Consider the following 72,089-nt stretch of genomic DNA (forward strand, 5'->3'; position numbering starts at 1 on the left):
GTTTTACACGGCAAGAAGAAGGGACAGGATCTTTTTTGCTGAGAGACGAGATTTTTCGGACAAGCTTTTCTAAATCCTTGACCTCTAAATCCGCTGACAACCGATCTGCGTCCTTGTCGCCAGCATATTTCCAGAGAGGGTATTTGCGAGCCTGAAGCGGCTGCACTCTAGTCCTAAGAAAATATGCCGTGATTTGGATACCTGATAACTCTTTGCCGCGAGTATTTTGCAACTCATGGATGCGAGTCATCAAGGCCTCTGTCGACATCTTTTCTTCTTCGGTAGCCTCTGCGTCCCAGGAGCGGCGGTGAAGAATTTTTTCGGCGCCATCGAAAGGAGGGATGTTGTCTTCAGCACATCCATGGTTCTCCTCCTGAATGTACAACCACTTCTTGCGCCACCCTTGAACGGAGTCAGGAAGTTTGACGTCGAAGTAATCGACGGTGGGGCGAATAGAAATAACAACGCCACCTATATTATAGGCGATGTTGGGAGAGCCATTACGGCGACAAAAGAAAATGCACTTCCATAGCGCCCAGTTAGGCTGGACGCCAAGGAAGGCCTCGCAGAGGGTGATGAAAATGGAGATATGAAGGATGGAATTGGGCGTGAGGTGGTGAAGTTGCAGACCGTAAATAAAGAGCAGTCCGCGGAGAAAAGGATGAATGGGGGCGGAAACACCACGGATGAGGTGGTCGACAAAACTTACCCGATACCCCATTGGAGGGGTTGGGTAGCTTTCCTCGCTAGGGAAGCTCAGCGCGTTGGGCTTCTTGCTGATCCCCAGCTTCTTCAGCAGATTGATGTCCTGGGTGGAAATCTTGGACCTTTCCCACTCCGCGGTTCCCAGATCCACGGCGGCCATTGATGATTCCGGCGTGCTGTGCCTGGTCAAACGACGCGGTGGCATCAACAATGGCGATGGAATGCAGCTTCGAGAAGATGAGCTTAGGGGTTTGAGGAGCGCAGGAGGAGGTTTTGCAGAGGAGAGCAGAGGTGCGGCGTGAGCGGAAGTGCTCGAGTAAGAAGAAGGAGATCTTATATAGGGGTGCGGCGAAATGGCGGACTGTTGGATGGAAAAAATGCGTGGCAGATGATAACCACGTGGAAGTAGGGGTAAAAAAGTATTTTAACATTGGAGAAGTTACGGTACGTGCGCCAGAAAAAGCGGAGGACGTGTGTCCCCCACTTGCACGACGTGTCAAGATAGTGGATCAATTGGGCCCGCAAGGCAGCGGGAGGAGACTTCTCGCGATTTTTAACTCGCAATCGTGGCTATCGTCAGCAATAACGTCACCTTGACAGAAGAAAAAATTCGCCTTGACAGCTTCATAAAAGGCGACATGGAAAAGTAATGCTGAGCCTTTGATCAAATACAAGTTTTTGATCAAATGCTCGGGGGCTACCTTGAAAAAATGAAAAGATCAAGAAAGACAAAATAGAAATGGCGTGAGCCTATGATCAAATACAAATATTTGTTCATAGCCTCGGGGGCTACTCCCATCGGGAGCGCTGTTCGCGCACCCGAGAAATTATAAAACTTCGGGAGATAAAAGAAAATATAGCGGCATAAGGCGTGGAGCCTACAACCAAGTACAAGTCCTTGGCTGTAGCCTCGGGGGCTACTCCCATCGGGAACGCTGCTCGCGTGCCCGATGAAATCATAAAAAAAAGGAGAGAGAAAGAAAGAAAGAGAAAAAGAAAGATAGCAGAGCAAAAGAGTATATTTCGAGTTAAAAATAACTCTGCATATACTCCCATCGGGAGAGCAATATAAGTCATCTTTGACTCAATAAAATGTGCCATTCCAACAGCCGAATAAGCACTCGACAATATATTCTCAGAACGCCAAAGTTGCGATCAATTTCTGAATGCCGCAAATTTGCGAAGGTAAGACCCCAGATCCATTCTGTGTGGCGTGGCGCCGTCTCTGACGTCGGTTTGCTACTTTTATCCGTATCAACAGATACGAAGAAAAATCCTAACGGACGCGTTAGGTACCCGATAAATTTTACTGGGACTCGACAGAATGGTAAGACCTTAAGCGGCACCTGTCGAAGTCTACACCAGTATCCCGAGATCATGTCCAGGGACGTGATCTTGAAGTAGGTTTTTACGGATTGCCACTAGAGCAGTTAACTAGTACCTGATCCGTCAGATGAACTAGCCCCAACTACCATTATCCCTGTACAATATAGAAGTTTATGCGAAGAAATATAGAAAAGTTAAAGTTGTCAAATAAAAATAAACAGTGGAGATTTTCCCTGACTCTACGATTCAAGCAAAATCTCGGGGGCTACTGACATAGGCATCCCAAATGGGCCTGCCGAAGATAGTACCCGGGGTTTGCTGAAGGCCCACTACCCGAAGAATAAGAAGATTCGGAAGCCCAAGATATTATTAAGGAAAGCTAGAGTTGTAATAGGAAGTGTTATTTGTAATCTTGCGGGATGAGTTAGAAACCTTTCCGGACTCTGTAACTTGTACAACACGAATCTCTCGGCTCCGCCTCCTATATAAGGGGGAGTCGAGGGACGAAGAAAGCATCGAATCATTGTCTTTCAAACCCTAGTTTTCATAATCGTCGAGTAATTTTCAGCTGAAACCTTCGAGATCTACTTGCCCTCTACTTCCAACTAAACCCTAGTCTACAATCCGTAGGCATTGACAAGTTAATACCTTGTCACACGGTCTTGATAAATTTCAAAAATATTACATCGTCAGGCAGGAGACTCCCCTAAGGCCTTTCGGGGCGAACCTGACAATCCAAAATGTGCATCACATATAATAAACAAGCTCAAAAATAGTGAAATAAGGTAAAGTATTAATTTATTAACCGAATTTTTTTAGACAAGCAAATAAACAAGCTCAAAAATCTTGGCATTGATGTGGTGTCCATCGTGTGCACATTTTTTTAAGTTGAAGCTCAACAAGTGCACCAACTAACACGAGCTTGATTTTTTATTGGACCTTTTTATAACGGTCATGTCTATTTAGGCATGGCCTATTCTAACACTCTTCGTCGTGCCTCTTCGTCGTGCCAGGGCCAACAACAACCTTTTTTTACTTACCCACTAAACCATGCATTGCACTATGTTTTAGCTAACGAATTGAAGAAACGAAACAAAACGGATAAAATTTGGCCAAAAACGTGTTGCGCCTTGTGTTCAGGGGTAAGTCCAGCAACAAATCATCCATGTCATTAGGGTTGCAAAGCTTTTCAAAACTTGCAATGTGTAACAACTAATGATTAGAAAACAGACAAAACCGAGAGCAATTACACGAACATAAAAAACTGCAGCTGCTTCTTGAGTTGGATAATTTGCCTTAAGTGCCTGTTGACCTTCTTTAATTCTTCCTTCACTTCAGCATCCTCCACCACAGAAACAATGTCAGACCCCAATTTCTCCACCACCAACAGTAAATTAAGCTCCTCGAATGTGCCCCTTCAAATGAACCGCACCCTCCACTTGAATCCTCTCAATGTACTCATCCAACGGCTCAAAAATGGATGCATTTCTGCAGATATTGAAATCGAAAAGATGAACCCTAAATACCAAATCCGAAGAAAAAATAAACTGGGAGAAATGAGAGAAAAGGGCTGATGAAGAACTCAAATCTAACCTTTCCCGTCTCTGACTTGCTCTCGCATTTCTCAAATTCGTGTCCATTGTTGACATTCTTCTCCAACATTGTGACCAAGCACTTTAGGGGCATGATGCATGGGCAGTCAGGCCATATGGTCATCGGCACCGCGCCATACCTCGGCCATGGGTGGGGGGGGGGGGGTCGCAATGCTTCGTCGTCGAAGAAGAAGATGAATAAGGGGAGACAATGAGGGTGGTGGGCGGGCACGTGCACGCAGAGGTTTCGGGCTCCTGTATTGTGCTAAGCTGAGCTGGACTAGTTGTGGGACCCGTCGGCGAGGTAGATATTAGGTGGATCTCACGCTAAGTGGACAAGGTGTGGGTCCAGCGCCGAGATAGATAAGTTGTGGATCCCACTTAGGTCACGTGATCCAAACGGATAACGATCTTTCTTGCGCTTAAGACCCCTTGCAGAAGATGAACACCAACTGCACATCCACCAGGCGCATGGATCGACATGATGATGATAGAAGATGTATTAGGAAACCTTTGCAATACGTGCATTGTTGACTTTTACCAACTAGTACACACTTGTGCTAGAGAGTATGGTGCGGCGTAAAGCCGTGGTGGCCAGGAAAAGAACCCATTTATAGAAGTCGCAGGATGAAAGCTAGTACTAAACGAGCAACTGGCTGGTCAGGAATATTTTGGAGTTCGTTTTAATTAATTAGTTTTGAAGCCTACTTGTGCCGGGATCGGAGATGGCAGAAAGGTTTAAGGGTTAATTACGTATCCACCAGCTTGACGCAAGGACAGCTACCATGAGCAAGTGAGCAAGTGGCTGCACAGGACTGAATGTTTAGAAGTGTTTAAATTAGGGTGCATGCAGAGATGGCCCTAGATCGAGTAGAGAGGCAAAGACTGCAGGCTAACAAAACCGAAGCCCGACTTGCCGTATTCTGCCTCCGGTAGCCTGCTGGGTCTGGAGCCTGTAGATGTGATAGGAGGAAGTGAGCATCACCTGGCTTTGTTCATTTAGGTTTGTGGTAAGTAAGTTTGTTTTCACTTGTTTGCATTACTTTTTTGCTACCTTTGCGTCAGATTCCAGTTATGCTAGGATGTATTCTTTTGTTTTCTCTCCCTTTGATTTGTGCTCATGTTGGGGTAGTTTTCTGACGAAGATCGACGATGTCCATCAACAGTAACATCATGCATGCTTTGGTCTGTTTGGTATGAGTATTGCCACATGCCGTTTGGATCGATCTCCTTCATCCTCGCCTCTTAAGATGTTAATCCACACTCTTCCCGGAAATGAAATACAGAGTATTAACCTTTTTTTTTTTTCAATTTCTCCCACTAATTCTGCAAGTTTAACCCGCAGTCCACCATTGGCTCCGCTGGTGCTCCAGATAATTACGGGTGTAAATGGATCAGATTTTACTCATATCATATCATTTGCCATATTTTTCTTAAACTCGGACTGAAGCGGATATTAGCTGGGTACGGATTTGGATGTGAATATATCGCACCACGGATTCAAATCAGAGACGAGGCGGACTTAGACCGAAAAGAAAAATAGTCGAATAGACACCTTCATGGGTACATAATTATAGTTCTAGCAAAACTTGATAAGTATTTAACCTTGCAGCCATGCAAGAGTCAATTAGTTAATTAGTTAAGTAAATAGAGACATAAGCTAACTCCTAAACATTCACAAGACAATATAAATATAAACTAAATAGATTTACCATTAATTTATTGCTCATAAGGGTCTGACACATGTTTACCAAATGAGCTCGGTATCTCAACAAACTCCGTGAAAGATTGGCCTTGGCTTTCGATTAAAAAAATCGAATTACCCGATTTAAAACATTCGGATAATTTATATCCTCATGCTATTTGCTACTTCTTCGTTCATAATTCTTATCACAGATTTGACTATATCTATTCATAAAATATGTCTAGATACATATTAGCAACAAAAACTATAGAACGGAGAGAGTATACCGTATTTTATATTCGTATGTACTACTTAGATTCTTTGAAGTTATACATTTAAAATCAGATATGATAGTGCGAAAATTATCCTATCCGCCGCGCTCGCCTCCTTCAACGCACTCGGTCGGCTCGCACGCACGCGACGCGCACGCCGGCGCGCCGCCTCTCCTCTGCCGGTCCGCTCGCCAAAACCGGAGTTCCACGCTAGGTCGCTAGGAGCCCCCGCACGCGCGCTCCGGAACTCTCTTTCCGCACCTTCCACGACATGCTCGCGCGAGCGTTCCCGCTGGACCACTTCACTGTGCCCCGATCCTCAGCTCCTGCGCGCTCGCCGGATCTGGCACTCTCCGTGACGCTAGGCAACCCAGGGAAACCCCTTCGTGGCATCTTGGCTGGTGCAATGCTTCACAGACATGTCGAGCCTCCCGATGCCCGGAGGCTGCTCGATGGAATGCGCGACAGGGATGCCGTTTTGTGGACATACATGTTATCTGCATATGCCACCACTTCGCAGCCTTCTCCCGTCGGCATGATGCAACCTTATTGGTATTCAGGATGATGCAACCTGTCCGCGGCCGAGGGCATGGTGCCGCCAGAGTGCCAGGCTCTTGTCGAAATTATTTCATGCTCTTCCATCTATCTCGCGGTGGGGGTTATGGCTAACGTTCTATTCTACAGACTAAGGTTATGAAATTTTGCCAATGTCGCAGTGCTTCCATGTTATGAAATTTTGCCAGTTGCTACAAGTTTGGTTCAGATATTGTCAGTTCTTCCTTTTAGCTAGCTTGCCTATGCAAAGAAGTAATACACCAGGAGGCTTCCAAGACACTGCCTCTGACTCTGGGCCTTAACCCGATTAGACAATCTTTATTCAACACGAAAGTGAGGGTCAGGAGATCTGTACTTTCTGTACTTCTTACGTTCTTATGCAAACATTCCTTTATAAATTTGTTTATGGTGTATATGTGTTCTTTTATGTACCAATATCGTGATTTGATCATCTAATTTTCTTATGCAAATAATTTGTTGTCGTACAAACAAGATATATAATTTTTGTTGTCATAGAAACTAGAAACATATATGGTCACAGATGAAATATGTCGTTAAATTTGGTACATAGTTCAGTACATTTCTATTTGAATATCAGTCATATAATATTCTAGCATCTTCCTCTGAGGAGGCTTGTAACAGACTGTCTACCTTTTCAATGAAATAAAGCGCAAAGGTTCTTTGCGTTTTCCCGAAAAAGAAGTATCTGAAATAGCGACATATATATTCCTTGCTATGCATAGGATTGACATTTCATACGAGGAAGCAAATTTACAATTTTCTGTGGACTAGCTTATGTGTTAACTATAATGGGGGCAGACATACGTGATGTTATATTTTCAAGTGTTGATTGTTACAGGAATACAAGTCACCATACCCGCAAGTTATTTTTCTTATCATCATATAATGCTGTTAAAAAATTGTTTAAAAGGTGCTAACATCATGACATTTTGTGAAATTTGACAGGTAGATTTGTCACCTGCCACAATTGGTCGAAAATGGACCCAAAGAAATCAATAGATGATAAATTCTCTAAGTTGCATCCAAGTTTGCTAGTAGACACTAGAATTGGCATAGTGGGAGCAGGGCCAAGTGGATTATCAGCAGCATATGCACTAGCTAAACTCGGGTACTGCAATGTAACTCTGTTTGAGAAATGCCAGACTGTTTCAGGGATGTGCCAGTCCATTGACATCGATGGTGAGGCACTTATTGGCTGCACTTCTATCCAGTTACCATTTCCTGCACTGCTGTAGTCATCACTGACAATTGTATGCAGGAAAAACATATGACTTGGGAGGGCAAGTTATAGCAGCAAACAGTGCGCCTACTATAACTCACCTGGCAAAGGAGGTAGGAGCTGAATTCGAAGAGATGGATTCACACAAGCTTGGCCTGATCGACAGCCAAACTGGAAAAGCTCGAGATCTTGAAGTAGCTGAGGACTATGTATCCATGGTATCTCTGACTCTAAAACTGCAGGTGAGCTTTTGTTGTGCAAGTGTGATTAGAAATTACTAGGCAGAAAATATCCATTATATTCAGTACAAAATCTAGTTTGTTAGAGTTATATTATGTTCACTGTATAGCATGTATATCTTTCTGTTGTAGGAGGAGATTCCTGCATATTTATCACAGATGCACATGTATATATACTTGGCTTTGGTCCCCAGAGAATATACAAGTTGTTATTCTCCTAACATAGTTTACCATCGATATTATTGTTTACATGTGCGTGTTTTGGTAAACTGTTATAGGATGAAGCAAACAAGTCCGGCCGTGTGGGCATTCATGCTCTTAGTGGATTGGCGTCTGACTCAACTCTTCAGTTTTTGAAACAACATGGAATAAATTCAGTGCCAAAATCTGTAGCCTATGGCTACACAGCTTCTGGCTATGGTTTTGTTCAAGACATGCCCTATGCTTTCATTCAAGAGTTCACTAGAACCTCTATGGCTGGAAAAATACGACGTTTCAAGCATGGTTACATGAGCATGTGGGAGAAACTAAGTCACTCATTACCATTTGAAGTTCTTTGTGACACCGAGGTTCTGCGAGTCAAGCGCCACAACTGTGGTGCAAGTGTAACCATCAAGACAAACAATGGTGATGAGCAAGTTATGGAGTTTGAGAAAATTATATTCTCAGGTGCTCTTGGTTTCAAGAATGGCAATACATATCGATCTTCTAGTCTCACTGGTGAGCATAATATAATTTCACCTTTGTTTGAAGTTACAGTTTCAGCTGTCTGATTAGTTCGATGCTCTTTAATTCAGATGGAGAAAAAGAAGTGGTGGAACTGAATGATCTTGAAAGAGAACTATTCAGTAAGGTGCAGACAGTCGACTACTATACTACTGTTGTTAAGGTTAATGGATTTGAACACATGCCAAAGGGATTTTACTACTTTGAAGAATTCATGGAGGATCCAGCCACAATAGGCCAGCCAGTGGCAATGCAAAAGTTCTTTGATGACACAGATGTTTTCTTGTTCTGGTCTTATGGGAATTCAGCAGACATCAAAGGTTCATTTGTAGCTAAATGTGTGACTGACATCGTGAGTTGTATGGGAGGCACTGCTCAGAATGTGCTTTTGCAGCGGCGGTTCAAGTATTTCCCCCATGTCAGCAGTGAAGGTATACAATAATAGCAGTGACACTAATGATCAAGTGTTTTATTTATTATTCCATATTCCAACTCTGGTGATTTCTTGCATTGCAGACATGAAAGATGGATTCTACGAGAGGTTTGAATCTCAGTTACAAGGCTTTCAGAACACTTACTATGTTGGAGGTTTGCTAGCATTTGAGCTTACAGAAAGAAATGCTTCATACTCCATTGAGACTGTTTGTAAACACTTTGCCATTGATGTTGAGCAAACAGTGACTCCTTATGTCAAGGTGAGTTACAAAATACTGTCACGATATGTATAGTTTATACTTTCATCGTCTATAGGAAATGAGTTGTGCTCATGTTTTTCAATTCTTGTTTATATAGAGATTGTTTCCTCTGTCCCGCAATGGGAACCCTTCACCTCCTAGAGATCTTGGTGAACTTGAAGGTGTTCAATTTCCTGACCTTCCATCCCTGGATGGATATTTGGAATACTGGGGAATTCACAGAGTTACCAAGAAGAAAGCCATTTATACTTGGATCAATGAAGAAGGGAAAATCATGAATCAGAGAACCTACCAGGAGCTTCATGAGAACGCATCTCACATTGCACACAAACTATTGACAAGCACAAAGCCTGTTATCAAGCCTGGTGACAGAATTATCCTTATTCACCTCCCTGGTTTGGAGTTTATTGATGCATTCTTTGGGTGCATCAGAGCAGGAGTTATACCGGTCCCAGTTATCCCCCCTGATCCAATGCAAAGGGGTGGACAAGCACTTCTCAAAGTTGATAACGTCTCTAAAGTATGCAGTGCTGTGGCAATTCTATCAACCTCTCCGTACCATTCTGCCGTACGTGTAGGTTATGTTAAGAACATTCTCACTCTAGCAAAGGGCCAGAAATGCTCAGCACAGTGGCCTGACCTCCCATGGATTCACACTGACTCATGGATAAAGAACTTCCGGCGAAATCCAGACATTTTCAACTCAGACAATGTTTTATCTATGAGGACCAAGCCCCAGCCCAGTGACTTATGCTTTCTACAGTTCACTTCCGGTTCCACTGGTGATGCCAAGGGGGTGATGATAACTCATGGAGCACTAATCCACAACGTGAAGATGATGAAAAAGGTGTATCGAAGTACTTCAAAAACTGTTCTTATCAGTTGGCTTCCGCAGTACCATGACATGGGACTAATAGGGGGTATTTTCACTGCCCTTGTAAGTGGGGGAACTTCCATTCTGTTTTCACCAATGGCATTCATCAGGAACCCCCTCCTGTGGCTGCAAACAATCAGTGACAACAATGGAACCCATAGTGCAGGTCCAAACTTTGCATTTGAACTGGTGATAAGGAGGCTTGAGGCTGAGAAGGGTAAAGTATATGATCTCTCTTCAATGATCTTCCTCATGATTGCGGCAGAGCCAGTAAGGCAAAAAACTGTCAAAAGGTTCATAGAGTTGACTCAACCTTTTGGCTTTCTAGAAGGTGCTCTTGCACCTGGATATGGGATGGCTGAGAACTCGGTCTATATTTGTTGTGCCTTTGGTGAATGCAAACCAGTCTTGATAGATTGGCAAGGAAGAGTTTGTTGTGGGTATGTTGAGCAGGACAATATAGATATTGACATCAGAATTGTTGATGCAGACTCTCTGACTGAGCATCAAGATGATGGTGCTGAGGGTGAGATATGGATCAGTAGTCCTAGTTCTGGAGTTGGTTATTGGGGCAATGAGGAAATGAGCCAGAAAACTTTCTGCAATCAGCTTAGGAACCACCCCAATAAGATGTTCACAAGAACCGGTGATTTAGGGTGGATCATTGACGACAAACTTTTTATTACAGGAAGGATCAAAGATCTTATCATTGTTGCTGGCAGAAATATTTATTCTGCAGATGTAGAGAAGACAGTGGAAAATTCTTCCGAGGTCTTGCGACCAGGATGCTGTGCTGTGGTTGGTGTCCCGGAGGATGTTCTTACTCAGAAAGGCATCTCAATTCCTGATTCTTCTGATCAGGTTGGACTTGTAGTGATTACAGAGGTTAGAGAGGGTAAGACAGTCTCCGAAGAAATTATCGACAATATCAAAGCACGTGTGGCGGAGGAGCATGGTGTAACTGTTGCATCGGTCAATATTATCAAGCCGAGAACCATACCCAAGACAACATCTGGGAAGATACGGAGATTTGAATGCATTAAGCAATTTGTTGACAACAATCTTTGTTTGGCTAATGGTACTCATCCATCTAAGATGAGTGTTTTCTGGTCTCTCCCAACAGGAACATGCACGGAGAGAAGGGGGTCATTCTTGAAGCAGACTGTTGATTCCACCATTCGTCCTCGGTATGGAAGCAATGTGAAAAGCCCCAAGGAGATAACTGAGTTTCTGACACAGATAGTGTCAGATCAATCAGGTATACCAAAGGACAAAATTTCTCCAACAGAAAGCCTACCTTCTTATGGCTTTGATTCGATTGCGGTGGTCCGAGCGGCTCAGAAGCTCTCAGATTATCTGGGTACTCCTGTTGGAGCCATTGACATCTTTGCTGCAAGGTGCATTTCTGAGCTTGCTAGCTTCTTGGAGAACTTGTTGGCAAAGTCACAACCACTGTTGGCATCTGATGTATCTTGCTCTACTGAGGATGATGAGAGTTTTGTGGTTTCCACAGACTTCACTACAAATTTAAGTGTGCTTGCTACTGGGATTCTCCAGCTCCTGGCTCTTACCTATGTTTGTTTCATGTTGCTACTCCCAGCATACCTCGCTAGTTCAGCATACATGAGCATGCTCTATCCGGTCAATCTGGTCAAGTCATCAGCGATGAAGTATCTTAGTTCTTTGGTCATGGCACCTATTGCATGGATTTGTTATGTCTTACTCACCTCTTTATCACTTTCTATCCTGGGGAAGTCATTCCTTCAGCCAAATTATGCTCTGGCCCCTGATGTTTCGATATGGTCAGTTGACTTTGTGAAATGGTGGGCACTGAACAAGGCGCAAGGGTTAGCTACAAAGATGCTAGCTGTTCATCTAAAGGGAACAATATTCTTGAATTATTGGTTCAAGATGCAAGGGGCTCGGATAGGATCATCTGTTATTATTGACACAGTAGACATTACAGACCCATCCTTGTTAGTAGTTGAAGATGGCGCGGTGATTGCAGAAGGTGTTCTCATTCAGGGCCATGAAGTCCGTAATGAGGTCCTGAGCTTTAGGCGTATCAGGATTGGTCGCGAGGCATCCATTGGTCCTTATGCGGTTCTTCAGAAGGGCACTATCGTCGAGGATGGTGCTATGGTGCTACCATTGCAAAAGACTGAGCCAGGGAAATCAAGATATCAGACAAAGAGAGCTTCTTCAGACATGAAGGTAATTAGAATACTATCTAGCTAGTTTCTTACACTAAAAACCGTCGGTCTACTACCTCCGTTCCTAAGTAAACCTTTTTGCAGGAAGAAACAAGGAAAGCAACCATGCTTCTTGAACACCTCGTTTGCATCTATGCAGTTGCTTTTCTAGGTGCTCTGTCAAGTGCGACTGTCTACATGTTGTACACTCACTTCTCTGCCACCGAGGCTTCACTTCAGCACTTCTCCTTTGCATGCATTGCTGGTGCGTTCCACTGGTTACCAGCTGTCATGTCATCTTATCCTGTGATTGTCCAGGAGATGCCCACAAGCGCATTGACATTTGCTCTCTCTATCGCCTTCGCCTACTTGAGCTACGGTATCGTTCTCAGCCTTCTCACCAGTATAGTCAACACAGCTCTTGCTCCAAGGACCGGAATCAAGCAGAATGTGAGAGCAGGCTTGATCCAACGACGTATAAATATTGCTGTGCATCTCAGATTTGCCAAGATGCTAGCTGGAACTGAAGCATTCTGCATGTACCTGAGGCTTCTTGGTGCGAAAATTGGAAGGCATTGTTCTATCCGGTCCATCGATCCTGTGGCGAATCCTGAACTGATGAGCATTGGTGATGGAGTCCATCTAGGTGACTTCTGCCACATTGTTCCCGGGTTCTACTCCAGTAAGGGGTTTACTGGTGCGGAGATAAAGGTCCAAGAGAACACAATTGTTGGCAGTGGCAGCCTGCTCCTCCCTGGCTCGGTGCTCCAAGGGAATGTCATCCTTGGAGCACTTTCTGTGGCACCAGAAAATTCCCTTCTCCACCGAGGCGGCATCTACATTGGGGCAAAGTATTTGACATTGGTGAAGAACACTTTGCTTGCAGAAGATGAGCGGATTGCGGTGATGGACCCAGTGTACAAGAAGATTGTTGGGAACCTTTCAGCCAACTTGGCGATCAGCACCATGAACGTCAAGTCAAGGTACTTCCACCGCATTGGTGTAAGCGGGCGGGGTGTCCTGAAGATGTACCAAGACATGACATGTTTGCCCAAGCACAAGTTATTTGGCGCTGGAAAGTCTTTCCCAGTGATCGTCCGGCACAGCAACAGCCTCAGTGCAGATGATGATGCAAGGCTTGATGCGCGCGGCGCAGCAGTGCGCATTCTCTCGGATGATGGTGATGAGGTGCCTCTCTTGGACCTTACACTGAAGAGTGGCAAATCATTTTACGCGCGCACAATCGCCGACTTTGCCACTTGGCTAGTCTGTGGTCTGCCGGCGAGGGAACAACACGTGAAGCATGCCCCGCACATCCGCGAGGCTGTCTGGACCTCCTTGCGGGACACCAACTCGTACACCATTGTCGTCGTGGTGAACGAGCAGATGCCATAGGATGGCTTAGATTGGGGCCGAATGGACGCAAGAGGATTCGGGGGAGGGTTTGCGATCAGGTGGGAAGAGATTCCGGATGGTTTCCTCAAGAACTTGGCCAAGGCCAGAAGTTGAAGAAGAAAGACACAAGGAAGAACTCCCTCTAGATCACCATGTTCATAGATTCACACAAGTTACAGGCTCTGCCTTCCTACATACACGCGTACATACTTGCCCGTGAAGATGGGCTGCCCCCTCTCCTTATATAGGGGAGAGGGTGGCTTACACTGCAAGAAACCCTAATGGCATCTTTGACTGGACAAACTACTTTACAGAGTTACTGTACAAAGCTACTTTAATCGGCTCTTGTACAAAGCTACTTTAATCATAGATGACACCGGGGCCTTCTTTTATCATAGAAGGCGACGTCCCCGGCTTCTTTCTCCGTCACCTCTCTCTTTGGCGCCGTGGCTCGAATAAAGTTACTTGGCGTAGCTCATCCTTGTCTTCTTGCTCTGAAGAGAATCTTTGACCAGTCCTGCCGACAGGCTCTCCTTTCCGGTATCTTTTATACCGGGTCCCGGCATACCCCTTTGGGGATACCGGCTTAGCCTTGCTCTCCCGGATTCCTTCTAGGCTTCCGGCAAGAACATTAAACCGGTATCTCGATGGCTCAAACCATCCGGTTTGGCATGCCTTTGGCATACCGGGGGTTATCCCCCCAACATTAGTCCCCGAAGCTGGTATAGCCTGGAGGATTTTATCCTACAGACCATGCCAGGTTTTCATCTTTCTAAGATACCGGTTTAGTCACTCATCTCTTGAGCTTAGTTCCGGCACCTTTACCCTTGTTCCTTTTCTTCTCTTTGCAAGGCTCGTTCCGGCATCTCTTTTTTCCGGCACCACGTGTCTCTGCTCCTTCCTCGGCGAAGTCGAGAATATATCGGGCCCGCGCTGTCGCTGACATGCGCACTGTAACTGACGCGCCAGTGCCCGCTGTCACATCGTTTCGACTCCCGCGCACGCATTTAATGCACCGCAGCGGATCCCACTACCTCTTCGGGATCCCGCGTGCGCCTCCGTGTGGCCTCCGTTTTCGCGCGTGTATCCGTTCGCCACGTGGCGGCCCAAGGTGCGAACCGTCGCGGGCCGCGAGGCGAACCGCCGCGGCCCAGCGGTTCGCTGCCCACTTTCTCTCTCTTATATAAGCACAACTGCCCGTTCCCCTTCATCTTCTTCGCATTCTCCTCCTTCGCGCACAGAGCTCCACGCCTCTGCGCCTTCGCCGCTCTCCGTCCGCCGTCGCCCGTTCAAGCTCCGGCGCCCGGCGAACTTACGCCGCCCCTCCGCCGAACTTCGCCGTGCGGAGTTCTTTGGCAGCACCTTCCTCGCGTCCGCCGCATTTGTGCTTCTTCGCGAGCTTTTCCGCTTCGCCATCGACGGAGCTCGCCGGCGACCGCAGAGCCGCTCCACCGCCAGCAAACACTCCCCTCAGCGTCCGCGCCGCTCAAGGTTGGTATCAATTTTGCTTTACTCGCCGTTCGCTTGCTTTCCAGACCTTGAGCCTTTGGTGTTCTTATTTGCTCCTTTTCTTTGGTTTTCTTCTTACTCGTAGATCTTCACACGGGGTTGAAGTTTGGGATTCCTGTTTCTCCGCCCATCCTTGCGATGTCTGACGAGGGATCTTCCTCTGCATCCTCTTCTTCTCTTTCTCTCAAGCGCCGTAGACCTTCTCCCGGTGAATCTACGGCCTCGTATCCAATGGAAACCGATTCCGGCAACCAGCAGGAATCCGGTGACCCCAAGAGTCCGGCGGCCACCTAGAATCCGGTAGCTTTAGCCAAGCTTCCGGTAGCCAAGAGGCCAGTGGCTCTGGTCAAGCCTCTAGCAGCTCCAGCCAATCTTCCGGCGAGGAGCCTTCCCCAACCACCCGCGGAGCCTGGATGGGCTCCTACGTTACTGAGTTTGAGATCGATTGGCTGTACCGGTCTCGGAGGATTCCGGAAGGAGTTGCCTGCCGGATTCCGGATAACGAGATCGAACCGGATCCGGAAGACGACGAGCATGTTGTTTTTCTCGCTCACTTTGAGCGCGGCTTCGGCCTTCCTGCCTCTACTTTTTTCCGGGATTTCCTGGATTTCTACGATCTCCAACCTCACCACCTTCCTGGCAACGCCCTTTTCTATCTTTCTTGTTATGCCACCTTCATGGAGGCTTTCATCGGCATTCGTCCCACTCGTGAGACGTTTGCCCGTTTCTTCAACCTGCGGATCAACTCCGTCCAGGGCAAGGAGATCCCCAAGCCCAAGCCGCCCGTGCAGTGCGGCTCCTGCATCGTCGGCTCCCGCCAAGGGAGCACTTTTCTTAAGCTTTCCGGCCTCGAGTCTTGCCGCACCTGGCAAGGAACTTTCTTTACGTGAAGAACACCGGCCGCGCTGATCGCATCAATCTTCCTCCATATCAAGCGGGGCCCCCCAGTAGAACCAACTGGAGCTACAACCCAAGGACGGAACACGCCGAAACCAACCGGGTAGTGCGTTTCTTGGCCTCTCTGAAGAAGGAGACCAACATCTGTTCTGACGATATCATCCGGACTTTCATATCGCGCCGGGTGCTTCCTCGAAGCGCCGCGCACATAGGATGAGCGAGATGTATGGCCCAGGCGATCCTACCAAGATCACAGGCCGCGCTCTCAGCAAGAAAGACGTTGTTCTCAAGGCCAAGCAGATTTGTCAAACTGCTATGCCTTTTGCGTGGGAATGGGGCCTCCTTCCCCTCAGTTTCTCTAACCGTCCGACCCAAGAAGTAAGAGATTGCGCAATTTGGGGTTGTCTTTGCCGGTAAGTTTCTGCTTTTGCTAACCATCTTTTTTACCTTGTTTCAGGCCAGGGACCGCTTCCCCTCTATCCAGGCAGAGCCGCGAGGACCTCTCCGGAAGCGTGCCTTTGACTCCTTCGACCCGGATCCCTACATCTTTTGGAAGGATCTGAAGATGGGGAAGACTCCGGCTGCGCGCCTTGGCCGGGACCCGCCGGAGCCCACCGGAAATCCGGAGGAGCTGGTTGTGCTCGAGGTATTTTCTTTTCCGGCTTCTTATACTTTGCCATTATCGCTTTCTTGCGAATTGCTTCTTAGCCATATCCAACTCACGGATCCACGAGCGCGTGCCGCCCCTGCGCGCCGAGGCCGGCACAGAGTTTGTGGCCAAACTCATGGCCCAGGGCCAGACGCACAAGCCGCCGGCCTCTCCTGCCGGCTCCTGCCCGGCTCCACCCTCCAAGCGCTTCCGGACGGAGCCCGTGGGGAGAAAGAAGTGGGCGTGCGCCGCTACGGGCGCAAAGCGATGCCAACCGCTTCCGGGTAATTTCATTTTCCGGCTTGCCTCCTTTTTTTGCTAAGTTCTTTTTCCGGTTGCTTCTTCTCAACCACTTGTCTTTTTTCTTTTTCTCAGCCCCGCTCTCAAGCTTGGCCCAAGGCCATCGGGCTCTGAGGGATCCGCAAGGACCTCAACCCCTCCTCCTCGTTCAAGCCCGGCACCATCCGGTGCCGCAACACCTCCGCCTCCCTTTCGGGGCACAACAATTCGGGCGTGCGGCCCCTTCACCGTCGGATCACCGCACGGAGGAGGATCTTTCCTTCCTCCCGGAACACCAAGACACCGGCGCCAGCAACACCGGCGCCGGAGAAGAAGAAGCTGCCGGGCGGGCGGAGCCTTTGCTCCTCCCGTCCTCGAAAGACAACCTCCGCGCCGGAATCTTCCGCGCCGGAAGGCTCCAAGACGGGTGACGCTCCTAGCGCTCCCCTTCTCCACGCACCATCCTCATGCCTCCGCACGAGGCTCCTCGCGCCCAGCCCTCCAAGGCCGCTCTGGCGCGCCGCCGGCTAAGACTTCCGGGGCCTCTTCTACCGCGCCGCCGCCCAAGCCCTCCAAGCTCATCAAGGGGAAGGCGACGGCCTCCAGCGCCCCTTCGGGCGGCCAGCAGCCCTTGGTGCTGCACGTCTCCAAGGCTGCCAAAAGCGCCAGCATGAAGGCCACCGGCCTCCTCGGCCGCATTACGGAGTTCCAGCGCCAAGGCCGGGACCTGGGGCACCTCCTGCCGTATGCCCAAAAGTGGAACGCCGCGGACATCACTCCGGCGACCCGCGGCATGGGCAAGGATCGGCTGCCGGCACCTGATCCTGTCGGGGATCGGTGTTCTGAGGAGCACTTCATGCGGCTCCGGGCTGCCGTAAAAGAGCTTGACAGCGCGTGGTACGATTCCACGAACAATCTGACGGTATGTTCTATTAACTTTCAACCTTTGCCGGTTTCTTCGTTTCCGGTTCTGCTTTATCTTTTCCTTAGTTTCATGCCGGTTTCTCTCTTGTCTATCTTCCCAGTCCCCGAGTTTTGTGGTGAGAGCGCAGCTCTTAGCGCAAAACTTAACTTAAGTTTTTAGCGCAAAACCGGCCCGGCCCGATCCCCGAGTTTCGGGTTAAACATCTTCTTCTTAACACATAATTTACCTTAGAAATGCGCAAAACCGCAAGCCTTTGCCCGATCCCGAGTTTCGGGTTAAGAACTTGGTTCTTAGCACAAAATTTTACCTTATTTCTTCATTTTCTTGAACAGGTCACCGCTGACAATCGTAATGACCTCTTAGAGGAGCTTTTATGTGATCACCGGGATCTCGCAGAGGCACATGACAAGTGCCAAGGTAAGTTTTTCGTTTCACCGGCATCTTTGCTACCGGAAACCTCTTTTCCTTGTGATATTTACAATTTCTGTTCAACAGTGATCCCGGAAGCTTCCATCGATGCTCTCAAGGAGCAGCTCGCCACGGCCCAACGTACTATTTTTTCCTTTCTCCTTTGAACTTGGTTTCTTTTCAGTTTTACTAGTGTAGCCTTGCTAACACTCATTTTTCCGGTTACATGGGAGAAGGATGAGCTCAGCCGGCAGCACCGGGGAGGAGCTAAACGCCCTCAAGACCAGCTACCGGGAGCTCAAGTCTCGATTGATTCAGGCTGGGGCTTGACCACGCCAAGGCCCTCAAGGCCGCTGAAGTGACTGCAGCGGCCAAGTTGGACGAGGCTCTGGAGAATGCCTGCAATGCCACTGTGGTGTTGCGGGCAGAGCTGGAGGAGATGACCAAGGCCCGGAAGGGTGCCGAGGAGAAGGCCGCGCGGCTGGAGGAGGGGCACAAGGAGTGCGATCAGCTGATCCTGCAGACCGACACACTTGCCCTCCGTAAGTTGTTTTCTTTTACACTTTGACTACTGCATACGAGCCTTTTTTCCTTCGACCCCATTTTTGTTTCCGCTATCTTTCCGTCCGGTCTCTCTTCTTCCGGATTCTTTTCTCTCCGGTCTCTTTTTCTTCCGGTCTCTTTTTCTTCCGGTCTCTTTTTCTTCCGGTCTCTTTTTCTTCCGGACTCTTTTCCTTAAGCTTTTTCTTTCTTTGCACAGGCCTCTTTCCGGACTCGCAGAGGTATGCCGTCAAGAAGGTCGACGCGCAGCGCAAGGACAAAGGCCAAGCGGATCTTACCGTGCCATGGACGCCCAAGGACCATCTGGTCGCGCTTAACGCGCGGGTGTCCCATATGCGCTGCATAGACCGCAATCTTTCGGACATCCCTGATGTAGCTACCCGGCTATACAGACTTTATGGCTCGGCGAGGAGGTGCCGGACACCTTCTCCCTCATCAACGACCGCCTGAAAGGTGCCGGCAGGAGGATCCGCGAGTGGCGGTGCTCGCTGCCCGCGCTGGAGCGGACTCCGCCCTCCGCGTCGCCTGCTCCTGGTACCCGGAGCTCAATCGGACGCCCTTACCGGCGTGCGCGAAGGCGCGAAACGGATCTGGACCCGATCCTCTCCGCCAAGCGGCAGGATCGCGCGTACCGCATCGCGGAGTATGCCGACATGCGCACCTTCATCCCTCCCCCTCACGGCGTCACGGATTATCTCGACGAGGGAGGAGGGTGAAGCCGAAGAAGAGGTCCTGGGCGATGCTGGTGCCGGCGATGCTCCTCCGGAAGCCCCCGCCGCATGATGATTTCCTTTGAAGTGTTTGCTCATTATATCTGTTGGTCCTGTTGCTTTAAGACAATATCATTAAATTCTGCCCCGGAATGCCGGGGCTTATGATGTAAAACTTAAGTTTGCCTGTGGTTGTGCTACAACATTTCCTGCCGGTAAGTTATACCGGTAGCTAAGTACTTATGAGTTTGCCTTAGCATATTTTGCTTTTGGTTCCGCTTTTATCCTGCACTGTAAAGATTTCTCAATTGCTTCCGCATCCAATTTGATGCATACTTGGTTCTTTTGCCTTGGCTCTGCCTGCCTTCTCTGGGCGTTCTTTGGCGTATGAGCACAAGGTTCTTTCACCAAACAAGCATCTTCTTGAACTTAGAAATAACTTTGAAATTTTGCAAAAAACCGGTTTAACCGGGGTTAATTAAATTTTTCAGATTGTTCTTTCCTGCTCTCCCTTTTCGCAGTTCATGTGCTTATCCCCTACCGGTTTATCTTGCTTGCCATGAAGCCGGTTTGCGGACAGCAACAGTCGAAGACTCCGGTAGGATTTAGCACACTACTAAACCGGAAAGAAAAAACATTCAATAAGCAACCGGTAAACTGAAAAAATAGACAAGTTACATGCAACTTAAGTTGGGGTAGTCCCCGAGATTCACTCAAGGTTCCGGCATCTTTTATTCATAGCATATAAGGTACAAAAAGGAACTTCTTACACCACCACTTCAAGAGTAGAAAGGACGCAACAGAGCTACGTTCCATGGACGCTTGCTCTCCTCGCCGGACTTGTCCGCCTTTCCTTTCTTCCATTCCTGTGCATCTATCAAGTAGTATGCATCATTGTGAAGCACCTTGCTTACAATGAAGGGACCTTCCCACGGTGGCAAAAGCTTATGCCGGCCTTCGGTGCGCTGCACCGAGGCGAAGTACAAGATCTCCTTCCCGGAAAACTCTTGGGTTAACCTTCCGGTTATGATAGCGTCTTAGGTTTTGCTGGTAAATGGCTGTTCTTGCCAAAGCCAGCTCTCTTGCTTCTTCTAGCAAGTCCACATCGTTTTCTCTGGCCTCTTTGACCTCTTGCTCAGTATAGAGCTGTACCCTTGGTGAATCATGGATGATATCGGTTGGTATCACCGCTTCGCTCCATAAACCATGAAGAAGGGAGTGTATCCGGTAGACCGGTTTGGAGTTGTTCTTATACTCCACAGTACTGATGGTAGCTCATCGAGCCAACATCCCGGTGACTTTTCCACCGCATCAATGAGTCTAGGCTTGATACCGGAAAGCACCAAGGCATTCATTCTTTCTACTTGGCCATTGCCCTGTGGATGTGCCACTGAGCACAAATCCAACCGGATGTTCTTTTCTTCACAGAACCTTTTGAACTCACCTTGAGCAAAGTTGGTTCCGTTATCGATGATGATCTTTGTGCGGGTATCCATACCGCAAAATGACATCTTTCAAGAATTTCACAGCTGTATGCCCATCACACTTTGCGATAGGTTTTACTTCCAGCCACTTTTTGTAGTTATCCACCATTACCAAGATGTGTGTCATGATTCTTCTTGCAGTTTTGAATTGTACAAACTTGTCAAGGAACCAAACAGCTAATGGCCTTGTTAGCGGTATTTTCTTTAAACCGGATGTCGGGTATGGTTTTGCTTGGCGTACCTACGCAGCCGTTGCATTTTCTTACCAAATCCTCGTCGTCCTCCAAAGCAGTGGGCCAATAGAACCCATGCCGGAATACTTTTGCTACCAAAGCCCTTGATGAAGCATGATGCCCACATTCTCCTTGGTGAATTTCCTCAAGCATTTCTTTTCCTTCCTCCGGTTCCACACATCTTTGAAGGACACCGGTAACGCTTCTCTTGTACACCTCACCATTGATGAATGTGTAAGCTTTGGACCTTCTTTGTATCCTCCTTGATTCATTTTCGTCACCGGCAAGGTGCCGCTTATCAGGAATTCCTTAATAGGTTTAACCCATGATGGTATTTCTCGAACCAAAAACACCGGTGCATCTATCTCCATGCTATCTACCAGCATCGTTTCTTCCGGTATGGGTACAGCGGTCCCCGAGCCTACGGAGCAGTCCCCGAGCTTGCCGGAGCAGTCCCCGGGTTCCCTTCATCGATATCCATGGGTACTACGTGTGACTGGTACAAAAATTGATTCTGATTCCGGGCTCGGCTTGATCGATGGCACTCTTAGGTGAGCCAAAGCTATTCCGGGAGGAATTTCTTGCCTAGATGAGCCCAACTTGGACAAAGCATCCGCAGCTTCATTTTCTGCTCGCGGCACATGGTGAAACTCACATCCTTCGAAGAATCCGGCAATCTTTTGCACGTGAAACCGGTACGAGGCCATGTTGGCGTCTTTTGCATCCCAATCTCCTGAGCACTGCTGTACCACAAGGTCTGAATCGCCATAGCAAATGATCCGGTGTGCACCGATTTCTTTTGCGACCTTAAGCCCATGGATCAAAGCTTCATATTCAGCGACATTGTTCGATGCCCTGAAATGTACTTGCAAAACATACCGGAGGTGGTCTCCTTTTGGTGAAGTAAGCACCACACCGGCACCTAGACCTTCCTTGAGCTTAGATCCATCAAAGTGCATCTTCCAAAGATTCTATCCTACGATCCGGCGGTTTGTACCGCATCTCCGCCCAATCAACAAGGAAATCAGCCAAAGCTCTGTGATTTTATGGCATCTCTTCTTTCATATACCGGCACGTACGGTGATATCCGGATCGCCCATTTTGCAATCCGGCCACGGCATCTTTGTTGCACATGATGTCGGAAATTGGTGCTTCACTCACCACCTTCATGGGGTGTTCCTCAAAGCAGTGCTTGAGTTTTGTGGCGGCCATGTACACGCCATAAGTCATTTTCTGGAAGTGAGGGTAGTTTTGTTTTGAGAGGGAGAGCACCTCGCTCAAGTAGTATACCGGCCTCGGACGGTTTTTCTTCCTCTTCTCTTTCAACCACAACCACTACACTCACAACCCGGTTTGTTGCTGCTATGTATAACAGCATAGGCTCCCTTTCTAGAGGTGAAGCCGGTGCGGGTCGTGGCTAGCATCGTTTTTAGCTCCTTAAACGCTGCGTCCATTTCGAGGGGTCCAGACGAACGTGTCGATTTCTTCATGAGAGCATAGAGTGGCGAGCTTTTTCTCCCAACCTGCTTACAAACCGGCTCAGCGATGCCAAGCTTCCGGTAAACTTTTGCACATCTTTTAACTCTCGAGGGATAGCCATTCTTTCTATCGCCGGATCTTTACCGGATTAACCTCTATGCCCCGGCTTGAAACCAGGAAACCGAGCAGCTTGCCGGCGGGGACACCAAAGGTACATTTTGCCGGATTGAGTTTCATCCGGAACCGCCTTAGGTTATCGAATGTTTGCCGGATGTCATCGATTAAAGTGTTTTTTACCTTAGTTTTTATCACGATGTCATCCACATAGACTTGCACATTTTTTCCAATTTGATCAAACAAGCATTTTTGCATACAGCGAGTATCGTTGCACCAGCGTTGCGCAACCCAAAAGGCATAGTGACATAGCAATAAGCCCCGTGCGGGGGTAATGAACGCAGTTTTTATTTGATCTTCCTTTTTAAGGGAATTTGGTGGAAACCGGAATAGGCATCCAGGAAGGACAACAACTCACACCCAGCAGCTTGAATCAATCACTTGATCGATTCGTGGCAAAGGAAAAGGATCTCTTGGGCAAGCCTTGTTCAGGTTGGTGTAGACGATGCACAGGCGCCACACCTTCGGAGCTTTTGCCTCCGTGTTCTCATCTTTCTTCTTTTCAACCATTACCGGATTGGCCAGCCACTCGTGTGCGTGACCTCCACAATGAATCCGGCAACAAGCAGCTTGGTTACTTCTTCTCCTATGATCTTTCTTCTGTCTTCAGCGAACCGACGCAGCTGGTTGCCGCACCGGCTTGGCATCTTTCCGGACGTTTAGAGAGTGCTCAGCCAGCTCCCTCGGAACACCTACCAAATCATCGATTGACCAGGCAAAGATATTCCGAATCACACTGAGGAAGCTGACGAGCGCTTTCCTATGCTTGATCAAGGCCGGCGCCGATACGAACGGTGCGCTCCGGGTAAGCCGGATCCAGCACAATGTTCTTTGTTTCATTGGTTGGCTTGAATGCCGGTGTGCCCATGTTTTCACTCATTGCCGCCAAACTCATTTGTGAGGATTGAGCCAGCGCAACAGCTGTCTGCATTCTTTTCTTTTCCTCCGCGATCACCAGCGATTCTCGCTAGGTTTGATCCGGCGGATGCGATTTCCGGTGAGATCTTATAGTTTCCCACCACAGTCAATGGCCCACGAGGTGCCGGCATCTTCATCTTGAGGTAAGCCGTATGAGTGGTGGCCATGAAAGCAGCCAACGCCGGTCTCCCCAGCAATGCATGGTAGGGACTGTCCGGATCCACCACCTCAAACCTCCAGATTTTCCACCCGGCAATTGTCACGTCCTCCAAATGCCACGTCCACCCGAACTTTTCCTATCGGGGCACGGGACAAGCCAGGGACGATCCCATGGAACGTTGTGCGCGTTGGCTGAAGCATGTTTTCTGTTATGCCCAGCGTTTGCATGGTGTGCTTGTACATGATGTTGATGCTATCGCCATTGTCTATCAGCACCTTGCTGAACTTCACTCGAGTTTGCGGCCCTTTCATGATCGGGTCCACAACAAGAGCGTATCCACCCGGATTCGGCATGATCTTTGGGTGATCCTTGGATGACCAGGTAATTTCCTGATTGGACCACATCATGTACTTGGGAACTGCCGGCATCACAAAGCATTGACCTCCATGGAGCGCCGGTGTACACTTTGCCGGTCTGTTGGCTCGGTGACAAAGACAACACAGCACAGATGCGGATCTTCGTACACATTCCGGCCTATTGGTGCCGGTGGAGGTGGCTGGTTATCATTGTGCTCCACCCGGTTAAGTTGGTGGTACTGCTGCCGGTTCGGGTGCACCGGTCAGGCGTTTGCCCGGTAAGTGGTGGTGGTGGCGGTAGCTGTTGTTGCTGCCGCGGCATGTCTTGCGGTGGCCGCGCATCTTTCACTGTTCCTTTTTGCATCAAGTACTTGGTCCAGGTACAATCCTTCGTCAGATGGTTTGACGGATGTGCCGGATTCGGCGTGTGCCACCGGCAAGGTTGATCCATGGCAGCTTCCATGGTGTATTTCGCGGGTTCTTGCCAGTTCTTCTTCTGGACCCAGGGTTTCTTTTCCACCCATTGTTTCTTAGGACCCGCCCATGGCTGCGATCCGGTTTTTTGCCTCTGGCATCGCTGGCCTCAAAGTTTTCTGCACAGCAGCAACTTGCTGCGGACCGTACCTTCGATCCGGAAAATCTTCCCTTCTTTTGTTATTCCGGTTGTCCCGGTGTTGTTCGTGGCGCAGCTGTTCCGGCTCCGGTTGCACTGCCGGTTGCGTTGGGTCTCCCAACGCATAGCTATCCGCCACACGTATCATCTCTGCCAACGTTGTCGGCATGTTGCGCTGCAACTTTTGCCACAACGGTGAACCTCTTCTGCATCCACTCGCTAAACCAAGCAATGGCTTGTGCCTCGATCACCCCCTCACAGGAGTTCCTTGTGGTGTTCCACCGGGCTAGATAATCCCGGTCTGTTTCGTTCGGGCGCTGCACGCACGCAGCAAGTTGCTGCGGCCTGTTTGGCCTCTCGATAGGTGCTGCTGAAATTGCTCACAAAGGCCTCCTCAAAATCCAGCCAGCCATTTATGCTTCCTGCCGGCAAGTTGTTTAGCCAGATTCTTGCCGGTCCAACCAAAACGATGGTATGATCCTCACGGCCCAACGCCGGTTTCCTCCTCCTGCTACGGTTCCTCCACCGCCTGCAACGTATACCGCGGTCACGTAATCCGCGAGCCAATCTTCCGGCTTCGTGGTGCCGTCATACGTCTTTGTGTCACGGGGCAACATAAAGTTGCGAACTGGTGGTTTTTCTTTCATGATCCTTGGGCCAAAACACTTTGGACCTGGAGGACCTTCCTCCTCGATCATTTTCGACAAGTATACTCTATCCAGACGGTGCCTCGCATCCCGTTCCGGTAAGTATCTCTCTCCCGTGCGTTCTCCCAATGGGTTCCGGTATGCTGCCGGTTTCGTGGAATCGGCTTCATCGTGACATTCCGGTACCGCGGCCCTTGCCTGCCGATACCTTGGGGGATCTATTTCCTCCTCCTCGTACGCTGCCCTTGCAGCTCGATAGTTTTGCCCGGTCTCATATCTACCGGCATGATTGTTTCCGGCATAGCCTCTGGCATAGCCTCGCTCTGCCCCTTGGCTTTGTCTACCCGCAACGTGTTGCCCGGCTTGTTGCTTTCCGGCAAGAACCGGATCGTACACGATCATCTGCTGCGCATTCACTTCTTTTTCTCTCCTTCTATCCGGATGTGGGGACGAAGCCTGCCCATGGGATTTGCTACCGGCATTCTTTGTTGAACGCGCGGATTTTGAGGCCGCTGCCTTGTTCAGCTTAGCCAGCTGCTCAGCATTTTGCTGCTCAATGGTTTCCAGCAGCTCTCTAACACGCTCTTGCTGCTTTACCAAAGCCTCTCCGGAAAGCGACTCGCACAGCTCTACAGCGGCCTTAGCAGCTTTTATAGTTTTATCCGGGCTGCTATACTTAGGCTTTTCCACGATGCTAACAGATGCAGAGGCGCTCTTGCCGGTAAGAATCTCTTTGCGCAAATCTTGATCTAGGTTGCGAGCTTTTAGCCGGTTTTCCGGCATCCTAGCAGCATGCGCGCTAACAGAAGCAAAGCCATGGGCAGCGTTATACTCACGTACGGTTAGGTTCAGCTCGCGCTGCGCCCTGACGATGTCCTTGCCGCTCTCTAGCATCTTCTGGCGCTGCGCCTCCAGCTCCGCCTGAGCCGCTGCCGGATCGATGTTCTGCGCGATGGGGGTGGCGAGGACGTTCATCGCCGCCTGGAGCGGTGTCTCCGGTGGCGCGGATGATGCTCCCGCTGCGCCTGCGCCGCGCTCCAGCGGTGGCTTAGCCGCACGGGTCGAAACCGCGCGACCGGCACCTTCAGCCGCAACCTCCTTTCCTGCACCAGCCACACCGGTCATCATTACCTCGACGCTGCCGGCGGCGCGGCCAGCACAGAGCCATCTTGGCGGGTCCGGTGCCACCAGCACCGGCGAGAGGCGCTGGCGCACGGGGACGGTGCCGAAGTAGACGCGATGGCTGCCGAACTCGATGATGCGGCCGTTCTTGGGGAAGACGCCGCCGTTGGCGAAGCAGCCCGCGTTGTCGTTGATGAAGTCCATGGCGTAGATGCTCTGCACCAACGCGGACACCGTACGTTCGCCGGAGATCTCGAGAACGCCCGCCCGAATGTGAACTCCATCAAGCGCCACTTCAGGCCCCACGGTGGGCGCCAACTGTCGTCGTGGTGAACGAGCAGATGCCATAGGATGGCTTAGATTGGGGCCGAATGGACGCAAGAGGATTCGGGGGAGGGTTTGCGATCAGGTGGGAAGAGATTCCGGATGGTTTCCTCAAGAACTTGGCCAAGGCCAGAAGTTGAAGAAGAAAGACACAAGGAAGAACTCCCTCTAGATCACCATGTTCATAGATTCACACAAGTTACAGGCTCTGCCTTCCTACATACACGCGTACATACTTGCCCGTGAAGATGGGCTGCCCCCTCTCCTTATATAGGGGAGAGGGTGGCTTACACTGCAAGAAACCCTAATGGCATCTTTGACTGGACAAACTACTTTACAGAGTTACTGTACAAAGCTACTTTAACTGGCTACTGTACAAAGCTACTTTAATCATAGATGACACCGGGGCCTTCTTTTATCATAGAAGCTGACGTCCCCCGGCTTCTTTCTCCGTCACCTCTCTCTTTGGCGCCAGGGCTCTGAATAAAGTTACTTGGCGTAGCTCATCCTTGTCTTCTTGCTCTGAAGAGAATCTTTGACCAGTCCTGCCGACAGGCTCTCCTTTCCGGTATCTTTTATACCGGGTCCCGGCATACCCCTTTGGGGATACCGGCTTAGCCTTGCTCTCCCGGATTCCTTCTAGGCTTCCGGCAAGAACATTAAACCGGTATCTCGATGGCTCAAACCATCCGGTTTGGCATGCCTTTGGCATACCGGGGGTTATCCCCCCAACAACCATGCTGCATTACTACTCCAACATATGCCGGCTGCTGAGGTTCGATGAAGGGAACAAGGAGATGTATGCAAAGTTCAAGCTCCGTCCTATTGATCGAGACATACCAGAAGAGTCTGGTCAAGTGGTGCCAAGGGGAATCTTGCCACCGGACACCGGCGCAATCCCAAGAGATGAGGGTGACACTCGCCCTTTACTCTTCCTCGCCGACGACTTCCGTCGGAGGGTGGAACTTCCGGAGGGGGTGCGGTACGTCTTCCAGCTGCAGCTCAGGGAGGTCCCCTCGGATGGTGCCGCCTGCGACATCGCCCTTGACTGCACCCGGCCATGGGACGAGGATGAGTTCCCGTACATCGACATCGGAGAGATAACCATCGACAAGAATCTTCCACGAGAGGAGACGGAGAAGCTCGAGTTCAACCCTTTCCTCCGGTGCCAGCAGGTGGAAGTCATCCCGGCGACATCCTGCAAGCAGAGTGCGTCCATCGACCATGGGCGCTCGCTTGTCTACGAGATATGCCAGCGCCTACGGAATGGCGAGCCGCTGCCCGCGTCATGGGCGGCATTCCTCGAGCAGTCAGACACCAAGATCAACCTGTCAGGCTGCCCAGTGGCCACGGTGGCACAAGCAAGATCCAACACAGGCGATGCCAGCGCGACCAAGGTGACATTGGCCAGGACATGGTACAAGTCGCTCTGGGCCATGCTGTGCCAGCCGCTGCTGCAAACACTGGTGCCATACTTCGTCCTGGGCCTGGTCATCTTCCTCCCCTTCCGGGCCCTCCTCAGCGTTGCCGCAGCCACCGACACGCCCCTCTACTGGCTCCTGCCGGTCTTCTGGGCCACGTCGGGCGTCGCCGCCATGGTCACATGCGCGGCAGCGAAGTGGGTCCTGGTCGGCGTCAGGGGCGATGGCGACGCGGTGCACATCTGGGCGCCGCAGGTGTTCCTTGACACGGTCTGGCAGGCCATACGGACGGCCACGGCGGAATACTTCGCGGAGCTGACGTGCGGGTCGGTGCTGTTTGCGGCATGGATGCGGATGATGGGATCCTCGGTGGCTGTGGCGGAGGGGGTCTACGTGGACTCAATGGGCGCCCTGCTGAACCCAGAGATGGTGCACCTGGAGCGGGGTGCCAGCGTGGGTCATGGCGCTCTGCTATTCGGGCACGTGTACGAGGGCGACGCCGGCAAGGTGAAGTTCGGCAGGGTCCACGTCGGGGAGGATGGCTTCATCGGCAGCCGGGCGGTGGCCATGCCGGGCGTGAACGTTGAGGACGGCGGCTACCTCGGCGCTCTGACCCTGGCCATGAAGGAGGAGATCGTCAAGCACAAACCATAGTAAGCACGAGAAGGATGTGTGGGCTTTTTTTTGTATGTTTCATCTAGCTGCCGTGTCGGTATGTCGCTTATGTGCCCTCTTGTTGTACGTTCGTTTGATGGGCATTTTAGTTTCTTTCTGGAGCCGCAGGTTACTTGTTTGATACACCTTTCATTTCTCAGGTGGCCTGCCGCAGTCCACCTTATTACAGCCTAGGTGTCTCTTGGGTCCTGACGGCCGGTTTATTCTATGTCTTGCTTTAAATTACCCCAAGGTTTGTATGAACATATAAATTCACTAATTTGCAAGTTCTGGTGGGGAAGCAAGCAAGGTGAAAGGAAAACTAGCTGGGTTTCGCGGGATGAGATGATAAAACCTAAGTTTATGGGCAGAGTGGGCTTTAGAGACATCGAGCTTTTCAATCTATTGCTGGCTAGGCAGGCTTGGCGGATTGTTATGGAGCCAAATTGTTTGAGTGCAAGAGTTCTGAAATCAAGGTATTTTCTTTCGGTTAATTTTTTGGAAGCCCAGCTTGGTTCATCACCTTCGAGCATATGGATTGACGGTGCTGTCTTAAAGAATCTGAAGTTAGGCTCTTTCAGTGCTATATGTAGGAATGAACACGGGAGCGTCAGCACTCATCAGTTTTATGTTCTGATCCAGCAACATTAGAAGCACTTGCCTGTCGAGAAGCCCTATCCTTAGCAGCTGATCTGGGGTGTACTAATGTGGTCATAGCAAGGGTGTTGATGATATCTAAAGCAAGAGCGGAGGACTGTATCTTAGAGCATCTCTAACAGGCGCGTTATCCCGCGCCGGGGCTATAAAAACCGCCGCTATGCAGCACGTGGAGACGAGTTTACTCCTCCAGCAGACGCGCTATCCGCAACGGCACTGCAAATTTTTTGTTGCACGCTGCATTTTGCACTATCGGGGCGCCATATGTGATGCGTCGGCTGCAGCGCGCGACATCTTTTCGCACGCGCGCGAAGGCCCAACGGCTGGAAAATTCACCCCGCGCCTTCCATTTCACCACCTGCACCGCCGCCGGGCGATTTCGCCGCCACCCCCGCTCGAGTTTGCCGCCGCACCGTAGATCCGCCTCCCCCGCGCCTCCTCCCGGTAGTTTGGACCACTCCGCCGCGCTGTACCGAGCCGCCGCCGCTGGCACTGACGGGCACAAGGCTGGTGCTTCCGATGTCACTTCACCTCCCTCGCGCCTCCTCCTCTTTCTAGCGGCGCGCTCGAGTGGCGTCCATGTCATCATCGAGCCTACTTTCAACATGACGCAACCAAGATGCTCGTCGGTTTGCTTGCAAGGTATGCGCCTCCACCGGCCGCCAACAATTTCTCCAATTTTTTGCTACAAGCTAGTAGTAGTGAAGTCATTTCATATGTATATTTGTAGAGTTTATCATACGATTCATCGAACGACGAGTATGATATAGAAGAAGAAGAGAACATATACATACTATTAGCATACCGCATCGTCAAGAAGCCAAAATTAGGTGGATCGTTGTTCGGTAGACAGAAATTGTACAGAGAAAGGATTGAATGGCACGAGAAATTGATGCGGTTGTATTTCAATGAGAATTTGATATTTCCCGAAAGCTATTTGCGACGGCGTTTTCAGGTGACAAAGTAAGATCGGTTCTTTCAGCAACGAAGAAACGCCGCCGGAGAACCTTAGGGTGTGTTTGGTAGCCTGGGTGACCTCAGATATTCTCATCTCAACCTAGCTGAAGAGACTATTTCCTGTTTGTTAGCCCGATTCGGTTCAACTGCCAAGGTCATACGAAAAATGCCTCTGAGCCAGGCCCGATAGAGAAGCTCAAATCGAGCTTCCCAAGTCGCCCGGGCTCGCCCCACAAACAACTGTAGCAGGCCCCGCGCGACCCCCCAAGACCCCCACCCGATCTCTCATTTTCCTCACATCTTGCTATCGCTCCGTCTCTCCTCCCCGTGCCCTCCCTGCCTGCGACCTTCCTCGCGCCTCGCTGTGACCGTCCCCGCGCCTCGTCAGCCCCGACAACGGAGCTCCAGCGCCCCATCTACGGCGCATCGGCTGCCCCGATGACAGAGCTCCGCTCGACCCGAACTTCGGCGCCCAGACCATCGAGCTCCATCCCGACCCGAGCTCCGGCGCCCAGACCTCCGAGCTCCGCCCCGGCACCGAGCTCCGGCGCCCAGAACACAGAGCTCCGCCCCGACCACCGAGCTCCGGCACCACCGTCGGGCACGAGCATGGCCGGAATTCGGGCCTCGTTCGTCTCAATCGGGATTTGAGGACCCAATTGCTTTTCTTTAATATGTTGAGGGGCTTTTGTGTAAAAATGTGGACCTCCTGGTAATTTTATATTTTCAGCATAAGCCACAGCATGTATCAACACATACAAACGAACCAAACAACATCTCAAGTCAGCACGTATCAACTAACCCAAGCTACCAAACACATACCAAAATCTCAATCTAACTTGGTTAGGATCAACATGTATGAGGAGAGATAGAGATTACCAAATACACCCTTAATAGCCCGGCCCACCTTCTGTTACGTGAGTTAGGCTAGGCACAAAGCAACGGATCGGGCCCATATATATCACCACCGTGGGGGTACGACTACCTAGAGACCGACCTTTACGAAGGGAAAAAGCCATCCCGCGCGCGCGCTCTGGCGTCTACACGTGTCGCGCGCGGACCGTGTCCCCAGAAAAAGACGCGAACCGTTTTCCGGGTTTGGTTTTTTCCCTTTACGCTCCGGTAGACCCGTTAACACTATGCGGACCCGTTAAGCTTTTTTTCCCTTTACGCGCACTGTTAGTTTTTAAAAAATTGGGCGGGACTTCCTTTTTGGCTTTTTCCCTTTGTATTTCTGGGCTGTGAGTTTTCTGGGGAATTAATGGGAGGGAGGTAGCACTTTCAACTTACTTTTTTTTTAAAATTCCAACAGAGTGCTAGAAGAAGACACCTACAAGAAGACATATGTCGAAGCGATTGCTACGGCTCGGCTTCGCCTCGTATCAAGGCGCCTTCGGCGCATCAAACATTTATAAACATAATGAATGGATGACATATGTCGTTGTCCCCGTTTGTCGTTACCCCCATATGTCGAAGCGATTGCTACGGCTCGGCTTCGCCTCGTATCAAGGCGCCTTCGGCGCATCAAACATTTATAACTACTATACTAAACCTGAACGATTTCGATTTTTCTCAGTTTTTTGGGATTTTTTTTGGGCACTCCTGCTGGTTGACACGTGTAATTCTGTCCGTCCCTTTGTTTTTGTGTACGTTTTGGGGGGCAGGTTGTACTTCTTTTTTACCCACCTCCACTGTGTTTCCTATTGGTTGGCCCCTTTTTGGTGTACGTAATGTTTTCTCCCCACCGTCTGGTCGTTCGCTTGCGGGCCCGCTTCCATCTGTTTGTGCGGAGTGGCCGGTGCTGTTTTATCGCCGCGTCTCCTTTCTTCCTTTCCTTGGCTGTCCCCGGCGAGCTCGAGGCCAGCACGCAGCACGACGTGCACGGCCGGGACGAGCACCACGCCGGCGGCCAGCTCCGCCCCGCCCACGCCCGCGGCCGTCGCGGCGAGCTCCGTCCCCGCCCGGCCACTGCTCGCCCCCGCCCGGCGTCCGCCGCGTCCGGCAGGCCACGCCCGGCCATGGCTCGCCAGGCCACGCCGGCGGCCAGCTCCGCCCGCCCACGCCGCGGCCGTCGCGGCGAGCGCCGCCCCGCCCAGCCACGGCTCGCCCGCTCCGGCGACCTCCGCCGCGTCCCGGCAGGCCACGCCCGGCCATGGCTCGCCAGGCCACGCCGGCGGCCAGCTCCGTCCCGCCCACGCCCGCGCCCGTCGCGGCGAGCGCCGCCCCGCCCGGCCACGGCTCGCCCCGCCCGGCGACAACCGCGCCCCGCCTGCCCGCCCATGGCCGAGCTGCAGCTGCTGCCTGGCCGGGCCTGCTCGCCCGTGCCCGCGAGTGGCCGACGCGGCCGGCGGCGTGCCCGCCCGTGCGTGGCCGACGCGGCCGGAGTCGAGGCACGCACGGACAGCTCCGACCGGCTCCACCCCTGCTGCGACGATGTAGAGGCTGCGGGAATGGCGCCGCTGTAGAGGTCGGCCGAAATTTGGCCGGGGGCAAGCTGCTGGTGGCCGGGGTGCAGCCGAGGCGGACGCGTCGAGCGGCGCCTGCCGCGGGAGTCAAGCGGTCGCGCGACGCCTCCCCTTTCCAAAACTGCCCCCCTTGCCCTTCCTATAAGCTGCTCCCTGTCGTGGGTGTCACCATGGCAGTATAATCAAAGCATCAAGATGTGCCGCTAGGGCCAGAGCCCAGTTCTCTCCCTCTCCACCGTCGTGCCGCCGTCTGCGCAGTTATGGCCCTGCCGCGCCCTCCTCTCTCTCCCGAGACGGCTGACAGCGTGGAGAAGGATCTCGGACCTCTCCTTTCCTTCTCGAGGTGGCTGGTGGCACGGTTGAGGACCCGACGACGTGTACGTGGTCGCTGGCAGAGCGGACGGACTGGAGTGGGGGCGCCGTTGAAGCCTCCTCCTCTCACCGGCACGGGCGCCCTCCTCTCTCTCTCCGTGGCTGTCATGGGAGCCCCTGCCCCAGTTCCTTCCTGTCAGCTCAGGACCGGAAGCGGGAAGGAGGTAGGTGCCGATGGGAATTTTCTGATGATTAGATGATCTGCTTTGTGATTTTGGTGCCTAAGAACTGTTTGTTTTTATGCCTACAAGAACTCAATCAGTGTATTTTCAGATTTCTCATTTGGTCTGTGTGGGCTAAATCAATTTATTCAGCTTAGCATGCGGTGCATCTGGGACTTCTTGCTAGCCTTGATATATTATCGCTGTTGGGAGTGGTCTGGTGATTTGATTTTTTTTGCTGTGAGATTCCGCAATTACATATTGGAGCGCATTATATAGTATAGCATGGACACAATCGAATGATTCATGGGTATCATCTTAAACAATTATTTTTCTTATGACAACGGTTGGCATTATGCATTGCAGATTTAGGCCTCAAAGACTAAACTGGCTGTTCGAGGTATCATCTTAAACTATGATTTTTTTTTCTCACTGCACTATTTAGGTGATTTGCAACAAATGGTTGGCAATATATACAGTGGGTTTATTCCTGTAGATTTTTCTCACTGCACTATTCAGCACGTACTCTAGAAATGTAATGGTTAATTTTGATGATGATTGATGGTTGATATTTTTTGTTGCTTTATCAGGAACTGAACATTCAAAATTAGCGTGCATTTTGAACTATGCCATATCCAGGTGAATTATTAGTGTTTTGAGTTTCTATGCTGGTTTCCATTTGATATGTATGCTACAAACCAGTGGAGGTTTGGCTGGGCATCACTCTAACACATGTTTACTTATACCGAAGGAACTACAAATACTTTTATCAACACTACCGAGTGAACCTGGCTACATTGCTTCAACAATGTTTGATCAAATGGATGAAAAATACTTGTTCTCTTTTGCCATCTCAAGATAATTCTCCCTATCTCTACAATAATATTTTGTCACCTATATCAAGCGATGCTTTAATTGGTTTGAAAGTGAACTTCTTTTTTGTACGCCAATTTCAAACCTCCCAAAGCGGTCCGCGATGGGATACCCATTTGCTTTCCCCAAGTATGCAACATTCACCTTTAATGACTTGGTCATGTTAAAAGTGTTTTCGGCTGATCACTTAAGAACTACCCTGTTAAGGCAGTTTGGATCTAATGGAAATCTTGAGCAGCATGGATTTGCAAGGAATCGGCTTTGGACAATTGAGTTTGGAGAAGATGAAAAAGCCCAAAGGAATCGGCTTTGGACAATTGAGTTTGGAACTACTCTGCTCTTTTCTTATTTAACAATAACAGTTTTGAGTTTGGCTTCAGAATTGCTCTTGATGCTTTGGGGGATGTGAGTCTCACGTCTACAATCAGAAATACCAACACTGATGGAAGACCTTTTTCTTATACATTTGCATATCACACAAACTTCTCTGTTTCTGACATAAGGTATGTTTCTTTGTGGCTTCTTTGCTCTCTGTGTTCTTATTGGCAATGGACTGCTTCATTCATTTACGTTGCTTGGAAATTAAGATTTTTTTTTTACCGTTGTGCATTATTTTAATAGTCATTGTACATGTATGAAAATATATTCACTCTACTGGTCCTGGTGAGTTGTTATATCTGTATGGATGTGAATCGGTCCAGTGCAAGCATATATTTTTTGCGAGAACAACAATATGGATATCTTTTTATTCTTCTCTGAAATTTTCATATTTGTAATTTCACAAGATGATATTTTATAGTAGAACTGATGACCTGATCAGAATTTCACTCCATTCGAGTTTGTTTTAAGAAAACTATGTTACAGATTCGTGAGATAGCTTCCACTTATAAGGTGGGATTTTTCAACCAATTATGGGTTATATGAACATGTCTTAATTTTGACAAAGACTCATTGTGAGTTGCAGTGATATGCTGGTATTCTTTGGTGCAATGTAGTCTTAGTTTTGACAAAGAAGCATCTCACCGTAAATCATGAGAGAATGTAGTCGGGAGTGTTTTGTTGAGTATTCGATACAACCTTCCATCCACCTGCCGAGTACATTCCACCTGATTTAGCTGTTGATGTAGCAAGATATTCATTGTTGTGGTTACATGAGCACCTCGCTTGATGCAGAGTACAACTGCTTCCAACTGCACGAAGTAGAGCCCATAATTGAGCCACTTTCCCTCTGACAGTCACCGCTGGGCAGCCTTGACTCCCCGTGAGGCACTGAGCACACATCACAGTCAATGGTGGTGCAGCTAAACATGGTGCCCAGTGCTCCCTCTACACTGCTATCACCTGTAGGGATGAAACCGCATGCTAGGGGATCGGGTTCCGGTTGTTGTGTTCTGTAATTCTTAGTGTTGGATCCTAAGGACATGCTGAATCAGGTGTCAGTTTTGTGTTTCCTGATGCTTTATTGGTACAAGGTCTTGGTTATATTGCTCCTTAGTTCCGGAATTTGGTTGTGACATTGCATTCCTGCAGATTTCTTGTGATAGTTGTGCATGTGGTTTGTCTGATTGTGGTGGTCATTGGGCTGTAGTTATTCCTGCAGGTTAGTCAGGTTTTTTTTTCTTCCCTGGTACATGGTTCACATTAACAGGTTCAGGTATAACATTGATCAACACATACACTTTTTTTTTTTTGAGAAAAACACATACACTTTCTACATCAAGAAACCATGTTATTATCATCTCCTTTACCAGGTACACATCTCTGTATGCAGGTTATTTAGACATGGGAGTGAACTGTCAGATAACACTAACCGAGATATGTTATATATTAGTTAATATCCTAGTGTTCAAATGTTTGGTAGTGTCTATTTCACTTGCACCACTGTCAAACATTTTCACCTCTTATGAGCTACCATGTTTGACCTTCGATCTCTTGCAATATTCATCTTTTTTTTTCGATAAAGTTGCAATATTCATCTTACTGCCACCAAGCTTTATTTTATATATTACATGTATTTTACTGTATAGCTTGCTAGCTTCTTTTTATTTTCTTTGTATTATGTCTTTTCCAGTCGCAGGCTGTTTGCATGTGTCGTGTCTCTCCAACATATGAATTGAACTACCGCAAATAAAAACAGTGCCATCTCATGCTAAATTATGTGTGACATTCCAAGTGGGGTATAAAATCTGAATATTGGGGGATATAAGCAAAAGATTTATGCAAATCTAAGCAAGCGGCAGATATTAATACAACTTCCATAAGTAATGTAGTACCGACAGGTTTACTGTTCTTATGATTGATGGTCATCCCAAACTAAAGAAAGGATTAGAGGTACTTTAATTACTACCCTCGAGGGCGGCAGCCACAAGCATCCTTCACTCCGCCGGACGCTGGCACATCTTTTTTCTCAGTCGGGTAGGTGAGGTTATTCTATCTGATTCATGACGCCGGGTTATTTTTCCTGCTCATTCGCCTTCTCACTACCTCCAAGCAACCTCTGAACTTGCATTCCTTTGTCATATTGCTATATAAGGGCTTCGAATTTGGAAGAGGGTGCGGACAGTCAAGGGAGCTGCTGCTGTTACAGCAGCACAACAGCACCACAAGAGACAACATGAGAATGAGAAGGAAGTGCGGCGCAAGATTTTAGGGCCCATTGGTGAGGTGGTTCTTCAGTGGGGGTGAGTCGGTGGCTGTTTACCACAGGTGGCAATTGTTGGTACTTGGGTTGATCCTTTAGGTCCATATGATGGTAAGGTGGATTAAGGAGGTGATGAAGTCATGGCGGAGTTTCGTACTGATTTCCATCTGGTCCCTGGCATCTTCTCTACAGTTTCTTATGTTACATGCTTTGGCAATATGTCATAAGTTCTGCAGTCCTTTTATTCTGATTTTCTTATCTTACTGATTTAGGTTTACACCTATCATGATATTTTTCATTTAGCAGGACATATGTTCTTCATATACAATATGCATGACTTCTAAGTTTCAGAAGTTTTCTCTGTTCATTCACAAGTCTCCTACTTTCTGATTGCTCTCATGGCGGTATTCGCGTAAGCTGAGTACCAAAAATGCATACATAGTGGATATTTTATTTAGTATTTCACACATGATTCATTGGAATGACTGTAGGCAAAGTAGATTGGTATATAGTTAAATTTGTTGCTACCTTAGTTCTATTCTCCTTTGGCAATCCCGTGTTGCTGATCTTTGCCTTCAGCCTAGAGTTTTATTGTGCCGACGTCGGTGTACTTACCATCCCTGCTCCGGCTCTCCGCCTCTGCCACAGACGTGTGCAGCCTGCAGGTTGCAGCACCGAGACATGGAGCACTTGCTACATGGTGTCACATACTGACGTCTAATATTTTGTCTGCATGGTTTGCAGATAGAGACTGATATAGATGATGACCAGATCTTAAACTGAGGTAAATGAACAAACTTCTCCAATCCGTTTTTTTAACTTACTTTATTAAGAAAAAAAATATTTTTTCTCTGTGGTTGCGATTAGATGTTTGTAATACATAGGATTGTGGAATTTCAGCTGCACACACTCTTCTCTGTATACCTTGATTGTCCGCGAGCTGAGCTACGATGAGCTTTGCTGAACTGCGGGTATAGAGGAGGAATGTAGGACCAAACCTGCAGCTAAAAGAAAGAAGCCATCATAAAGGGAATAGACAAATAAAAGCTACAGCCACAGTTTTATTACTCCTTCCACAAGTAATGAATATTCTCCTAGATATTACCATGCCACAGTACTTTGTAATAGCCAATTAGCATTGCCATCGGTCTGTATTAAATATGTACCCATGCATATAAGCTGATTTTCAGTGGAGTTTGATGGTAGATTTTTTTGCTGCCTAAAACTTCGTATCTAGCTTAGTGATATGTTGGCTTAATGTGACTAAAAAGGAATAGTGTAGAATAGGATCAGTGAACGATCATGTGTCCTTTATTATTTACGAATGACCACAACTAACAGGAATGTATTCATATGTGCTTTTTCACCTAGACCGAATGAGAATGGAATCCTAGCTTCAGAATATTTTCAGGGGTAATTTTGATTTGCTATCAGGACATCCTGAAATATATGTTTCCCTTGTAGCTTATGGTGATAGTTATGCATTTCATCAATTTAGATATTCTCAGATGTTGAATTTTATAAGCAGTGCCGTCATCAACCTTGTGGACTCCACTCACATGCTTCTTTATTACTTTGTACTTCTTATGAGAAAAGTTTGCTGACAAGAGTTTACTTACTCCCAACTATCCTGCAAGTTAGCTATGTCAAATGTTTTCTTAGGCCCTTCTTCCGTAGAGCTATATGTATATACATTTACCAGTATATTATACAAAATAAGGTCTTTGCCTTGGATGTAGATTATATAGAGCGGACAAGCAGAGAACTCACTTATATCCCCATGCTACTGCGGCACAGAGTGCCATTTTAGTCATTTTTTGTTATAGGTGGTTGAGCAAAGAAAAAGAAAACTGAACCATTTCCTCCTCCATTAGCTCATGTTCTTTGACCACCAACTTACTAGAATAATTGAAATGAGTGACCTAGATCAATTAGGGGTAACTGTTGTGCTTTTCCTCATCTCGATGGGTTTCTGTTTGCTAAACTGTACCGGTAATGCAAACAACCTTAAACAAAGGTGCGTCGAAATAGGCAACGTAGGAAACTTGCGCGTGGTTGAATCTGGGAAACAGAGATAGAGAAACTGGAAGAATTGTATACGAATTATGTTCTCCGCCATGGTAGATCACCTGGTAGAGGTTACATAAAGCGTCTTTGCTTCAGTTTTCCTTCTTAGAATAACTATTGTTTACTCATGCCACTGTTACAGGGGAGAAACTAAGGAAGGCTCGATACCATAGAATCTGGAGTATAGTACACATGTACTTCCTCATAAACCAATTGGTAATTTCTTTTATTTTCTGCTCATTGGATAAAATTCATTGACCTACTGCATAATTTTCATGTAACACTGTTGCAAGGTATTTTCGTAAAAACGGACATCGGAAGTAGCAAGAATATTTACCTTTTCTAATTCTTGCGGATAACTGAACTAATTAGTAATTCAGTTGTTGAGCCTGTTGTTACAAGGAGCCAATTTATTTTGGTCTGACAAGTTGTAAAAGAAACCATAGCTTAATAGCTTCTTGCTCAGAAAAATTAGGAGACTAGAGGCATTGTCATGAGTTTCTTAAAAGCACACACAAAACCAATCTTAGCATTACTGTAACATTTGAGAGGATGATCTGAGTACGTAGTGTTATATACATATATGAATATATAATAATGGTGTTGTTATTATGATATAGTTTGTTATGTCCCATTCATATTTAATAGGCAAATTTCTTGCTTCGGTGCATGTCATGAAAAAATGAGTAATGTCGTAATAGAAGCAGCAAGGGCCCTATCACTATTGGACTGTTATGGTTATACCATGTTCTCTGAATTACATAGGGCTAGAAGTCATTTTTGCATTGATACTACATAAAACAAGCTAGGGGAATTGATTTCTTGAAAGAAATAGCACTTGGAAGTATTTGCATCCATTTACCGAACATTGTTCCGAGTCCTCTGTTTTAAGATTGATTATAGTACATGGAAGCTCCTCTTAATGAAACAAAAACACCACATGCATTCTATAGGATGAACTATTATATCAAGTCAACTGATATTTTACTTTGGAACATAATCTAATTGGAGATGTATCTACTAAGATATATTTACTGTATTACTATCACATTGTGGAGCTCTGAAGTGCCCGGGAGATTGGCAATAGATTATGGTTATTCGATGGTGCTTGAGATGTTTGAGATTTTTGTGAATGGACCACTATTTTTATTTAGTCTTGAAATGGTGGGTACATGGTACATTTTATTTTAAGGAAGTAAAAAGAATAATTTCGAGACTTGTGGTCTCAGTGTTTGCTTGCTATTTATTTAGATCATGGGCGGACAAGTGATTGTGGAAGGGCCAGTGCACGGATGGGATGATTCGACCGACGACAACAACATTGCAGAAGGTGATACTCTGTTCTTGACTTGCACTGTAGAATCTTCAATGGAGGTGGCCATCTTTGGAAGCAATATGGCTATGAGAAAATCTCGGGCCGCATTGAGTGCAGTGGTAACTAGGGCTTGCTTTTTCTTAGCACGATGTAATCCATGTTAAAACATGTGATATATCTATCCGTGAACTTCTGAACAACAGTAACTCTATACTGATGTGTCCAACTAATTTACAAATCGTATTCTATGATCAATTTGCACTCATACTTTCATGTTTTATCTGTCAAACTTCGGAATTACCTGTATTTCCATGTCCAACTACCATGCGAAGCATGCTATATGTATGATCAGAACACACTTACCCCTTTGTTGATCTTCTTGGTAGAATAAGGCTATGTATTACATTGGTATTAATAAATTCAGTTCTAAATAAACAATATCAGTCTTATCCCTTTAACAACTCACTCACGAAACAAACATTAAACAGTGGTATTGCTTACTCTTTGTTCGTCCTTTTATTAGTATTCTACCAGCAATATAAAAGAATGTCATGAATTGGTCGTTGTACTCAGTTTATGAATTCTTGTGCCATTAGAATTATTACCGCTAACACACTTACTCATAGGTTCAGTAAAAATATAATCACCGAGTGTTTTAAACTTTTTTGCTTATCACAAACAGATCTCCATTCATGATGTAAGGTGTACACAACATAAGAAATCTTGGCAATAAACACGCGAGCTATTTTAGATGCTCATCATCCGGTCTCTAGCACATCTCTACGCCGCCATATTAACTTATAGTAGAAATATCTTTTGTTCATCTTAAAACCCATGGTTTAAACAGAAAAATATGTATTACTTTTATCAGTTCAGATGTGGTTTTAAAATCATTTACACCATCGCATTACATTGTCTCCACGCCGCCATATTAACTTATAGTAGAAATATATTTTCTTCATCTTAAAACCCATGGTTTAAACAGCAAAATATGTATTACTTTTATCAGTACAGATGTGGTCTTAAAATCATTTACACCATCGCATTACATTGTCTCCACGCCGCCATATTAACTTATAGTAGAAATATATTTTCTTCATCTTAATACCCATGGTTTAAACAGCGAAATATGTATTACTTTTATCAGTTTAGATGTGGTCTTAAAATCATTTACACCATCGCATTACATTGTCGGCGCGGCGTGCCGCCGCGCCATTCCTGCTAGTAAACATAATGAATGGATGACATATGTCGTTGTCCCCGTTTGTCGTTACCCCCATATGTCGAAGCGATTGCTACGGCTCGGCTTCGCCTCGTATCAAGGCGCCTTCGGCGCATCAAACATTTATAAACATAATGAATGGATGACATATGTCGTTGTCCCCGTTTGTCGTTACCCCCATATGTCGAAGCGATTGCTACGGCTCGGCTTCGCCTCGTATCAAGGCGCCTTCGGCGCATCAAACATTTATAAACATAATGAATGGATGACATATGTCGTTGTCCCCGTTTGTCGTTACCCCCATATGTCGAAGCGATTGCTACGGCTCGGCTTCGCCTCGTATCAAGGCGCCTTCGGCGCATCAATCTGTTGTTCTTTTTTTTCTATTTTTGTATTTTTATCCTTTGGAAAGATTTTTGTTTGATTTTCTCTTTTATCTCTGGAAATATTACTGTGTTTCTCTTTCGATTTGTCTGGAGGGATTTCCGTTTCCTCTAGCGCAGGTACAGGTGAAATGCTCGTGAAGTACATCCGCGACGTGGAGACGAGTACATCGTCGGAACCAAGAGGAGTACGAGGTCGTTTCTTTGTTTGTTTCTCTGGAAAGAATTCCGTTTGATTTTCTCTAGCGTAGGTACATGTTCTAAGGGCTGTCAGGTACATCCAGGAAGTAGGGACGAGTACAGATTTGGTATGAAGAGGAGTACGTTACTGTGTTTCTATTTCGATTTGTCTGGAGGGATTTCCGTTTCCTCTAGCGCAGGTACAGGTGAAATGCTCGTGAAGTACATCCGCGACGTGGAGACGAGTACATCGTCGGAACCAAGAGGAGTACGAGGTCGTTTCTCTGTTTGTTTCTCTGGAAAGAATTCCGTTTGATTTTCTCTAGCGTAGGTACATGTTCTAAGGGCTGTCAGGTACATCCAGGAAGTAGGGACGAGTACAGATTTGGTATGAAGAGGAGTACGTTACTGTGTTTCTCTTTCGATTTGTTTGGAGAGATTTTCGTTTCGTCTAACGCAGGTACAGGTGAAAGGCTCGTGAAGTACGTCCGCGACGTGGAGACGAGTACATCGTTGGAACCAAGAGGAGTACGAGGTCATTTCTCTGTTTGTTTCTCTGGAAAGAATTCCGTTTGATTTTCTCTAGCGTAGGTACATGTTCTAAGGGCTGTCAGGTACATCCAGGAAGTAGGGACGAGTACAGATTAGGTATGAAGAGGAGTACGTTACTGTGTTTCTCTTTCGATTTGTTTGGAGAGATTTCCGTTTCGTCTAACGCAGGTACAGGTGAAAGGCTCGTGAAGTACGTCCGCGACGTGGAGACGAGTACATCGTCGGAACCAAGAGAAGTACGAGGTCGTTTCTCTGTTTGTTTTCAAGGAAAGAATTCCGTTTGATTTTCTCTTTTATTTATCTGGAAAAAATTTCCGTTTTCTCTTTAATTGTCTGTAAATATTTCTGTTTTCTCTTTTAATCTCTGGAAATATTTCCGTTTTTTCTATCGCAGGTACAAATGCAAGGCTTTTGAAGTACTTCCGCGACGTAGAGACGAGTACAGCCTAGGTAGGAAGGAAGAATTCCGTTTTCTCTAGGGCAGGTACATGTTCGAAGGGGTGTGGAGTACGACGATGACGGCTAGTCGAGTACCGGTCTGTTATTCTCTGGAAATATTTCTGTTTGATCTTCCCTTTTATTGTTTGGAGAGATTTCCGTTTCGTCTAACGCAGGTACAGGTGAAAGACTCGCGAAGTACGTCCGTGACGTGGAGACGAGTACATCGTCGGAACCAAGAGGAGTACGAGGTCGTTTCTCTGTTTGTTTCTCTGGAAAGAATTCCGTTTGATTTTCTCTAGCGTAGGTACATGTTCTAAGGGCTGTCAGGTACATCCAGGAAGTAGGGACGAGTACAGATTAGGTATGAAGAGGAGTACGTTACTGTGTTTCTCTTTCGATTTGTCTGGAGAGATTTCCGTTTCGTCTAACGCAGGTACAGGTGAAAGGCTCGTGAAGTACGTCCGCGACGTGGAGACGAGTACATCGTCGTAACCAAGAGGACTACGAGGTCATTTCTCTGTTTGTTTCACTGGAAAGATTTCCGTTTGATTTTCTCTAGTGTAGGTACATGTTCGAAGGGCTACGAGGTACATCCAGGACGTAGGGACGAGTACAGATTAGGTATGAAGAGGAGTACGTTACTGTGTTTCTATTTCGATTTGTCTGGAGGGATTTCCGTTTCCTCTAGCGCAGGTACAGGTGAAATGCTCGTGAAGTACATCCGCGTCATGGAGACGAGCACATCGTAGGAACCAAGAGAAGTACGAGGTTGTTTCTCTGTTTGTTTCTCTGGAAAGATTTCCGTTTGATTTTCTCTAGCGTAGGTACATGTTCGAAGGGCTGCGAGGTACATCCAGGACGTAGGGACGAGTATAGATTAGGTATGAAGAGGAGTACGTTACTGTGTTTCTATTTCGATTTGTCTGGAGGGATTTCCGTTTCCTCTAGCACAGGTACAGGTGAAAGGCTCGTGAAGTACATCCGCGACGTGGAGACGAGTACATCGTAGGAACCAAGAGGAGTACGAGGTCGTTTCTCTGTTTGTTTCTCTGGAAGGATTTCCGTTTGATTTTCTCTAGCGTAGGTACATGTTCGAAGGGCTGCGAGGTACATCCAGGAAGTAGGGACGATAACAGATTAGGTATGAAGAGGAGTACGGTACTGTGTTTCTCTTTCGATTTATCTGGAGAGGTTTCCTTTTCCTCTAGCGCAGGTACAGGTGAAATGCTCGTGAAGTACATCCGCGACGTGGAGACGAGCACATCGTAGGAACCAAGAGAAGTACGAGGTCGTTTCTCTGTTTGTTTCTCTGGAAAGATTTCCGTTTGATTTTCTCTAGCGTAGGTACATGTTCGAAGGGCTGCGAGGTACATCCAGGACGTAGGGACGAGTATAGATTAGGTATGAAGAGGAGTACGTTACTGTGTTTCTATTTCGATTTGTCTGGAGGGATTTCCGTTTCCTCTAGCACAGGTACAGGTGAAAGGCTCGTGAAGTACATCCGCGACGTGGAGACGAGTACATCGTAGGAACCAAGAGGAGTACGAGGTCGTTTCTCTGTTTGTTTCTCTGGAAGGATTTCCGTTTGATTTTCTCTAGCGTAGGTACATGTTCGAAGGGCTGCGAGGTACATCCAGGAAGTAGGGACGATAACAGATTAGGTATGAAGAGGAGTACGGTACTGTGTTTCTCTTTCGATTTATCTGGAGAGGTTTCCTTTTCCTCTAGCGCAGGTATAGGTGAAATGCTCGTGAAATACATCCGCGACGTGGAGACGAGTACATCGTAGGAACCAAGAGGAGTACGAGGTCGTTTCCCTGTTTGTTTCTCTGGAGATATTTCCGTTTGATTTTCTCTAGCGTAGGTACATGTTCGAAGGGCTGCGAGGTACATCCACGACGTAGGGACGAGTACTGATTAGGTATGAAGAGGAGTACGGTACTGTGTTTCTCTTTCAATTTATCTGGAGAGGTTTCATTTTCCTCTAGCGCAGGTACAGGTGAAATGCTCGTGAAGTACATCCGCGACGTGGAGACGAGTACATCGTAGGAATCAATAGGAGTACGAGGTCGTTTCTCTGTTTGTTTGTCTGGAAAGATTTCCATTTGTTTTCTCTAGCGTAGGTACATGTTCGAAGGGCTGTGAGGTACATCCAGGACGTAGGGACGAGTACTGATTAGGTATGAAGAGGAGTACGGTACTGTGTTTCTCTTCCGATTTATCTGGAGAGATTTTCCGTTTCCTCTAGCGCAGGTACATGTTCGAAAGGGTGTTGAGTACGGCGATGACGGCTAATCCAGTACAGGTTTCGCATCATAATGAGTACAAGTCTGTGTTTCTTAATCGCAGGTACAGGTTCATATGCGTGTCAAGTACAGCGGTGATGGTGAAGCGAGTACATGTTTCGCACCAAGAGGAGTACATTATTTCCGTTTTCTCTATCGCAGGTTAGGTGTAAAAGCGTGTCGAGTACAGCGGTGACGGAGAGTCGAGTACAACTTAGGTAGGAAGAGGAGTACAGGACTGTGTCTCTTTCCTTTTTCTCTAGTGTAGTTACAGGTGCAAAGGCTTGTCGAGTACAGCGGTGATGACGAGTCGAGTACAGTTCGAAATAATAGAATTTCAGACACATGACACTAGCATTAACATTACAGTGTGAATAAATTCGATGAGTGTCTCAAATATTACTTATAAAATATTGAAATGTACACATGACAGTAGAATTAACTAATAACCAAATAGAAATACTTGTACGTAATTCGTTGCGTGGTTCACAATGTTTCAGTACTGACACATTGTACTTATTTTAACTTATGCCTCACTTTTTAGCTTTGTTATGACAAGCTTGAGACAGGCACTGCCATGTAAGAATGGAGATCCTCTTTCATCTTTGAAGGTAAATGAGCAAATGTCTCCTTCTTTCAGGTAAAATTCTTGAACTATATCTGGGAAACCTTTCTTTATCATAGCTTTCCCATTCTTATCCATCTTCATGGTAGCATACATTGTAATGTGACTCGATGTGCATTGACAAAGAACTTTAACAGGTTCTTGTATGAATCCCCAAATGTGTTCAGTAGTGAATTCTTCTGAAAATTCCTAAAAAGATATTAACGAACCATTATTAGTTTTGTGGTACACTACGTCAGAAGTTTTCTTGTTATGTAGACAGTAAGTATTTAATATAATTGTCGATATAAACTTACCATCTTACATATACCTCTTGTAACAAATGATTTAGTCATGGTGCAAATATAATATTTAATAGCTGGTGTCTGGTCCGTGATGACTTCATTTATTAGGCCAAGTACTTGATTGTAATTCATCTCCACGTGGTTTCCAAAGACGCATGCTTCGTCAAAATTTTCGTCTCCATACAGTCCAGGTCCTACAATCAAGAGGTATTATTTTTAAGAAACTATATATTGACTGTAATGTTTACTGTTTTAGTTGCTAATATATGTACCTCTAACAGTTATTTTGCGCATATCTGAGATAAACTTTGCATAACTTTCATCAATATCTCTGTCAACACCTTTGTCTGTGCTGTTGTCACTTTCATCACTGCTTTGGCTCTTTTCAATGACAGTGTTGGTTGTACCCTGATTACCTGTTGCCTGAATTTCCTAAATATGACGATTCATTGTTTGTAGATCATATAGTTTAGATGCATTAAGATTTAGATAAATTTAAATCAACTTTCATTGCATGGCATGAAATAATATGGTTTCTACGCAACTAAGCATTAAATTATGATTATTTGAAAACCTGGTCTTGAGGGTCGACGCTGTATGTTGGATAGTTGTTGCACGAGTATCCGTACTTCTCGGCTCTTGATTACGCAATCTCCTGAATTTTTGCAAGCAGTGTTTCCTAGAGATGACATTTCAATTATTAATTCATTCATTGTAAATCATATTTAAATTGAATTTAGGTCAACTTTCATTGTACTTGATCAGTAAAATATTTTTTGTGGAACAAAGCATTAAATTTGATTATTTGAAACCTGGTAGTGAGGGTCGGACTCGCATATTGGACAGCTTCTGCACAAGTATCCGTACTTCTTTGCCCTGTTGTGTGCAGCCTCTTGCAGTCTTGAAAGCATTTTCTGTTTAGAACAAGAAGGTAACCATCAAATTGCATATGCTTGCAATACATTTTGGAGACCAAAGAACTACAGATTATTCACGAATGCAAACAAATACAATTTGGATATAAATAGTTTATTTCTCTTTTAATTTAATTCGAAGCGATGATGTAATTCATGTGATTTATAGTTATATCTTTCCGTGGGTGTCATTTAAACATCATAGTGTGGAGTATTAGAATATTTTAGCTTTTTTTTTGGTTGACCTGGAATACGATGTATGTTTGTAATGTTTGTTGCTACCAGATCCATCAGCGAAACTTCAAGTTGGTGCTTGATTCACGAGATGTGAAAAAAAAGTGTAGTGAGACTGTTTTCCACTAGACCCTAGATCTGTTTTCTGTATTATTGTGGTATTCGACTGATCTATTTGGAACATGGATTTTTCACCGGATCTAGAAATTTTGGAGATATACATACCAAGGATCCGAAACCTGGGATAGTTTTCCCAATTGCAGCTGGTGTGCTGTGATGGAAATGCCGGCGATGCTCCCTTGCTGTTGTTGCTTTCTTTTCCTGTTTTGGATAAGGAGGAGGATTCTTGCAAAGCGGTTGGTGTGGAACTGTTGATTTTAGAAGCCAATAAGAGTAGTTTTGGTGTGGTTTCTACCCTATGACATTTCTGACCTACTTCGGGGTGTTATTGTCCATTCACTTTTATATTTGTTCTATTATGCCTCTATGCATTTGGGACCTACTTGGGGGCATTGTCGTCTACTCTCTTTTAGGTTTATTCTATTCTGCCACTATTACATCCGGGAGCTACCGTGGGTCCTTGTCATCCACTCTCTTTTACACTTATCCTATTCTGCCTCTATGACATACGGGACCTACTGCGGGGCTTTGTCGTGCACTGCCCTTTACATATATTATAATGTTCCAGTATGCTATGGACGTTGTGGTTCATTAGTTTCAGATGTGTGGATGGGATTGTTGTCGAAAATACATGAATAAGAAGGACAACAGCGCTGGTATGAAAGGGAATAAGAAAAAATTCCTTCTTTTCCAGCGCAGGTACAAGTGCAAGTCTTATAGAGTGCATCGGTGTCGGAAATACGAGTACAGTGTCTTCACTAAGAGGAGCACTTAACCTTGTTTCTCTTTGTTTATCTGGATCATTCTCTGGAGTATAGATGCGACATAGAGACGAGTACAGCGTCCGTACCAAGGGGAACACGCAATCGTGTTTCTTTTTGTTTCTTTACAAGAATTTCTGTTTTGTCTGGCGGAGGTACATGTGCAAGGATTGTGGAGTACAGAGGTGACGGAAAGACTAGTACAGCGTTCGTACCAGTAGAAGTACGGACCGTGTTTCTTTTTGTTTCTCTGCAGCAATTTCTGTTTTGTCTGGCAGAGTTACATGTGCAAGTATTGTGGAGTACAGAGGTGACGGAGAGACGAGTACAGCGTCCGGACCAAGAGGATCAAAAACTTGTGCTGCAATAGGTGCAGGTTTGGTTTGTGGAGTACAGGAGTGAGTAATAGACGAGTACAACGTTTTCACCAAGAGAGTTGTATAGCGCAGGTACATGATCAAGGATTGTGGAGTGCAGAGTTGAGGGAGAGACGGAACTTAGTGTTGGAGTTGGAATTCCACTTGATACTGGTGTTTCTTCATTGGCGCACAATATGTAAGCAAAAGGTACAATAATATGGGTACAAAAGGTAAAGCACGTTTCATCAAATAAACAGGTACACCAAGTTTCAGCAATATAGCATAGAGCTGATAAACATCAAGTTTCAATAATTTACCAACACAAGTGTGACCAAACAATAGAAGTTTCAGCAACACATTGCAAGATTGAAAGTTTCAATCCTTATCACTAAACAAGAGCAAGCATGCTACACAAAAGCACACAACATCAGATCTCCAACTTCTAGACTTCAATTCTTCATTCTTCATTCTTCACTTCTTGTTTTTTTCTGCAGTGCCTCCTTGAGTTGGAGATGCAGCTTCGTTGCCAACCTGCTTTTTTGTATTTAAATTTTATTATGATTCATATGTAGCTCAATTTGTTAAATTTGAAGACATACAACAAAAAATTGCCAGTGTGATTATGTCTTTTGTCGTACCTCATTATTTGCTATCCTTTCATCTTGCTGAATTTGCTTGCAACGTTCATCCTGTGCTTTCTTGAACAATGCGAAAGTTTGTCTGAGATGAAATGTTGTTTTCTGTAAACTTTCTATAACTTTAGCTTCGTTGTCAGAAATTTGTTTGACAGTAGTTGCTTGGTTTTCAGCAGCTGTTCCAGTTTTGAGGTGGTCAAATGTAGTTGGTACTTTGTGTGACAGGTCGTACGCGCTAGTCAGCAAGTTGTCAATCTGTTCGAATGTTTCTTCTGATACACTGGTGTTTTCTTCTTCAGTGGAACCACCAGCTGGAATGCTTGTGCCTCTGAAAGTACGTTTTGCTGACATCATTTGGTATTCACGATGCGGATACATCCTCTTCAGTGGATTCCTTTTCTGGTAGTAAACTATGTCATTTGGTGCTTTCCACTGTATGAATGATAAAATGAAAACATTGTATTAGCTTGTGCAGTACGAGAAATAATGAACAAAAAGATAAAAGGGTCATTGAAATTCTCTTACAGGTAAGTTTCCAAATATCCAGGTGTTGGGGTCTTCACCGCCTTTTCTAGCACAGTCTGCTGCAGCAATACTCCTTAGTTTTTCATAATCCATGAAGTGTGTACGAGGTGTTCTTTTATCAAGATCTGAAAGGTCTTGTTTCATACAACAGTCAAGATATAACAGGACTGGTGCTATGATGCAGCCAGGCAGCGCAGTCCATTTTGATTTTGATTTTCTGTACTGGATGACTGCTCTCTTGAGCTCATCTACTAGCAACTGACACAAATCCATGTCCTTCAACTTTGATATGTCCAGATTTTTTACCATTGCTGCCTCCCTTGACACACGGACAGCTGTTCCAGGGCATATGAATTTCATGTACATTATCAACACAAATACTTTCAGAGCCAAATCATCATTCACTTCATCTTTAACCAACAGCGTCAGAACCTTGCGAAGGTCATCAGTATTTATATCCTCATTTTTTCTAAAGCCAAGCTCAATCTTCAACTCATGCAATGTTTTGTCGTTGCCACTTTCTGATGGTCTAGGAGCTGTGTTTGAACCGTCTGGTAGCCCAAACAGCAGATGGATAGCATAAGAAGTAATTTCAATTACTTTGTTTGCTACTCCTAGATTCAGAGTCATGGTTGCTGGATCAATTCTATTCATAAGGAAGCAGGCAAGTCGGATATTAATATTTTGCCTGATCTTGCTGTCAAGTAAAGGACCCAAACCTGCATCCCGAAGCCTTCTTATATGCCGTTCCTTCAGTATTTCAACACAGGTGAATAGCTGTTTAAGTGAGCATCTAACTGTCTTGTTGATTGTTCTGGCCATAAAATTTATTTTTGCCTTTTTTGCAATCCTTCTTGCCTTTTCCTGTTTCTTGCCTTTATTTTTTTTATCTTCTGAATTTCCAGTTATGTTCTGCATGATTAAAATCAATTGTGTTAGACAAAAATGTTTAACAACATAATAAATGCATTTTTTTGTATCCAAGGTACTAATAAAATACTCATATTTACCTTGTTGTATTCATCGTTTCCTTCATCGCTGGTGTTGTTCTCTTCGTTGTCGTCATGCTCAGCGTGATGTTTGGTATTGCGAGACGAATTTCTTATTGATGTGACGTTTTCTGATTTCTTTCCTTCTTTGGCAGTTTTTGTAGGCTGTGTTTTTTCTTTTCCATTGATATTTGGAGCACTTTGGCTAGAGCTGGTGACTACTGTCTCTTTTGTAGATGACAATCGTTTGCTTCTCCTTGGACTTTTAGAACCAATATCGGCAGTCTTCTTTAACATGTTTCCAGTTTCTTTTTCCATTATTGCTGCCTCTTTCTCTGATGATATATTCTTGTGCTTTCTTCCTGCAAGGCTATTCAAACTGTTTCTGCGGGGAGGCGGTCTGACTGCTGTTGCAATATTTTTAGAGGAACCTGCGATTGTTCTTGCTCCACAATTTTTCCTTTTAGACTGTGTATTTGCATTTACTGCATTTATGTTGTCTTGTTCTTCTGGGAACACAACCGCCAGTGGCTTCAAGTTTAGTGGGGCAATTGGAGCTTCCTCATGATTTATAGTTGCTACAATAATATCGCAGAAATCATCTATCCAAAAGTTAATACATGGAAATTGTGTTTAAAATTTAATATAATTGTTTGAAGCTACTATAGTTTTATGTAGGCACATTTTAGTTGTAGACACGTTTTAGTTAATCGTAAACTCATTGTCACTGATGGTAAGCACCAGGAAAAAATTATATTAGAAATTTTGATATTTTTTGTTTTAATATGGTTTACAATTAAACTGGTTTGACTTCAAATGAATCATAACAGTAACACGTTTCGGCATTGAGGGATGAGTTTATACATTACCTTCATTCAAAGACCGTGATTCCTGTTGACTTGTCATACCGGAGATTTGCTATTCCTTCTGAAATTGAAATGCAACAATCTGCAGGGGATTAAAGCAACTTTCAGGCATTAGGCTGTACTTCTGTCTTAAATTAATAAGACAGTATCTGTAGAGGATGAAGGTAATTGTTTGAATTTTTATTGGTTTCTATTCATTGTTTCACAGAAAAGGCTGTAGTTCTGCCTTAGATTAATAAGGTGTTTATCTGCAGATACAGAGTGCAATACAGAGCTAATATTGTTTACAACAGTCAGACTAATAAGCAAGTAAATATTTAAGAACGAAAGGTCTGCTTTAGAGACGCAGATGGAATTAATCCATACTGTCCCCGAGCTCACAGATCTCTAAAGGTACCCGTCGTCGCGGATTGAAGGGTTGTTGGCGGAGTCAGCGGAGTTAGTAGCTACTGTAATCCCCGCAAGATTAGCTTCCTACCATGTGGTCGTGCACGGGGCAGCAGCCGCAGCAACAACTCAGATCTCCACAGATTCCTTCACCGCTGGTTGATGGGGAGGAGTGGAGTGTAGAGAGGATAGGTGTTTGGCGGCTCGCTAGGGTTTGTCCTCGCTTTTTGCTAGACGGGTGACTGGAGAAGGAATGGGAGCTGCCGCATAGTCTATGTGTTCTAATTTGTAGAAAAGGAATACAGGTGGGTAGAAAACTAATTCATGTATCCTAGTGCGATGCATTGCGTGATAAGAAACGAACCTCAGATGGAGCAGTAGTGGAGGCTATCTTGATGCTCCGACAAGTTCTTGTACGGGTTCGGCCTGTACCTTGTCCTTGACCTGAGTTCTTCCGTGGGTGTTTGAGGAGATTGGAGTTGAGTATGTAGGTTTTAGCCATAATACGGCTATATAGATGTAGAAGATGAATTGGTTGATGTTATGGGTCCGACGACGTCAGGGTTGTGCGCGTTTTGTTGAAATTCCGAAAATGCCAGTTATACTCGAACGATTTAATTCATTGTTTAAAAAATGGATAGTATTACCAGGGTTTTTCTTCCGGTTTTGGTTACAGCTGGAGAAATTACAGATGCGGCATGAAGTTCAAGTACTGTACCATTTTGGTTTTAGTTGATGGTTTCTGTTTTCTGTAATATATAATGTTGCTGATATTATGTAGTACGGTTGTGCTGTATGCGCGAGTACAGGCGCGGCACGAACACGTGTACAGACTGTTGGTAATGGGTTGAATCAATGTTACACATGTACCTCCGGTGGCCTGTGGCAGGAAGCGTGACACGTTGCTAGTATCTTCGCCGCGAATGCGGAACGGCATTTGCTATAGTGCCGTTGGATCTGCCTCGAGAGAGGAATCGTCGAGTCTAATCTGTCGTTCCGAAAACTGTTCCAGACTGAAGACTGTGGGGAGCTCATTCATGTCCCATCCGTCTCCTCGGAATACTGCGTTGATAGCCTGGAGTACTGCGTTGCAACTGAAATGAGTACAGGTGCTGCATGGAGAAGAGTACGAGATTGTTTCTGTTGGTATAGTTGGTTTCTTCGGTTCTGTTGGATAGGTACAGTTAGTAATAGCGTAGAGTACAGTGTTGCAACTATATCGAGGACAGTTTTGTCATGGAGAGGAGAACCAGATTGTTTTCGTTTGTTTCTTCTGTTCTATGTGATAGGTACAGTTGGTAATAGGGTAGAGTACAGCTGATCCCAGTTGACAGTTATGGAGTACTGTCCAATCAGAATCACGAGTACATAGTATGTATAAGTACTGAACGATTTGCTGCATAGGTACATTTATGTTGTTGATGGAGTACAGCAGGTGCACTGTAATGATGTGCAGCATGATGCATAAATATGGTTGCATAGCATGCTATGGATTATTTTAATGCTCTGTATTAAACTTATTTTTGGAATTGATGGACGACCCCCTCATCCCTGTAACTGTTTTCACCCCCACTACTTTTGACGGTTTTATAGGTGTTGGCGCATAAGTGTTTTTCATGGTCTAAAATTAGCAACCGCTACTACTAACTGCCAACTCGAGTCCTCTTATATTCTGGACATTTCCTTGTATCTCTATCACATCATCCGGTAAGAAGCAACAACATACTGCCGTACAGGAAAATCCACTCTTCTTCTCTGCAATCATCATCAATGGAGCAGGGTTCTTCCTCTCTCGTTTCTGCGATCGCTTCTGGTCCATTGATGCATATCAGCGCTCACTCAGACGTCATCACCGTTGCCAGAATGTCCCGAGGTACGCCAGGTATGCGCAATGCTATCCGTGAGGATGGAAGGTTCCCGTTTGGATCGCCCTGTCTGCTGCATTCTGATCCTAGTTCATGGCCCGTTGATCGCACTGAACAGGTATTCATTGTTTTCCATGGATTGCACGAAAATGTTTGTGTACTGTATTTCATACTAGAAAATTCAAAAATTCGCAGGGTATTGATGCATCACTGATGCCACTTGACGCTCCTTTCGCAAAAGCATTTGTACCTTGTACACAGGTCGGGCCAGGCGACAAGCACTAGGTTGGTTCAAATGGCGAATGGGTTGCAGTTGTTCAGGAGCAAGCACGGTGGTCTCTGCTTAACGTCTACATAGACGAGGAGATCCCTCTGCCATCCGTTCGTAACGTTGGCATCGCTCTAGATGGGCCTTTCTTCTATCGGTATGATTTGGCACACATGCAGTTGTTGAAGATTCAGATAACTGCTAAACCATAAAGGGTTGGAAACAAATGGAACTACTATGTCATAGCAGTGTTTGATAAGATAATTGCAATCATGCGTGGTGGTAGTAGGGACGTACAGTGGAGGATCCTTCGCAACGATTACCTTGCACCGTCAAGGTATGTTGATGCCATTCTTACCAGTGGTAGGATCTACGCTGTTACTGCACCCAGAGGGGATGTCCTTGTTTGGGATCCTACTATTTGGGGTGAGTTTTTGATTTCGGTGGTATAGTTTTTTTTTGTTGCACTTATTGTATACTATTTTTTGCATCACGTTTTTCTTAACTTAGTTATATAGTATCCGATCTATCTTAACCATGTTTAAGCAAAAAAAACAGGTGCCGGTGCTGCTCCTCAGGTGATAGCTGCTCCAGAGATTGTTGAGCAGCCAAATCTACATGGTGGTGTTCATGATGGCAACAACATTGCTCCCGGCACGTGGTTCCTTTCTCCGGGGCATGAAGGCACTATTCTTTGGATTAATGTTAGAGGTCATGGTGAACCCAGTGAAGGTAATCCGATCGATCATATGGGGAGGGAGCTACTGATTTACCCGTCGATGCGTTGTCATGTCTATGCTAGAGATTCTTATGGTGATGATGCTGTCACACCGAATTGGGTAAGGCTTGAAGATCTGCAAGGCACATCTTTGTTTCTTGGTATAAACTACCCGTTTCTGCTTGGTCCTCCTGAGGTAGCTGGTCTCAACGATGTCAATGCAGCTCCAGTTTTCACATCAGACTGTGTGTTTGCTACTCACAAGCGTTTCCACCAAGTACCACAGCCTGTTCCAGATTGGTGTAGGATGTCACTCAATGGTGGAGTTGGCATTGGCTCCTCTTTCCAATATGCTGCGGCTGGCTGGGGTGATATTGTGGAGTCTCCTATGTGGTTTGTTCCTACCGTGACAGATGGATTGTGGGGATTTGGCTTTTAGATATGAAGAATTGTCCGAAAACTTTAGAAGTGTTCCTGTTGAAGTATTCTAAATCAGTTATAATGCAGTTGTTTTGTTTAAACAATGTGTTGAAATTGTATTGAAGTTTGTTTGAAGGATGTTTTATTCTTATTTGTACCTATGTCTCGGTTGTATTGAAGAATCTTATAATAAGGCACTATTGTAAGCTTTAACATGCTATTGGTTATTCAAGATGTTGTTGTTTTTAACTGGTTATTTTGTTGTTTATCTGCAATCTTTCGGTTTCGCTGGGTAGGTACAGGTCCCAGTATGGTGGAGTACATCTCTTACCTTAACACAAGTACAGCTGCAGCATCCAAACAAAACCATATAGTAATAGGAAGCATAGTAAGATCTTTTATTACAGCCACTTCTAAACAGATCCTGTTAAATGACTCGCCTGTGAGAGCAGGTTCCCCACCGGCACGACGATCCTTACGGCATAATCTCGTCCAGATCCTTGAGTCCTCTAACCGCCATCTTTCGCGCTGGGTCATCCTCACCCCTGAGATCCAACATTGCCTTTGCCGTTGCAATTTGCTCCTCCAGGCCCTGCCCTGACAACTGTGGACGCCAACACTTCGCCATCTGGGTGATCGCCCACGGTGAGGCCAAGCAGATCTGGAGGAACAGTAGCTTCTGTCGCAGCTTCGTCTGTCTCCGGTCGTACGCCATTTTGTCTTCCTCCTCACGCTTCCTATGTTCGTTGGCAATCCTACGAAGCTGGTCTAACGGGATGAGCCCTAGCGACCACTTTGGAACTGACATCTTTTACATTATATTTTTGGATTTGCTATTTTGTTGCAAATAAAGAGTAAAGATTTGTTACTTTGCCTTGATGATATCAAACAATATTGAGCTTTTCTCCAGATTAGAAACTATGTATGTTGAGCTTTCACAGTTTAGATGCCTAATTGAAGATCAGAAAAGCAAAATTGACACGAAATTTCCTTTGAGGATTTTGTGCTCAGTACAGGTAGGCTTGCGGTGAGAGGACTGATAGTAGATCAGCAGTCCTGAAGATTGATTTTGTAAGTGCTCCTGACAGTTGTTGATGCTGTTATGCTGCGCGCCGTGCTGCTGCTGATTACCGCAGCTGCACGACGCCCTGGTTCGGACTTCGGAGGACTGGATAAAACTAACCCTAACCCTGTTTGGCAGTCAGTAGAATTTAATAATGGTGGAAGAGTACGTAGTACAAGTACTAGTATTTTATAAATTAGATAAGGATTGCAACACACATAATCGTGTGTCCTAGTGGTTCGAAGATATTGTGCACAGGTTGTGAGTTCGACTCCTCTCACGTGTCATTTATGTTGAGGTAAAACTGTGTATGGATATAAGGTGTTGTTGCACAGTTTAGTAACAATGAATGTATTTGTTAGTAAATTGTGTCACAACATCTTCTATCCCACACCCGTTGTATCTTTTTTTTCTTCATAATAACAAGTGATATAAACATTTCATTTACCACGTAAGAGCATCTGCGCACCTCAAGTAGACGTCGAACGATGTGTTGGCACTTCGGTATGGTGGACGCCGTCCTCTATTTGGGGGAGCTGTTCCCACACTGGCGGTCCCGATGGGATTTTTTACATAAACTAAATATGTATATTTGTAGATTCATTTTAATGTCATCCAGGATCGATGAATAATATTTTCTGGCAAATCCAACTACTGCCTTCGTAGCCGGAGCTGCATTTGCGCCAAACACCGCCGCTCATATACTTTATTCTGATGTTGCGTCTCCTCCTGCTGCAACCGCCTGAGCGCAAAGTCCTCCCACCCTTGCTCTTGGCGCGCCTAGCACCGGCGCTGGTTCACCGCCTCCCGCAACCGCCGTGCCTCCTGGCGCTCTAGCAGCTCCTCCTCTTCCTCCCGCCGCGCACCGCGGAACCTCCTCCTCCTCCTGTCGCCGCCGCGCGTCCCGCAATGGCCGCGTCTCCTTGCGTTTCCATTGCCCCGCCACCTGATGTTGCCGCTCGTTCGCGACATCGGCACATACGGGTGCCGCTGGCGCCGCCATCGCCCATTCCTCGTTATTTGCGAGATGTGGGTCCGACACCATGATTCCTACTGTTCCCTCTAGCGCCACGTCATCCCACGAATCGAATCTTTTTCTATTTCTGGGTTGTTTGAACCAATGAGGCGGGGGTGGTGAGATAATATAGACTGTCGGCGTGGCGGGAAACCTCCCGTGCGTTGTTCTGGCGGTAGAATTTCATGCGCGGCATGCGGGAGAGTTTCCGGCCCGGCGTCGTCGGTGAAAATATCTCACGTGACGCCCTAGCGTTACTGATAGGTGGCTCCAACGCCCAAAATTTCCTGCGTCGTGAGGCGCTGGCGCGCCTGATCCGCGTGTTAGGCGAAGGGGCCGGCATGTTGTTGCCGGCACTTTTTTTAGGCTTGGGAAAAACGGTTTGTTGATTTAGAAAAAATGCATCAAACTCTCGCATTTACTTTTATATTTATTTGTTGATAGCCAACTGTGTATATATATATATTTTTTGATTATGCATAATTCACTTTATTTAACATGTCAAGTACGTTGTGTAGTCGCACCAGGTGTTTTTCACTTTTTGATTATGCATCAATGTGTAGTCGCACCAGGTGTTTTTTTTGTCAAATTTATAATCGATGTAACATTTGTAAAAAAATCCAAAATATAGATTATTTACTCGGTGATTCTAAAAGTGAAAAATAACTCGTTTGATATTTATCCAATGTGGCAAAAAATGCTCCATGCTACACTGAAACGGTGCTTCCTACTAGACATGGCCTGGCCGAATCAAGTGAAGCATGTCTTACAACTGCAGTGGTACGAACACAACGAGCGCAGAAAAATAAAAAGGCACCACTGTATCGGTCAACGGTGATAACTCAATAGTAGGGTAGGCATAATTGATGATAACCCCCTCCTTGTTCGCAATTCATTGCTCTCAAGCCCCTTTTGCGTCTGCACGTCTAACCCACAGTTATTACTGATTAATCCGCTATTAAGTTATCAGTCTGTTCACATTCCAACGAGGGTATACAATTTGGCAGTGATGTGTTCTCACTCATCGTCACCGCCTTGATCTTGTATAAATAGAACCCCAAACCAAGTGGACATGTATCAAAACCATCACTTCAACCATTTTCTCCTCCCATCCTTATGGCACCCCAAACAAGTGACACCGTATATTCGTTTGAGCATCTCTCAATGGAATTCAAGGTCACCGTAACTACAAGGGCTGCAACAATGGAGAAGTGGATCTACCGCGTATCCGAAGATTTCCTTTGCGACGCCAGCGCAAAGATCGTTGGTCTTGATTGCGAGTTCACCGACAAAGTGAAAGGAATCAAGCAGAAACTTCTTCCAGAGGATAAACGGCAACGTGCAGCAGTTTTGCAGCTATGTGTTGCCAATGACATCATTCTTTTTCAGGTATCACAAATGACACCATACAAGTTTTTTACCAACTGTTCCGAATTATATACGTCGTTGACCTTTAGTTTGAATTTTCGTAGATATTTCAGGCAACAAAGGTTCCATGTTTGTTAAAGAAATTCTTGAGCTCGGAGAAGATCTGGTTCTTTGGTGCAGCAATTGATATGGATCGCAGGATGCTGATGCCTTACGGATTAAACATCAAGTGTGCGTTCGACTTGCAGAAGATGATCAATATTCATAAATTAGATCCTGGTGTTAAGAATAAAAGAATACCATCACTCTATGACCTGTCAAATGCTGTGTTGGGGACAAATTTGGAAAAGAAAGGTGATTCTTGCAAGAAAATAAGAGAGGAAGGATGGGCAAGACCCGAATTAAGCTTTGATCAGGTCAAATATGCAGCCTTGGATGCACGGCTAAGCTTTGAAATTCCTAGAAAAAAATGGGCAATCAAGGGATACGATATTACTGGATATATGTACAATGTATGACTGATACTGTTATCATTCATATGATTGGCTGATACTGTTATCATTCATATGATTGACTGTAATGTATGACTTAAGTACACCGGCTTTTATTTGTTCACATTTAATTTTTGATTTCGGCGTACAAAATTTAATGGTCGTAAGTACAGATGTTTTTATTTGTTTTTGTTCAAATTGTAGCTTCTATTTCTGTGAGTATATGTGATCACAAAATTTTAGTAGACGATACAGCGGTGGTATGGATATGATTACGGTGGAAACACGAATAGGGATTTCTCTTCTTTTTTTTCGCAAATTTTCGTTTCTACGGGTAGGAACTAAGATCAGTACGTTTATAGTTTTACTTTGCTTTTATTCTGGGATACAGTGCTCGTGCTGTGATTATTACGGTCTGAAAGTATTGTCTTTCACTGGGACTGTACAGGTGCAAGCTGCATCGAGTATAGTTGTGAAGAGAGCACGAGTACAGATTTGGCAGCAATAGGAGTACATGAATGCATCTGTTTGTTTTTTTAGCATTATTTTTGTTCACTTGGCGCACTGGTACAGCGAGACTTTTTTTTTAAGATTACAGTTGTGAAGGGTGCGTGAGTACAGCTACGGCACCAAGAGGATTACAGGAGTGTTTCTCCATGTGTTCTGCAGGATTTGCGTTATTTGGGAAGGTACAGGTGCCAGTAATATTCGAGTATAGGTGTGAAGGTTGCACGAGTTCATCTTTGACACCGAATGGAATACATGAGTGTTTTTCTAGGTTTTCAGCAATGTTTAGGTTTTCGGTGAAGGATTAGGAGCCAAAGCGGCTTGAGTACAGTTGTGGAGGTTGCACGAGTTCAGTTTCACGTAGAGTGAAATTCATAATGTTTCTTCACGTTTTATGCATGTTTTGGTTTCCCTGGAAAGATACAGGTGCCACAATTTGTCTAGAAGAGTGCTGAAGGTTGCACGAGTTCAGCTTTGATAGGAAGTGGAGTGCAGGAGTGTTTCCCCATGATTTCTGCAAGTTTTTGGTTATTTGGGAATGTACAGGTGCCACAATGGGTCGAGTACAGTTCTAAAGGTTGCACGAGTTCAGCAATGGCACCAAGTTGAGTACAAGAGTGCTTCTCCATGTTTTCTGCAAATTTTGGGTTCTCTGCGAAGTTACAGGTGCCAAAATGGGTCGAGTACAGATGTGAAGGTTGCACGAGTTCAACTTTGATAGCAAGTTGATTACAAGTGTGTTGCTCCATGTTTTGAGCAAGTTTTTGGTTATGCGTGGGAAGGTACAGGCGCCACAATGGTTCGAGTACAGTTGTCAAGACTGAACGAGGTCAGATTTGACACCAAGTCGAGTGCATGAGTGTTTCTGCAAGGTTTCTGCAATATTTGGGTTCTTTGTGAAGATACAGGTGCCACAAGTTGCCGAGAGAAGTTGTGAAGGTTGCACGAGTTCAGGTTTTACAGGAACTTGAGTACGGGACTGTTTTTCTTCATGTTTTCTGCAAGATTTGCTTTCTCTTTGAATATACAGGTGTCACAATGTCTCGAGAACAGTTGTGAGGGTTTTAAGAATTCATCTTTTGACACCAAAGAGGATAACGGGACTGTTTCTCTATGTTTTTCATCATGTTTTTTTTGTTCACTCTGAAGTGACAGGTGTGAGCTGTATCAAGTACATTGGTGATTGTTTCGCGAGTACACCCTCTGTACTAATAGGAGTACGTGATTTTTTCTGTATGTTTTGTGTTCTCTAGGAAAATACAGGTGCATGGGACGAATACAGTCGTGAAGTTTGCATGAATACAGGTTTAGCACCAAAAGGAGAACATGAATGTTTCTATATGATTTCTGCAAGTTTTGTTTTCTTTGGGAAGGGACAGGTGCTAGAAGGGTCGAGTACAGTTGTCAACGATGCACGAGTACATATTAGTCATCAACAGGAGTACATAGTGTTTATTCATGTTTTCTGAAGTTTTCGGTGCTCTGTGATACATAAGTACTTGATATAAAAGTACATACTGCAGCATATTCACTAGTACGCGACTCATCAGTAAACACCAGATAAAAGGGCAAGTTCAATACAAGTAGTTGCTTGTAAAATGAATAAAAAAAACTGGATTATAGTGTATAGAAAGTTCTACACGATATAGGTATACATTACACGATGAAGGTCCAACACAAGTACTAAGATCTAAGACCATCACAATGTATTCAAGTTTTTGCAACCAAAATAGCATCAAAAGGTATTCGAGGAAATGAACCGACACATACGATTCATGTGTAGTGCTCCACCATTCACCATAGGGGATATGCTTCAAAATATAGTAGGCAACAATGAATAACAAGTTATTAATAAATATATGAGAGATTTAATTGTTTTACGAAAAAAAAACAGTATTGAACATATAAACATTCTTACTATGATTTCTTCACTCATAAAATGAGCATGAAGGTTTTAATGCTAGGATTTCTTCTGGCAATTTGGCCTTGTTGTGCACGGTGAATATTAAGATATACAGATACTCAGCTTTAATGTTGTCTATAAAGGGCTGCAATGGATGAAGACAATAGTAGTTACTGCATATATTATAAATAATGTATCTTACTAACAATGTGTAGTTCGATAACACTTACATGATCATTTAGAATTGGCTGATATCCTTCATTTTTACCCAACAGAACATTTCCATCGTATAGGTACGCACCCATCGACAAGAAATGCGCACTGATTTACTCCTTGGTGTGGGCATCTGATATATATTGGCTTGTTTGCAAGGGAAACCCATCTTTTTGGTTGATTACTTGCATTGTATGCGTCTAAACCATATACTGTTTTCAGCAGAAGTTCCATCCTTGCCATCTATAGGAATCAGGAAATAAATGATTCCAAACTAATGATCCGCAACAACATATATTATTATTTTGTAAGCATGGAAAATTATTTTATACTTACTATGATATCGCATTCCGTATGGTATGTGCTCCTTGTATACAGTGGACTACATCCCTTTGTGTCAGCATAGTTTCTAGAGTCCAATATTTCGAACTCTTTTTTGTATTTGTTCATCACATACAAAGTATAGTGATAACTTTTGAAGTACGGCATCAATATCTGTTTGGAGATTGGACATATAGGAGCAAGATGAAAAATGTAGTTCTGTATGCTGTAATTGTATTGCACCTTTAGAAGTAGGGAGCTTACAAGTTTTGCGTCAAGAAGGCTCTTTTCTTTGTCAACATATGTAGGGAAAGTGTCCAGTGCAGTTTGCAGATCGAAATCTTTTGTGTAGTTAAATGTTTGATCCCTTTTTTGGGAGGCTTCTTCTATTTGTTCTTGTGTCTGATTCCAAATACCCACCTGGAGAACATGCTGCATCATTCGTTGCAAACATATATTATATCAGTAGTTAGTGTACAATATAATCACTGTTATACTGCAACATATATTGTTGACTACAATGCATACCATTATAAATCCTGGGCTTAACAACACTCGTTCTCCTGTAGCGTACAAATCGGAGGTACTCCTCATCTCGTCAATGATGTAGTCCAATGTAGTACCATCCAGTAACTGACCACTACTAAATTGTCTTCCAATGTCAGCCCCATCGTTTGGTACATTGAAGTCAGGAATAGCACTGTGCATAATTGGTGCATTGAATACCTCAGTCCTGCAAGGAAATCCAAAAGGTTAAAATTAACAAGTTGAAGATATGAACATTATGCAGTGCATGGTAAAGTACTTACGATGCAAATTTGTTTGATGTCACTAGGAGGTTGTACAGTCTTTTTGCTTTGCATTGGTGTTTGAACTTCTTTGGTCTATAATGTGCCACAGGCTCGCGGTGATCTCTTGCAGTATGTTTTGGTCTCTTTGTTGGCGTGGCTTCAGATGGAGAATCAAGTTTCCTCTTCTTTTTGTCTAAGTTATCAATATGCTCAACATTTGCATAATTGTACTCTGAATCCTTCGGCGGAGTCTGAAAACTTTGTGACCCGGTGGTGCTAGAGTACATATCATCATCTGAACCTTTTGCAATCACTGGAACCTGGGTTTTTTCAATCGACAGACAATCCTCATACATTACAGATATAGGAATAGCATGTACTAAGTGGTATTTTGTAGTCAGCACACCTTGCATGTCTACTGAATAAACAACAGGCACTCCTATTTCAGATATAGGAATTTGTTCTTCACATTGTTTCCTATTTATATCTGCAGTCAGACCTGATTCACCCTTGGTTACAGAAATGGAGACACATGCGGCATCCTTATACAGTTCAAGCATTTCTTCAACGTCAATCATGCTATTGATGAGTGCCATCCCTTCTATGCCTGCTCCCTCTTGTTTTACATAGTACATGCTGTAACCTTGGCCATATCCCCGTATCTCTAACATTGCTAGCATATTGGTATAGGTAATGTAAGATTTGCCTAGTTTCCTCTCCAAATTATCTTTTCCATCTAGGTGAAACCTAACTTCCCACACTTCATCCTCCAGGCTACGAAAAAACCACAGGAAAATCAAATCGAAATTCTGTATATTGCCAAACCCTAGATTTTCCTGTGTTGCGGTGCCGCAAAAAATTACAGAGGAGAGAAGCAAGCTTACTCGACGCCGCCGAGTGATGAGGTCCACCGATGGCTATCAGCCGGGCGCTCCTTCCAAACTTTCGCCAATGGCGACGCAGCCACCGGGAACAGCGACACGTCGCCCTCGACTGTGTTTGAGTTGTCGAAGGACTCCGAGACGTTATCGCCATATTCGTCGCAATGCCCGCCGCGTCTTCCACCATCTAACCGATCACCGTAGTCGCTGGGAGTCGACATTGAGGAGGAACGGTGCGTCGTGGACTGGTCGGTTCTTGGGGCAAATCTGTGGTTTTTCTCCATGGTATAGTGTACTGTTGCTGGGAGTATGTAGTACAGTGGTGGTACATACACGCGTACAGATGCGGCACGAACACGAGTACAACATGATGATGAGAGTTCAACCAAGCTGCGTGTCTACCCGGTGGCACGTGGCAGGAAGCGATGTTACGATACTGCGGTTGCCATGGTGCCGCTATCAGGGTACGCGTTGGCACTTGGCAGTACCCGGTGGCATGTCGGAGACACGTTGCTAGGATATGCTATTGTGCCGTTGGATCTGCCTCGAGATTGGAATGGTAAAGTCTCAAATCTCTGAACTTAAATCATTAATGTGTGTGGCCAAGTGTTCTTATTTATGTCACAGGTGTAAGCGTTGCGCGGGAGCACGTGTCTCACCACCCACTCCCTCTCTGTTCTGGATAAGACCCGGGACCCTCTTCCCCCTGTTCAAACTATAGTGTGGGAGACATTTTGCAAGGTAAACGAGTTCGCCTGGTGGGGGTGGAGGAGGAAGATATTTGCTTCGGTGGTTCGTCGCCGGGAGGATTCTTCGTGGCCAGAGACCTCGGAGACCCTCATTCCTCGCTTCCAGGGTCCTCGGAGACCCTCATTACTCTACCGGTGGCATTTTTTCTCCTGGTAAAAAATTCATTAACCTTCAACTGCTTCAATAGACATATCGGACCATTGATTTTGATTTTTTCGTCCACCTAATATTGATGTTTTGTTCATATTTTTTCGCTGTCGTATTTCATTGGTAGTTTGTTGACATATGGATGTTGATATATCTGGTACGATAGGTTGCTGCAGTTGAGAGATCTGGTACGACAACCTCATCTGAAACTCAGAAATAGTAGATGCTGCTGTTTGTGCACATGGTTGTATTTTTTAGTATGATGCATGCTCCTGATGTGTAGACATATATGTTTTGGAAACATGTTCAGTACAGATCTGTCTATTATTGGTATAAAATATGCTAGCTTTGTGTACCATTTTTGTCATTGTGTTGTTTTCTGTACTTGTGTTTTGATGCATTTATGGTATTTGGGTGGCTGTATGCATTTAGTTTGTTTTTTCTTTTCTGACTCTGCTTTGCAAGTAAAATGCACTATGCATGCACTGATAAACTTAAAGTTTATTGTTTGGTTTTTACGGTATAAATGAAAAATAAATGTGATTTGATATAGTCTAATGAGTTTATCATCGAATGCATGTAACACATGTGAATATTTGTTTGGACAGAAATCACATTATGGCACGTGAGGAGACTAGGAGGCCCGTTGTTTCACGTTTTGTTTTGGAGTACCTCGGGCTGGAACCTGGTGCAGTGAATGATGTGATGCTTGTGTGTGTTCGTTTCTGTTTTCGAACTGAGAGTTTGTTCAACGCAATACACTCAGTGCAGTCACTTTTCACTGCTCCAATAAGATACATGATCAACACATCCAACAATTCTCAACTGCTTGTTAGATGCAGTAATCCAGTTGATACGTACTTGTTGGGTTCCGATCGAATCATGTTCAAGCATGATGATAAGTTGATCATATGTATTAAGGTTCAAACACTTAGTTTGATGTCACCAAGTGAAGATAGCTTTTTCTACGGCAATGTGCAACAGTTCCTTGCTGTACACGAAGGGATGGATATACTGAATTATCCGAGGGGATTTGGTACGCCACCTGAAGATGCGGAGCTGCTTCAGAACCCAACACTGTCTGCTACAACAATGTGGATCCTTGGTGTGGAGGAAGGGCCTGCTGATTGTTTGCTTAGGGTGGAGTTGAAGTATTTTGCTGGCCCTAAGGATTTTGTTTATGCATTGCGTGTTGCAAACTTGCCAGATGTGAAGTGGGTTGTTGATGAGGAAGGCTCGCTGTACTTGAAGTTCTTCAATCGTTACGCATTTGATTACACTTCCATAAATCACTTCTTCATATGTTCTCGCTTGATGTTGAAGTTTTACAAAGTTGCTACTGTAAGGAAGAAACACCCTGCTTTTGATGGATCGTTCAAGCCAATTTATAGCAGGCAGAACATCAATGACACCTGGGCTGTTGTTGATTCAGCATAAATTTATATGTATAAGTACTTGCAATGTCAGATTAACGAGGGATCAAGTGTTTGCTGAAGGACAAGTTGAAGATATCTATTGGTTATCAATGCAAGATCAGGCACACCTAAGTTGTCCAGTACTAGTTATGGCTCGTATGAACTATTAGTTTGTTTTGCTTAAGCTTTTGCTGGGAGTGTGTTCCCACCTCTTTTTTCTGTTACCCTATCAGTAAAAGTTGTAATGCTGTTTCTTCTGAACACAAATTTGCTTGTTTATTTCAACTAGTCCTTGTTTGATATGAATGTGTCTGTTGTCTGCATTGTTTTTTCTTCTTTGTTGGTATACCCGAAATGTTTGAAGTAGACATCTTTTTTATATGAATGTATCTTGTGTCCGGACGCCTTTGCCAGGGTGTACACTCGGTATGATCCGGGCTAGGCCCTATTGCGAGAAGATCTGTCTGTTTCACTGTAAAGATCTCCGTTTTCTCTAGCGCAGGTACAGGTGCAATTCTTGAAGAGTACAAATATGACGAACAGACGAGTACAGCGTCCTCACCAATAGTAGTACGGGACCGTGTTTCTGTTTAATTCCGCATACAGATATCCGTTTTCTCTATTGCAAATACAGGTGCAATTCTTGAATAGTACATATATAACTAACAGACGAGAGCAGCGTCTGCACCAAGAGTAGTACGGTACCGTGTTTCTGTTTGTTTCTCCCATAAAGATTTCCGTTTTCTCTAGTGCAGGTATAGGTGCAATTCTTGAAGAGTACAGCTATGAGTAAGAGAAGAGTACATCGTCTGCACCAATAGGAGTACGGGACCTTGTTTCTGTTTGTTTATCTGGAAAGATCTACGATTTATGTAGGTACAGGTGCAAAGCATGTGGAGTAGACGAGTATAGCGTCCGCACCAATAGGAGAACGGGACTGTGTTTTTGTTTGTTTCTACCTAAAGATATCCGTTTTCTTTAGTGCAGGTATAGGTGCAATGCATATGAAGTGCAACGGGACTTCCTTTTTTTTCTAGCGCAGATACAGGTGCATGGCTTGAAGAGTACAACAATGGATAAGAGACGAGAGCGCGTCCGCACCAATAGGATTAGGGGATCGTGTTTCTGTTTTTCTCTCTGGAAAGAACTTCCTTTTTTTGTAGCGCATGTACAGGTGCATGGCTTGAAGAGTACAGCTATGAATAAGAGACGAGTACAACGTCCGCACCAATAGGAGTGCGGGACAGTGTTTCTGTTTTTTTTATCTGGAAAGAAATTCGTTTTTTATATAGCAGATACAGGTGCATGGTTTGAAGAGTGCATCTATAAATAAGAGACGAGTGCAGCGTCCGCACCAATAGGAGTACGGGACTGTGTTTCTGTTTGTTTCTCTGGAAAGAACTTCGTTTTTTCGCAGGTACAGGTGCATGTTTTGAAGAGTACAGCTATGAATAACAGACGAGTATAGCGTCCGCACCAATAGGAGTACGACACTGTGTTTTTGTTTGTTTCTCCATAAAGATATCTGTTTTCTCTAGTGCAGATACATGTGCAAAGCAGGTGGAGTACAGCGGTAAAGGATAAATTAGTACAGTGTTCGTGCTAAGAGCAGTTCGGGACTGTGTTTCTGTTTGTTAATCTGGAAAGAACTCCGTTTTCTCTAGCGCAGCTACAGGTACATGGCTTGAAGATTACAACTATGAATAACATACGAGTACAGCGTCCGCACCAATAGGAGTACGGGACTGTGTTTTTGTTTGTTTCTCCATAAATATATCCGTTTTCTATAGCGCAGGTACAAGTGCATGGCTTGAGGAGTACAACAATGAAAGAGATACGAGTACAGCGTCCGCACCAGAAGGAGTACGAGAGACCGTGTTTCTACTTTTATCTACATGTCGTTTGAAATGATCCGAGTTTGGTTCACTTCATGCAGTGTGAACAAATACAGCTGTTTATTTCGGTCAATGCATGCAATAAATGTTAGCATGCACGAAACTGCGCAAATTTAGGAGCCAATCACGGATTACCTACGTCCCGACGCGTCAGGTTATGGAGAGAGCATCTGAGTCAAGAATGCTTTTACTACAGCACGAGTTAACTTATTATATTACTCCGTGTTTTTAATGCTACAGCGTTGGTGAGGTGAGACGGCTCGGCTTCAATATATAGACAACCTTATCACTTTGCAGCTATTCTCACTTTTCTTCCCTCTTCCATCTTCGCTCGTCTAGGTCTACGCCCACGCCGAGAGATTCTGCCAGTGCAGCGGGTCCATCAATCCAGATCGAAGCAATCGTCCTCTTTCTCTATCTCGGTGGGTCTTCTCCATATATGTATCGCGTATAGATTTCTTTTCTCTTATCTATGTTGTTTCCCGTACCCTCATGTGTTTGCACTAGGAACTCGTTGGATTCTTTTGTCTTCCTCTTCCTTTGCCTTTTTTGTCTCTTCGTTTTCTTTGCTATGTTTATCCTAAAACTGGTAAGTACCATGGACAACTACTTTTAAAAACAAATCATATTTGAAGATTTAACCATAATAGATCCAATCTACAAATGGTACTTTCTAGATCTATTTCATGTAATCTCTTTGAGCTCATCTTCTTTGCCTGTTTATACTTTACCAATCCATTTTATTCTTCTTTTGTGAGTAAGCAACTTTACTTACGGATCTCCTTTTCCATGTGAGCAGGATTTTCTTCAATATGGTCTGCAATGTTTGTGGTAATCCAGATGGACCATGCAGGGCCAAAACAAGGGATTGTTCCTTTTTCATAACAGAGCTGTTGGTTAATTCTGAAGATTCGCTGGTACATTTTGTTACTATATATATTTATGCACCAACGTATTATTTATATTTTTATCCTGTTTTTTTTTAAATACTAACTTATTGTTGTTTTTTTTGTTGATTTTGCATGTTTCCATTTCTTGTAGAATGTCCCATGCTATGTTAGGAACAAGATAAACATGATATGTGCAGGCAGTAGTGAAGTCCGTGTCTCTGATACTGTAGGCAAGAATTACAATTTCAATGTAGTGGAGACTGAGTCGGTAACTAGTTTTTATGGTTGGGGGTGGAAGGAATTTCTATGCAATTCCGATTCTCGTCCTGGTGATTTCATTATGTTTCAAATGACCAACAACTCCGATAGACCAATTAGAGTAGGACATTGCAATTCAGCAACAACGTCCCAGATCATCAATGGCCAGGCTGGTACTTCGAGTGTTTCTTACAGTGAATCAAGTGATGAAGAACCAGATGAAGGTTACATGATTTTTATTTTTTCATATTTTTTACTTATGATGCAATATATCTCCATCTTAAACAAGCGTTAGCTTATTCATACTTTCTTCATTTTGATTTTTTGTTATCAGTGTATGATAGACACAGTGTTGTTGTTATGACAAGGCCACTTGATTGGTCTACAAACATATTGGTTAGATGGAAGGAAATTATCAATAGGAGGGGCACTGGTTTGGGACTATTGTTTATCCACAAACTCACTGCCACAAACATTAACAGATCCCTGATGGTAAGTATGTAATCCGTGACTCCTTATTCATACATGTATTTTTTAATTTTTTTTTTGTTGTAGTACAAACCATCACATGTACACACCTGCTTATATATTTACTTTGTTTTTTTTTGTTGTGCTGTGCAGAAAATTCCAAGCACTGTTGTCCAAGGTCTTCAACTAGAACCTTCAGGTGCTGTGGTTTTATCAGTAGATAACACAACAGTTGTTGTTGGACAGTTCTATCCCTCCACTGATGGTAGGATGATAATAAGTCCTGATGCATGGGAAGATTTTGCTAAGAAGAATGGACTAGTAGCTGGTCAAGTGGTGATGTTTCTCTTCCATCCTTATGGTGGTATCATGGAACGGAGGCAGGGTGTTGTTATTTCTGTTGATGTCATTTGAAGATGTAGTACATTTTCTTGTTTGTGTTACTTTATCTAAGTTGGGACATGGTTTTAGCCTTTGTTGGGTGTGAACATTGCTACTATTCTCTTTTTTTGTATTATGTTTGTACCTGAACTTTGACATCGATGTTTCTTTGATGTGAACAATTTCTTATGTTAAGCAATCTGTATGTGTGTCATCTTTATTTTTCAGCAATCATGTCTTATGTTATGCAATCTGTATGTTGTTTTTTGTTTATCATAGGAGTTGCCTATGCAATACCTGAATAAGCTTTCGTAGTTTTGATTTTCTTCGTACTTTCTGCGGCATTAAAGGCACAGTTACTAATAAAGTCTAGTACAGCGGTTCTACTGAGATGTGTACAAATGTGGCACGAAGAATAGTACCAGGTTTTCTTTGTTGGTTTCCTTAACATCAACAAAATCTATACATCAGTGATGCTAAATGGAATGATAATTTTACATATTTAAATACAACACATAGATTCAAGGTTCCACGAATTGAGATAGAAAGCATAGCACACAAGCATAAATCACAAGCTAGACCTAACTTTCACATATCTGGCCATGGCAGAGTTGGCACAAACCACATCGGTACCTCGTGAAACTCACCCCAGTTGAGCTCAGGCCAAACAAAAGTCGAGCCTACAGAAGCACCGCCATCAACTGGTATGCGGCACCAATCTGGGAAACGTGGGATATGGTTGATGTAGTTTGGTGCAGCAAAAACACTGTCCGGCTTGAACAGCGGAAATGTGTTGCCAGCGTTGCCAGCTTCTGGTTCTGGTGTATCTAGCAAGAATGGGTAGTTTACACCGAGGAACAAAGAGTTACCTTGTAGATCCCCCTGCCTCAGCCAGGCTGTATCAACGGGATCGGTAACTTGCCCATTCCTTGCATATACATCACAATGCAGGGAAGGACAATTCCACACATTCTTGCCCTTGTAATTGGTTGGAATACCCACAGGCTCGCCTTGTCCTCGAATACAAACCAAGATAATGTTGCCACCAAGACCAGACGCTAGGAACCAGATTCTTGAATCTTGGCCGGCTGCGTTAACATTTGCCGCGTCCTCGTTCAAGGGCGTTGAGATTACACGGGGACCTGAACTTGCACCTTTTTTGTGTTTTAGGCAAAAGACAAAAAAAAAAAACGGTGAGCACGAGAAATAAATAAACATGATAAATATTTAACATGATAATTATTTTACACGACAGATTATATCCTGAACATAGCTACAGTATATTTAACATGATAAATATTTATGTAAACAACATAGCATTGATCATATACTTTGTGATAATTACTAAAATTTTATATGGTTGGAAGAAAAAAAAACAGGTGAAATGTGAATAAATTAAAAAATGCATAGGGAATTTGAACAAATTATCTGATATTGAGATAAGTTTAATTGTATACTGCCAGATAATTAATCTAGGAAACAATTAAATATATCTGATGGCATAAAGACCAAAAGTGCAAAATTGTTGTAAATTAAATAGAATATGAACTTACCATATTCCATTGGCTGCCACACAAGTACATCCCCACGGGGTTCCGTAACAGCATAGATCCTACCTTCATCATAGATGGCATCAGCATAGAATGACGGACGAAGGAAGTCATTTTTTAGGATCCTCCAGTCAGAGTCCATTCCACCCATCATGATTGCCAATGTCTTGTCAAACACTGCTATGGCACAGTAGTGCCATCTGCCTTCAAACATCAATGGTTC

At 45.3% G+C, this 72,089-nt stretch overlaps 2 protein-coding genes and 1 long non-coding RNA gene across 3 annotated transcripts; all 3 read left to right on the forward strand.

The window, feature by feature from the left end:
• The first annotated feature begins 5,669 nt into the window (after positions 1–5,669).
• On the forward strand, positions 5,670–13,495 carry LOC127309830 (uncharacterized). The gene is made up of 8 exons (XM_051340553.2): positions 5,670–6,467; positions 7,101–7,334; positions 7,414–7,616; positions 7,892–8,333; positions 8,411–8,770; positions 8,856–9,034; positions 9,132–12,122; positions 12,206–13,495. Exons 2-8 carry the CDS (start codon positions 7,133–7,135, stop codon positions 13,493–13,495), a joined length of 5,667 nt encoding a protein of 1,888 aa, XP_051196513.2. The 5' UTR covers positions 5,670–6,467; positions 7,101–7,132.
• A 21,653-nt stretch (positions 13,496–35,148) lies between these two features.
• LOC127305386 (uncharacterized) lies at positions 35,149–40,791 on the forward strand. Its single transcript, XR_011746221.1, has 5 exons — positions 35,149–36,918; positions 37,037–37,273; positions 37,793–37,928; positions 38,045–39,427; positions 40,463–40,791. It is a non-coding gene; the product is annotated as an uncharacterized lncRNA (long non-coding RNA).
• An 18,049-nt stretch (positions 40,792–58,840) lies between these two features.
• On the forward strand, positions 58,841–59,901 carry LOC127309833 (uncharacterized). Its single transcript, XM_051340555.1, has 3 exons — positions 58,841–59,026; positions 59,110–59,359; positions 59,888–59,901. Exons 1-3 carry the CDS (start codon positions 58,841–58,843, stop codon positions 59,899–59,901), a joined length of 450 nt encoding a protein of 149 aa, XP_051196515.1.
• Positions 59,902–72,089: the final 12,188 nt, after the last annotated feature.

This window comes from Lolium perenne, chromosome 6 (genome assembly GCF_019359855.2).
Source record: "Lolium perenne isolate Kyuss_39 chromosome 6, Kyuss_2.0, whole genome shotgun sequence".
Classification (NCBI taxonomy): Eukaryota; Viridiplantae; Streptophyta; class Magnoliopsida; order Poales; family Poaceae; genus Lolium; species Lolium perenne.

What these genes read in the sequence shown, in the direction of transcription:
- LOC127309833 (XM_051340555.1), top strand. Translation starts at nt 58,841, where the DNA reads ATGGAGAAGTGGATCTACCGCGTATCCGAAGATTTCCTTTGCGACGCC. An exon ending in ATGACATCATTCTTTTTCAG is followed by an intron (nt 59,027 to 59,109) that starts GTATCACAAATG and finishes GAATTTTCGTAG; the next exon opens with ATATTTCAGGCAACAAAGGT.
- LOC127309830 (XM_051340553.2), top strand. Translation starts at nt 7,133, where the DNA reads ATGGACCCAAAGAAATCAATAGATGATAAATTCTCTAAGTTGCATCCA. An exon ending in CCCCCATGTCAGCAGTGAAG is followed by an intron (nt 8,771 to 8,855) that starts GTATACAATAAT and finishes CTTGCATTGCAG; the next exon opens with ACATGAAAGATGGATTCTAC. An exon ending in GAGCTTCTTCAGACATGAAG is followed by an intron (nt 12,123 to 12,205) that starts GTAATTAGAATA and finishes ACCTTTTTGCAG; the next exon opens with GAAGAAACAAGGAAAGCAAC.